Below are 72,089 nucleotides of genomic sequence, written 5' to 3' on the forward strand. Positions count from 1 at the left end.
TGATTTGGTATCTTTTCCATAAACTCTCAAATTCTTGATACTGTTATTTGTTAATTATTGTTATTTTTTTAAAAGAAAAAAGTTTTGTTTGCAGATAACATTCTTCTTAATATTGAAAATAACACTTTTTCTTATTAAAGACTCTAACAGAAAGAAGATGGTGTTTAAAGGCTTACTGACTTTCTTAAATTTCAAAAGAAAAATTTAAAACTTAAAATTTTTTCGAAGGAAATTTTTGAAATATTGAGCTCCACTCAAAGAAAAAAACTTTGCGGTTATGTGCTTAGCAGATCAAATTTTTTTTGCTGATAGGTCAACCTGTCAACAGTGGGGGACTTTAACCCAACCTTAAATGAACGGATGGTCAAAAACTCCTAAAACTAGTCGAACTGTCTAAACATTTGTTTTGCTCTATACTGTTTTTGTGTTTATATTCTGTGAAGGACGACACGGAAGTGCTGTCACAGCACTTTAGGCTAATTCAAGAGGACTTGTTCGCTCCAGTCTTTTTGTCCAAACCTTCTCCTCTATAAGCCCGGAATCCTCCATATTTACATGCTGTTCCAAACGCGCCCTATGTTTCATGGCACAGTTCCTTATTTCCTCACTTACTCTGGGGATACCAAGATCCCTGTGAATATCACTATTGCGCAAATACCAGGGAGCACTCACCATATTACGGAGAATACAAACCCATAGCTGCAAGCCGTGCGTCCATATAGACTTTATCATTTGGTCATATATCAACACCTTATTGTATACTGACAATCCAAACCTACGACCTAGGAGCCTATAATTTTATTTGTTTTTTAATTTTATTCTTTTCTTCTTTACAAGCTCTTTTCATCTGAGCTTGACATCTAAAGTCGCACCTAGGTATTTCGCTGTGTTTTCGATTCATAATTTAGACTCATTCAAACTCAATTACTGTGGGCTCACTAAATTTTTGTTTTTGAAATTCACATGTACACATTTACTTTCATTTAGCCTTATTTTCCATGTATTTGTCCATTTACTTATATTGTTACTTGCTTCCTGTAACTATTTTGTCGATTCTTCAACACTTGATCCCACTACCAATATTACACCTTCTAAACACAAAGTTACACTTTCTCTTGTATAAAGCATGTATAATATAGGACCTGGAATACTGCCTTAGGGCACACCAACCTTAATTTCCATAAGCGTAGTGTATGAAAATATGGTTCAAGTTACTCCACGAATTGCAAAGCTTTCAATTTTTTAAGTTTAAATAATAACCCGTTGTGCCAAATTTTATTAAACGCCTAAACGTGCAGAAATATTATCGAACATATTTTTTTTCCACTAACGTCTTTTCCACAATTGTTGCATGCTTTGTTTTTAAACCAAACTGATGATTTGGAATCAATTTCTCATTTTCTATTATAGGCATCTACCGTGTTAACAACAATTTTTCAAAAAGTTTTGAGCAGAGAAATCGGTCTACATGGCTTTGCTTCATTCAAGGGTTCCCCCGGTTTTCCTGTCATAATAACATCCGCAACTTTTCAAGCATTAGCAACATACTTCAGGTCAACTGCCGCATTTATAAATTTTTTCAAAAATGTCATAGCCTTTCTGAGCATTTCTTTTAATATCTCACCAGTACAGAGATCAAAACCTAAGGCGTTATTTGGTTTAAGCGACTTTATGGCTTGGCTATAAAGCTATAATGCTTTTATTCATATAAAAATATTTAACAAAAGAAATGCTAGAATTCAGTTCATTTGGTTGAAAAATTCTTTCCAAGTGATCAGCAAATAGTTCAACTTTATCCCTGTTGCTTTTTGCACATGATCTATCTGCTTTTTACAGTGGGTGGTTTCGTTTCATCGGTTTCTTGATACTCTTCGTTGCTTTTCACAATGAATAATTCGTTTCTTTAGTTGCCGATTACCCCTTTATATAATTCTCTTATTATACTAATATAAAATTGTCTATTTTTATTTTGAGTGTTTAAGAAATTCTATTCACAATCATTTTATCGTCTGTGACGTGACTCTTGCTATTTACGTCTGTTTGGTACAATTCTTCTGTTTCCCCTCTGTTTGGTACAATTGAATCAGTTATGTGCTCAAAATCTTATTGATCTCTAGTCTGCAATTCAGCATTAAGATTTATATATCCAATAACATCATGTTTGAAGCCTAACCAATCTGTGGTTTTGTTGACTAAATTGGGTACGCTCCTTTTGTTAGTTATTTTCTCCCTAACGATTAATATTACAGCAGAGTGATCACAAATTAAAATCATCTTCCAAGTTCAAAAAATTTGCTGAAATTCTTTTAGATATAAAAAAGTCAATAAGACCCGGGACTTTGTTTGTATCGGTAGGCCAATAAGTGGGACTGCTAGTGGAATGACAGGAACATCCCAACTCCCGAACGGCTTGTCTTAGTTTTCTACCTCTAGTTTAAGTCAAACTAGAGCCCCAGTCCACATGTTTGGCCTTATAATCACATCCCAATATGAATCGTTTCCTCTCACGCATAGCAGATGCTTACAAATATCCTTCTTTTTGTTATGTCCCGGTGGACGTATATACTGCGACAACATTGAAGTCTCCGTCAGTAGTCTTATTTTTAACCACAAAAAGTTGAAACTTTTTAGTCTATATTTTGGATTCCTCATCATGTTTTATGGTTTCCTTAATTAAAATAGCATTACCTCCCCTTGAATGGTTACCAGGGTGAGTTACCATATAGGATCTATAACCCAGTACTTCCAAGTCCTTCCCCAAGTGCGTTTCTGACAACAGACATACATCGACATTTTTGGCTCTAAGAAAACCAATTTGTATTTTATTTAATGGCAATTTTCAGTTATCGCTTCGATTACGTGTGATCGTGAATGGAGAATAGATACACGTTAGTAACGTGTATCTATTTAATTATAACCGTTACTAACGATTATCTATTCTCCATTCACGATCACACCTTTTTTGTCCTTCTCAGTACCATTTGCTGTCCCAATAATCTTAACTTCCAAACTGTATTCTGCTGCTCCAATAATCTCCAAGTCGCTTATACGCCAATGGACTATTGGTCCCTGATGTAACGGGCCTTTTAGAATACCTTCAGAGGTTTTACTTTTGTTATCTTCTTCAGGCCTTCTTTCTGTATAACTTCTATGCTTTTTTTTCTAACTTCCACCGTAGGAAGAGACCTTCCAACCCTTGAGCTCCTACCAAACGGATTCATCAATTTCGCTAAGTCATCATTTTTTTAGCTAAGTAGATATCCCTAACGCATTTATATTCTTATTATTGGACATTGGACATATTTGTTTATAAGTTATATGGCTATTAACCCAGCCAGGATTTCTTCCACTGCCAGGATTTTTTCCGGAATTAAGTATAGCGGCCACAAACGTGCCTGCTGTAGCTATTTCTACTCCCCAACCCACCGGGAAAGCGTTGTTATTTTGGTAATATTTATCTAACTTTTTCAATCAAAACGTAAATGGTAATTTTTTTTCGTGTGGCAACCCTTCATACAATTTTACACGTATTTTAATGTAAGCTATAGGTGGCACTTTTTAAAATCATAAAGCTTCCACAAGACCAATTTTTTCAAATTTTTAATTAGAAAAAGTTAATATTTAATCTTTTTCTTTTTACATTCTTAAAGTTTTGTGTTATTAAAACATTAAAAAAATGATTTAAGAAAAACCTCTATATTCGAAATTTCAAAAAAAAATATAAAAAAAATACTCATAAATTTTACAAAAAAAATGTAAAAATACATTTCAATTGGCATACTTGAAATTTAAAATTTAAATTTCAAAAAAATCGGTTGGTAAATTCCATCTAAAAAATGCATTTAAAAAAAAAAACAAAAATTAAAATTATTAGCACAGATAACCTTTCCTGTCTTCCAAATGGAAGGGAACTGAATTACAGAGTAAAATTTTTGAATAAAAAATAGAATTTTAGAATCAATTGAAGAAAAAAGCAAAAAAATAATAATTATAATCTAGATGGCTTTCAAAACTATACTAAAATGAGATTCATAAGGAATACTCAAAAATTTCACAAAAAAAAATAAAAAAAAACATTTCAATCGGCTTACTTCGAAAAGATAAGGCGTTAAGAATTGTTTTTGTACTTTTTTCCGGTTCAAAATTTTGGAAAATATTTTCAGCTTCGAGGCCTGATGGATATATGTATGTATATAGCATTATCTCAGCTATGTTGCCGGACATGACGGTATAAAAAAATGTGAAAAAAAATATTTAATCAAAATTATAGGTAAAATTTTGAGTTGAAATTAGAATAAAAATTTTTTGATTTTAATCAACTTTTCGTGTAAAAACTCGAAATGAAAATAGGAAAAAAAATTCTTCAGAAATGTCATTTCGCCAAAAATATATAATGCAAATTTCATACATACATACATAGGGCTCTCTATAGTTGCCATAAGAATACGTGTAAATTCGTCAGGTGTTCTTTAGTCCATTCTTTTTATTCACTTGCCATTTTGTCTACGAATCTTACTGCGAAAGTCTAATATTTTTTTTTTTTTTTTTTTTTTTTTTTTCTTTGTTAATACTGCAACTGAGTCAGAGTGACCCATCTAGCAATTCATTTTTCACTTTTGAATCTGGGGGTGGTGGGCACGCATCCTGTGATGTTACCCGATCTTATACGCTATTCCGTTTCCTCACTGCTATATCAGCAAATCGTGCGGCTTCCTTCTTTTAAGTCTCCTGACAGGTTCAATGTCCTGAAAGATCCTTCTCATGTTAATGTTCTCGTGTAATAGTAACCTGTCATAGTGTTTGCGAGCAAATCTTTTAGCCTCTTCTGCGACTGAGGGAATTCCCAAGTCTCGGTGTATAACCTTGTTTTTTACGTACCATGGGGCACCTAATATAGCTCGGAGAATTTTATTTTGGCCTCACTGCATGATGTCCACGTTGCTTTTGGAGGCACACCCCCAAAGTTGGATCCCATATAGCCAAATGGGTTTTATGACCTGATTGTATATTAAGATTTTGTTGTGTATGCTCAAAGCCGAATTTTTACCTATAAGCCAGTTAAGTTTTCTGCATTTGTGGTTAATTTGATCCCTTTTGGTTTTTACATGAGTCTTCCATCTGAGCTTTGTATCCAAGTTCATACCAAGGTATTTCGCATTGTTTTCTATAGGCACTTGAATACCATTAATTTGAACGGATACCGGGTTGAATCTACGGTTTGAGAAGTGCACCTGCACAGATTTGGCTTCATTTAATTGTATTCTCCACTTTTTTGTCCACAATCTAATTTCGTCAAGAGATTCCTGGAGTCTGGAGGCACATTCTTCAGCAGAATCTCCCGTCACCATAATTGCGGTGTCGTCTGCAAAGGTGGCCGTAAATACTTCGCTTTTTAAAGGAATATCCCTAGTGTACAGGAGATAAAGAATAGGTCCCAAGACACTCCCCTGCGGAACACCTGCTCTAATTTGTTTCAGTTTCGAGTATTCGCCGTTTTGTTTAACTCTGAAGCATCTGTCAGTAAGATAGGAAGTAAGCAGCTTGCAAAATGGCTCTGGCAAGTCCCTCCTAATCTTAAATAGCAGGCCTTCGTGCCATACCTTGTCAAAGGCTTTTGCGACATCAAGGAATACACCTGAACTTATAAGTTTTTCCTCGAACGATCTCTCAATTACATCAACAATTCGATGCACCTGGTCGATGGTGGAGTGTTTGCATCGAAAGCCAAATTGGTGACTTGGAATAAGATTTCTTTCTTAAATTACTGGCTTCATTCGATTAAGAACAAGTCTTTCAAAAATCTTGGACATAATTGGCAAGAGAGAAATGGGTCTATAGGATGTCATCTCATTTATTGGCTTCCCTGGCTTTACCACAACCAAAACTTCTGCCGTTTTCCATTGGCGTGGAACATAATTTAAGGGAAGAGCTGCATTACATAGGAAAAGGAGCATTTTCAGAGCATTTTGTGGAAGTTGTTTCAGGACCTCGCTTGTGATCAGGTCATATCCAGGTGCTTTTTTATTTCTGGTGGAGCTGATCTCTCTTTTTAGTTCTCCCGGAGTAATTCTTCGGAGTCGTAATGTCTCAGGTGAGGCACACTCTTGGGTAGCTTCTAAGTTGAATTGTCCTGGAAAGGGTTTAAATATATTTTCTAAGTAGTCCGCAAAAATGTCTGCTTTTTCTTGATTAGAAATAGCCCATGAGTTGTCGTCTTTTTTGATAGGTGGATTCTGAGTTCGTGGTCTTTTGATACCCCTAGTAACTTTCCACAGCGAGTAATCCGTATCTTGTTCAGCTGACAAATTTTGAAGCCGATTTGAGATGGATTGATTTCTTATATCTTTTAGTAGAGCCTTTAAATTATTGCTTAGGAGGTTAAGTTTCTGTTTATCCGCTGGTGATCTAGACATTTGCCAAGTTTTGCGAGCTTTTCGTTTTTCTTTGATTAGTTTTTTGATCTCAATGGGATAGTTTATCTTGTTGGTGGTTAATTTATTTTTAATTGTGGTGTTGTTCCAGGCAGCGCTTTGAATTTTAGAGACAAATAAGTCGAGTTCCTCTTCCAGTTGGAATTCATTTTGTAGTGGAACCCGAAGGTTAATTGAATTATTTAGCTCGTTTTTGAACTCTGTCCAGTTAGTTGATTTATTTGTTAGCCTCGGTGGATCGTCAACCAGAATAATCGTTTCACTTACAGTTAATATTATTGGCGAATGATCAGAATTTAGATCGTATTTGCCCTCTATACTAAGGTAATTTTCAGATACTCCTTTAACTATGAAGAAATCCACGATGTCAGGCAGTCTTTTGGGATCAGAAGGCCAATATGTTGGTCTTCCAGTAGAGAGAAAAGAACATTTCATTTCATTGCCCACCTCAAAGAGGGCCCTGCCCTTAGGTGTAGTCAGTCTGGAGCCCCAGAAGACATGTTTTGCATTGAAGTCTCCACCTATAACGAAGCTGTTGCCAAGCTCTTCAAGCATCTGTTTATATTCTGATTGTCTTAAATTATGTTTCGGGGGACAGTAAATGGCCGCAATTTTAATGTTTTTGTTTTTGGCTCTCACTATAACTGAAGCAATCTGCATGGTTTCCTTTTCTATTGCAATAACTGGCTGATGCTCCAAGTTATCCTTAATCAGCACTAATGAACCCCCTTTGGCTTTGTTTTCGGGATGGGTAGCAGAATAAGACTCATATCCTCGTATTTTTAAATATGATTCGTCAGTGAAATGAGTTTCAGAAATTAAACCAATGTCTATTTCCTCGTTATGTAGGTAAACTTCTAGCTCATGGACATGATTAAGTAATCCGTTTGCATTCCATGCCGCTATTCTTAATGTATGGGTCATTTATTATAATGCATCATGTTAATTTTATTTTCTATTTTATCTAGCCGCTGGCATAAGCTTTTTTCTAAAATTTCATGCTGCTGCAGTTTATTATATATTAATTCTAAAGTTATCTTCGCTGGAGTATTTGACTTCAAATTTTCTTTGGCAACTTGAGCAAAAGTTTTCGTTGTTCCATTGATGTGACTGCCGCTGGACACCTCATTTTTGTCGAATTTTTGTAGGTTTACGTGCTCCAAACGAAGAGTCTTCTGACTTTCTGGGTTATTGATTTGTGATCTTTTTTTGATTGCAACAGCTCTATTTCTACGCTTTTGGAATTCCTTCGCTACTTCGCAGCCCCGGTAATTCGCTGGGTGATTTCCACCACAGTTAGCACACGTTGGAGGTAAGTTTCTACTGAGGGTACAAGAAGCAGAGTCATGTTCTTTCCCACAACTAACGCATCTAGGAGTCTTTTTGCAGTATTTTTGTGTGTGGTCGTAGGCCTGGCATCGTTTACATTGTGGAGTAGAATTTGTATTCTTCCTTATTGGTTCAATTCTCACAGTAATGCCCAGAATAGATCCGATTTTATATATCTTCTCTATACTCTCATTTTTGTTGAATGTTAACATAAACAAGGGAAACTTTTTAACATGGGTGACCTTTTCACCATTTTCTTTGGTTTGATTTTCTTTTTTAATAATGTTAACTGCATCTTCAATTCTGAAGTTTTGTCTAAGCAGCTCATCAATGATTTCCATACGATCAGATGACCAGTGGAGTCCCCTAGCCATAACCCTTATTGGTCTATCATTTTTGTTCTCATATGTGAACCACTGATAACCAGTCTCTTCGAGCTTGTTGACCAAGGCTCTATAATCATTAGGAGCCTCAGCGTTAATTTTCCAAACTTCGTTGTTTAATGGCTTGATTTTATATTTATTTGTGGTGCTAACTAGCAGATTTTTTATTTTTTTATAGTCGTCAATTCCAACAATATTTATAGGCGGAGGTTTTCTTTCTCTAGATTTATAATCAAGAGCCGTATCCTGAGCCACTGAGTTAGTTTTGTCTTCAAGCCTTTTGCTAATTGTAGTCGTTGTGGGATCGTCATTCTTATTCTTCGAAGTTTCTACTTTTTTTGAGTTGTCAGGTTTTGGTAATTCGCTGCTGATTTCTGGAGAAGAGTTAGCCTTTCTCTTCTTATTCCTTCTTCTTGAATGGGCAACCCATTTTAGGTTGGAGTCAGTTTCAAATCCAGTGAGGTCTTCTTCACTTGAGCAGGAATCTTTATTTTTATTCTTATCACAGTTGTTTATACTCGCATATAGCGCAGTTTTTAAGTTTAGATTTTCAGCTTTTAAGATGTTGAGCTCCTCCAAAAGCTTCTTAGTAACAGCTTCGTTCTCAATAATTTTTTTGCGCAACCCTTCATATTCCTCCATACCGATAGTTATAGAGCCCAAGTTTGAAGGAGTACGCCCGGTTACTTTACTTCCGATAACAGAGTTTGAGCTGGTACCTGGTGAAATTGTACTCGTCGAAGTTGAAGTTAGCAATAGTTGGCCCCCCCCCAGAATCCGTGGGGCCGGCCTCCGCAGAGGGTGGATTCACCAATTTTTTTGGTTTACCACCTGGGGTAATCAATCCAGTTGTTTTATCCATTGCATAATTCTTTTGTCCGCCATTCTCGTTTGTTTGCTGACCAGAGTTACTCCACCCGGGTTGGAACCGAATCTTTGGCTCTAGTTGCTCAGCGTAGCAGGAGGGACCACTAGCAGGTGAGACTTGGCGTCGAGCAGTAGAGGCTAGGTTGATATAGCAGGAAACTACCAACTGTATTACGCATGCTGCCCATTCCCCCCCCCAAAAAAAATTAAACTAAACAACGTAAGTGTTACATTTATTTTGCTTTATTAAATTAAAAAAACCTTTAATTTCAAATTTTCTGCATTAAACTAAATTTTTAATTAATAATTATAATTATAGGTCAAAATAAAATACAAAACCATTGCGGTTTACAATAAAAGTGAAATTCATACACTATGTCAAATTTGTTTAGTTTCTTTTTTCCTCCATTGTTCCATTTTTTTATTTTCATGTGGCTTAACTTTTAGCTTAGAAGTCTTTTGCTATCCATTTTTTTTCTAAATTAAAAATAAGTGTTTAAGATATGGTTAAGAAAAAAAAATAAAACTTTATGACATAACCAAAACAAAGAGTTATAAAATTTTTAAAGTTGTTAAAACACTAAATTGTACTCTTAAAAAATTTGAAAAAATTTTCAAAATTGAGTCATCATAATATTTTCTCATTTAAAAAAAACTTTACACTTTTATAAAAGTATTAAATTTTGTATACTAAAGTTTTATAAAATTTTTTCAAGTTTTATAAAGTTTTTGTAACTTTCTTATGCCAGACGGTCATTTTTGATTTTTTTAATCAATTAATCAAATATGCGTCATGTTTCTGTTACACCAAAGGTAAAAGATACTATTGAAATACATAATATATTAACTGAACAAAAGCACTCTTTTAAAAATTGAAAATTAATTGTGGTTGGTGCTCTTAAATCTTTCAATAATTCTGAATTTGTAATTAACATTATCGTAGCAATCGTTTTACTGGAACTTTCTCGAGGCGCTAAAATTGTAAATAAAATATAAATGCTAAAATATAAATGAATCGTTAAGGTAAACCACTGAATCGACGTTCAGAACTACATGTTTGAAAATATATATATACATACATAAAATATCCTGTAGCTTGTATCAGAAACTTCTATAAAAAATTATTATCATTCATTTTCAACAATTTTGCGCTACGAATATCTTATTATTCGCAAATGATTGATGGAATGTGAGTTTGGCTTTACTTATATAATGTATTATATTATACATGCATATGTAAAATAAAATTTATATATAGGGTAAATCAAATTTTAATGAAAATTATTTTGATCAAAAAGGTGATTTATAATGATATTGTAAAAATTTTTAAAAACCCACTATACACTTTCCTTTCTACTTATTGACCAAAACAAAAAATCAAATATCTCACGACGATGCTTCGAACGGCGTTAAAAAATGATTAATGACATTTGGAATAATTTTCTGTATTGCCTCATTTAAAAGGGTGTTTTAGAATTGAAAAACAATGTGGTAACACCTTGACCAAAATATTAGTATATCTGTCACGCAGTGTTCCCACTCGGTAAAAACAAAATATATCCAATTTCGAAAACAAAATGTATCCAAAATGTATCCAGCCTCGTAAAGTAGAATTATTGTACTAAGTCGTCTTATATTGTAAAAATTTGTTACTATCTTCTGAAAATTTTTCAAATCTGTTTAGTAAAGCAACAAAATAACATTTTTCTTGCAAATAAAGCAATTTCGCAATTTAATATTAGCAGCACTTTGACAGTTTTGTAATATTTATTTAGTGTTTGAGGAAGAAATGTATGTATCCATATTTCAGATAAATTTTCAAATGTAGCCAATTGCTGCATTTTAGCAAATTTGAGTATCTTTGCAGCCACGCTAAATTTAAAGCAAAAATGTATCTAAATGAATAAAATTGTATCCAAGTCCCACTTGTTCCTTGTCAGCAGTGGGTAATACAAAAAAAATGTCAAAAATTTATTTAAAAGCAAGAATAAATGAACAGTTTAAAACCTGATTAAAAAAAAGATGAAGATAGTTGAATAAAAATAAAAACCAAAGTTTTTGAAGTGAGTTCAAGTAATGGAAACATTTTACATAAGGTTTGGTTAATTTATTATAGTGGCTTTTTGAGGTAAGAAATTTTTAGATATTGTAAAAGGAAGATGAATAGGTTACTAGCAACAGAAGATCGAATGAGTTCATCGGAGTCTGAATCAATAAACTCAGCAACAAACAAAAGGAATGCGTGCAAGTGGGATTATTGTATCTCGGAAGAAGGAGAATTGTTTTATATGGAATCTTTATTACAACCAGTTGGTTCAATGCCTATTAATGAGCCACGCAATACCACGAGAAATTCGGGTACTGGACGTAGTACATGCAATACAGATTCTGGGAATACAAAATCAGCTAACAAACCATTAAAAGAACAAAAACCAATTACAAGTTTTCATAATTATGCAATGCATTACAATCATTTTTTTATGGATATATTAAAGGATATTAATGAAGTGGTGACTCTTATTATTTTGTTCATGGCTAATGAAATTTGTGAAGATGTGTTGTTTTCATACCCAAAAAAAGAAGTCAATGATATTTTAAGTGCGAAGGGAAGTTTTTTTACATTACAGTCAATTATTAAAAATAATTTTAAGACGGAGCTGCTTTTGTCCTCCCTGAATTTGGGGGACAAAATTTACAACGTTTACTATAAAAATATTGAGAATACTTTACTGATATTTGGTGTAAATAACAAAAATTTTAAAGGCAACACACTTTTGGGGGTAGTCAGTGAATTTTTCGAATATTTAACGATTTTTCATTTAAAAAACCTTCCAATAAATAGCGAGAATGAAAAAAAATTGAAAGATATTTGCGAAATCTTGAATATTAATTTTCAAACTTCTGACAGTATTCTAACCCCGTTCCTTAATTTAACAAGTTTTTTGAAATTACCGAAGGATACTGAAGCTAAAATACATAATGCTTTAAACGAGATGTCAGCGATGGATTACCGAGATTGGAATGATGAGCCGTTAATTTCACATCGCGAATTCTTTATTTGTGGTTCACTGCTTTATTTTAACACTTATTTATTAGCAAATCAATTGCCAACTTCACATTCTAATCCCATTAAGCAAATATTAAATTTTAGCGGTATTTTAAAGGCAATTGAAAAAAATTTTATTCAAGAGTTAATATTTTGGCATGAAATTCCCTTTGAACAATCAGAACAAAGGTATTTTGTAGTTATCTGTACCAGAAATAATTTAACAATTGCGTGTTTATTGCAAACAAACTACGTTAATAATTCGAAAGAAACTTCAAAAATAATATATCCTTCCGCATTTTATATCGAAGAAATTCAGGATACTTTGGATTATTTAAACGAGAAAGGTATTAAAAGTATATCTCAAAATATTATAGATGCTAAAAAATGTGAAGAAGATATGAATAATAAAAGTTATCTGAAATTTGATGGCATAAGGAAAACTGATGATGTAAAGTTACCAATCTTCGGAACAAGTGGACATTCTAATAATAGCCAAACTCATAGTGAAGAATCTGTTATTAGAGACGACGACCGTTCCGAAATGGATTCAGAGTGGGATGGATTTCCAAGTAGTTTCAAAAGTGCAAGTGAATTTGATAAAAATTCAGATTATAAAAAAGGACCCAAGTCAAGTGAATTTGGAATATTAATCGAAGGGATGTTCAAAAGAAAAGGATGTTATATATCACACGTAATACAAGTTAATTATGGTTCAGGACTTCTTATTTCTCATATAGAAAAGCCTGATCAAATATTAGAAAAATTTAAATCTTGTTGTGAATTAATTCATAGTGTTCTACAAAGTATGCCACCAAGAAATAGGAGCGCTATAATAGATTTTAATAATGTGTCTAATCAACGCAAATCTTTAAATAAAGTTAAAGAACATGGTGTACATTTAGTCACTATTGATAGTATTGGAAATTCGGTACCTTTTTGGGTCATTGGAAGATTAATAGATTCCCCATGTGGAGAACTATATGTGTGTCATTATGAAGACATTCCACAAAATTTAATAGAAATTGCATTCCGCTTGTTGATGCAAGATACATTTTAGCTTTCAAAAAATAATTTTTATGGATTCAAAATTATTGTACCTATCTACATAATTTTCTTGGTTTTCAAAATAAGTAAGTGAATATTTCATTGTCATCTTTCATATTTATGCAAATATGATATCTGTATATTTTTTGTTTTATTATTTTTTTTTTTCAATCTTATAATTATTATTTCCGTAGTGGTAGCAAGCAATTGAACATCTCAAATCGAGTTTTATCTACTCTTAAAATTGGCGCAAATAATATTTTTGGTGAGCAGCAATGTATGTTATAAGTTTTTTATTTTTATTTAAGTGGCTTATACAAATGTAAGGCAATTGTAATACGAAATGCGTTTCATAAAATTTTATAAATATTTTGAATAAAATTTTTAAATAATGAAATTAAAATGCAAACAATATCAATCAAAATAGTTTCAAAGAAATTTGTTTGTTAAGTATCGAAATAGTTTCAAAAAAATTTGTTAGTAAAGTAGGGTAGGTACCTATCTAGTTAATTAAAAAATAGTTTGCGAAATTCAATAACAATGATAGCAATTCCAATCAACATAAATTTTTTTAGAATTTGGGAATAATTTTCTTTTCACTGCTATTAATAATTTTTTTTACATATTCTGCTTATAAGAAAATAAATAAATCAATTACTTTTATTAATTAAAAAATTACAATAATTATTTTGTTAGTTGTATAATGTCAGCCAGAATTCAAATTTACTAAAAGTTTATGTTAATTTAATTTAAACTGGTGTATCTTGTTTTATGAATTCAGTTATGTAATTAATTTGAATAAACAAATTTTATTTTATTAGAAATTATGTAAGTATAAAAAGGTAACTGGTGTAGAACAAAAATGTTCACACTATTTTTGCTATTATGAAAAATTTTTTCATAATTTTTTTAAATTATGAAATATTTTTTTAAATTCCTTTTTTTCAAATGCTAAAAACTAATATTAAACGAAGTATTTTTACTTGAGTTAACTTGCGCATAACCAATTAGTTTTTGTATTTAGTGAGTTTTACTTTTAAACAGTTCAAAAAATTTTGCATAACTTTTGGTACGCAATTTTTTAAATTTTGCGTGTTAATGAAATGACAGATTAATTAAATTTATTTTATGTATATTAAAAGTGTGTTTTTTTCCATTTAATTACATTTAAGACTAATTTTACATTATTCGTAAAAATTTTAAACGAAAATAGCAAGAAATAAACAAATTATTAATTTGTTTCAATATGACTGAGAAATTAACAGAGATATGGACACGAGAACATGTTTTTGATCAGCGTCGAGTTCTGAGTCGATTTGGCCGGGTCATCGAATGTAGGTCCTTGGGGTTTACCTTCTCTTAGCATATTTTTTGTTTACAATTTCTTGGAAATCGCAATGTTATGAGATAGCTTTTTCTGTTTGTTAAAATCGATTCCTTTGTTCGTCTGTCCCGGCAATGATGCAAAAATGCATTGAGTTAGATTAACCAAATTTTTACAGGTTGCTTGCAGTTGTTACTGCATTAGCCACCGCTGTTTCGTTATATATTGGAATCCTACAGTGTCCACAGTATCTAAATTTTGCTTAAGAGAGTTTGTGTAAGTAGGGCTGCTATTATAAATACATAATATAAATTTGATTGTGGTTCTATAAGTATAAGCCAGAATTACGACAAAATTTGGTCGTTTAAATTCTCACGATAGTTTTCACGATTGTTTTTATCCCGAAATTTTTAAGGGTAAATATGCTTTTAGACGAACAAGTTGAGTAATGGAGATCCAAGTGCCAATACTCTACTAAAATATTAGCAGGTGCTGTAAGAGAGCTGTAGTCGACTGCTGTGTTATTATTAGAACACATTCGTACAGATATCACATAGTTGGTGTGGTCCACTTTACTCTTTCTCGTAATTACTATATTTTATATGAATACTTAATTTTCTTATTTTCTTTTCGATTGTTCATTGGAAAAGCACGTCTATTTTTTTAACTCGGTTTTGTTTTTCATAAAAACTGAAATTGTACATACAAAACTGAAATATAACAGAGTTGTGATTCTTGAAAGGAATTTAATACCATTCCGCAAAACTAAATACATACATATGTATACAATTGCTCAAAAATTTTCGTCTTTATGAAATTAGTTATTTCAATACACTGCCCTGGTAGCTATAAGGCATTACAAAAATTTTCCGAACTAGGTTCAATTGGGTCAACTTCGATATAAATTTTGTTTTTCCCTAATTTATTTTCTATTGAAATTATTTTTTAGTTTGAAGAAAACTATTGAAGAAGTACGTCCTTTTCGTTTGTTTAATATTTTTTATTTTTATTTTCGTATATTATAAGAGAAATGAATAATTAACGGCATCTAATTGTTCCTTTTTAGGCTCTTCGAATTGAAATCTTAAAAATAATTTTTTCAATTATAGTTGATCCAGAAATAAGTAAGAATTGTGAATTGAAACAATTTTTGGTTAGATGTCGCTACGTACACCAAAATCAAGTTTTTAGAAACTAAAAATTAAAAATTTTTTCTTTTGGGCACAAAATAAACATAAAAACAATAAAAATAAAATCAAAAAATAAATAAAAAAGTTGGAACTTTAATATTTTGAGGATTTTAAAAAATGTTTAAAAAATTTTAAAAATAATGTTGATGATTTTGTTGCATATGATGTTGATTTCCATTTTTTTTAATGAACAATAATAATGTTTATTAAAATTTTTAATAATCAATTTTGAGATTTGTAAATGTTCAAAAAAACATTAATTTTTAATTTTGCTAACACTTTTTTTTTTACAAAAAAATTTTGAAAAAAGTGCTTATCGGTTTCACTCTGTCCGTCCGTCCGTGAACATGTTTACAAAACTCTTACACCCTTGAAGATAGAAATCTGAAATTTAATACGTACATAGATCTTTACTAGAAACTTATTTCTGTAGAACAAAATTTTTACCTATCTCTCCCCCTCTAGAAGTTATATCCCCCTAAAACTCTAAAAATGCAATTTTTTAAACATTTGTTGCAGTAAAACCATAAGCATATTTTAAATTTTGCAATCGTAGAAAGGCAGTGGCTTGCTTCTCCTATCGATGCATACTATAGTTAAACTTTAAAAAAACAAAATGGCCGTTCAAATTTACCGTTATCTTAAATCCGTTTTTTCCAAATTTTTGATGTAGTTTTTCTTCTAGACCCGAGGTTGTAGGAGCCTCAAATTTTAGCAGCTTTTGAACAGTAATAAATATTTTATTTCCTTAGAAGAAATTTTTTTTCCATCTCCACCCCCTCTCAAGTTATTGCCCCTTGTAAAATTTGAATTTTTGACGCCTTATATTTCCGGAACCACAAGCTTTTACAAATTTCTATAAATGCAAAAAGCTAACGGTCGATTCCATAACATTAAAAAATATAATTATTTTTCTTAACTCACACAATTAACCCTTAAAATTGAGCGTTATGTTAACCCCTCTTCAAATTAAATTTTGCTTTATTTCAAAGACTGCATAAATCATTCATCCTAAATGTATGCAATCCTAGAAATAGTTTCATAATATATGAATGAAAATAATTTTAATAGTTTAGTAGGTATACATAGACTGTATTTAAAAGCAGTATTTTCACTTGTTGAAGGGAAAACTGCTACAATACTTTTCTTTTTAATAACTTGGTTTGACCCAACTTTATTAAGAAGAATGTTGGTTCAAGTTGTCACTTACAATTTTACTATTTGGTTTTTGTACCTACTTTAATATTTTCATATATTGCAATTTTCAGTATATTTTTCTTAAGTAAAAATTTCCCATCCAAAAAACTGAAAAGTAGAATTTAAAAGGCTGAAGAATAGAATAATTGTTCACGTTTTTGTATGAAATTCTACGTCTATAAAATAGTTTCTGGTTGATCTTCAATAATTAACGAGAAAAAATAGAGTTGGCCGTATCAACTCAATACCCGTACGAAATTTATCATGTCATGTCTGACTATTGGACAGACTATAATTTTAAGTTACCCTAATTTATGCAAAATTTCAGTACTGTTCTCAATATTTTCTAATATATGGCCATACTACTATTGAAGTTGTATGGCAGCTATCAGCAGGAGCCAAGCAATTTCAACAAATTTTATCAAACACATCGGCCCAACTAATTTATTCGCTTGTGTGAAATTTCAATTCCATTAAACAATGTCGTTAAGGGTTAAGATTGTTTATATGTGACGTTTGTGAAAAATTAAATTCAAATGTGGTTTCTTTTTTTGTGTATATAAATTTTATAAAAGCAGTTCGCAACATTACTAAAAACAATGTCAAAATAATTAGATTAAAAACTGAACCGGTTATCAAATCATAACCCACGGAAAAAGGTAAACTACACAGAAAAACGTAAATCAAATATATGTAAAAATACATAAATATTCCGCTTCAACTCCAATATGAAAGTTGTGTTTTCTTTACACTTCCTGTGGATTTGCTGAGTGCAACGATGGATACAACATGACGTACATTGGCGAATTTTAACAAAGTAAGTATAATTTATCGTAGCCACAAGAAAATGCAAAAAGTGTAAATATCGGAAAATATGATCCATTGAACAACATAGGCATCGATAATGAATCCTGAGTGGGGCAGGAGTATTCCCCGGGTCATCGCAGCCATTCGAGGCTTATTGTGGCCTTCGAAAACAATATCCCCGTCCCGACCGGAGACATCCCTCAGAGAGTTGGATAGCAGTTTCCGAACGTATAGGAAACCCTGTCCAAAACAATTACGCATAAAAAACAAGTAGAAGGACATAAATTTTTGCAATGGTTCTTTTGAAACTGCCTTCCACCGATTTTCCTTCCACCACACGAACAAAACCATCTTCATCAGAAAATGTATTAGTTATTTTTGCTAATAGCCATTTGCATGGTGGAATGTCGTCAGTCTTTAATAAAACTATTTGATAATGATTTGATATTTAATAAAAATCGGATCAAACCCTTAACGCTTACATCCGCTAAATCTGCAGTGCGTCCAAAGAAATAAGACACAAGAAATCTTCGAAGGCCCAGCTAAGGTTGCGTTGCACACCAGCAGCCTGTGAGCTCTTAGAGGAAAGCCTAGGCCTTCTTTTCAGATGGAATCCCAATGGCAGGTCCACGCCTCACAAAATTACAGTTTATTGCAAGATTACGTCGGCCTTACAGTTCCCTAGAATCACACTGTGCCCGGGGACCCAATCTAAGTTTATTTGAAACGGCCGCGCCATCTTGTTAAGAGACGACCTGCAGTCCAGTACCATGATGGATGTTGACATCTCAGAACTCAATGCTCTTATTGCGGCCTGGCTGTCAGTGAAAATATTGACGATACCGGCCGATACCACATTGCAGCCAAGTCAGCGCAGAGCCTTCGCAATCGCGACCACCTCAGCCTTAAAGGTATTGCAATGATCCAATAAACGAAAGGAGAGCACAACATCAATGGCTCAGAATAAACTCCCCACCTAATTTGCCATTGACTTTGTATCCGTCCGTATAAAAATGGACGGATCCGCCCTCAATAGCTCCTTGCTTAGCCATGTTTGCCTAAGCAGAATAAAGTTCCTCGCGAATGGGAGAGCACCGGGGGAACATAATCAATTATTCCCACTACGTGTCCCCAAGCAGCAAGAACGGAAGCATGCTGCAGCCATCTGCTGACTCAGTAAATCTAATGGCGGCAGATGAAAGAGAATCTCAAGTGCCTGTGTAGGGTTGGAGTGTAAGACCCCACCAATGCAGACTATTGGCATTCTTTGAATTTTGCTTATCACTCTTATGTTCACAGCTATACGAAGCGCTGGCCACCATACCAGAACACTGTGCATCTGGATCGGCCTCGCCACTGCGGTATATAGCCAATAAACCATGCTTGGTTTCAGGCCCCACGTCTTCCCTATGGCCTTTTTACATGAGTAAAGTGCAACAGTTGCCTTCTTCACTCGCTCCATAATGTTATAACCCGTTGAGTATCGGTGGAGCTATGGTTGGTATCTTGTATCTCCTGCTGAAAGTAAGCAGCCCGCAGCCCAGTCAGAAACGAGGTCCAGGGCTCATGAGCCCATTTGGGACATGAAGGTGATTGCCAGACACAGCCACCGTCAAGTCGTCAGCGTAAGCTATAACCTTGTAGTTCTCCTCCTCCAGGCACACAATTTCTTATGGGGTGCGCTTGCCAGTAGAGCGCTTAATGCATGAGCCCCAAAAGCCCTTGATTGTTCTGTCTGACAGCATGTTGCTTATCAGAGTGCTCAGAGAGCCATGAACTGAAAGTACCGATAGTACCAGAGTTCGACAGTCTAGAGATCTTTCTCTGGGGATGTAGAGTCTGAAGATAGAGCGACTCTGCAGTCTAGAGATCTTTCAATATAGTGTATCAAAGATAGTCTATCAATTTTCCATATCTTTAATAATAATGACGTTAAACTGATAGGTCTAAGTTCCATTGGGCTGTGAGAGCTTCTTCCAGTTATAGGAATGAAAACCACCCCTAGCAACATTCCATGTTTTTGAAATGTAGGTTAAGTCTATACAGTACTCATAGATGATCATAAGCCAAGGACGGATATCCTTCGCAGCGTTTGTACTTCTGTCGGCACTACGTCGTTAGGGCGCTCCGACTTAGATGCATCAAAACTGCGGATGGCCCAGAGTATTCCCTTCTTAGTCATCTCCGCCACCGCACAGGATTCACCAAAACGACTAGTCGGAGCACGCTCCTTCCCAACCTTAGGAAAGTGTGCATCCAGGAGCAGCTCCAGAGACTTCGAAGCGGAATTGGGTCAAGAATTCCCAGCAGCCATCAGGTAACTTGGCACGACTGGGTCGCTTGCCAAAACTTGACGGACAACCCCCCCTAGAGGCACGATTTATGGCCCCAGTGAGTGTGGAGATCATACTGTCGAGGTCCGCAGGTATTTTAGGACGCAAGGGAACTCCGGGACCCAGGAGATCGCTTAGCGAATATCGGTACCATGCTCAATGAGTCCGCTTGCGGTTTCTGAAAGTTAAGGGAGAATTCTGGCGAGCAACGAATTCAAATTTTATATAGCGATGGTCTGAAAAGGGCATCTTGCGATACTTTCCATTTCGTAATCAAGCCAGCAATAATTTGCGAGGCAACGGTTATATCCTCCTGCCTATTTTTAGTAACGACAATGGGCTCTGAGCCTCTATTATATAATGTACTCAAGAGTACTGAGGATAGTACTCAAGATAAAAACAAAAAGTCATCTCTTGTGTTGGTATCCGAGCTCCCCCAGTTCACGTGATGTGCCTTGTCGTCGTTCGCAATGATTGCTGGGTGGAAGAATGTCCTGGGGATGACTCCAGAGAAACCTTGACGCTACTCGGCTTCTACGCCACGATGTGGTGGATAATCGTGTAGAAATCTCTTCTACACGACTCTTCAAACAGAATAATTCTTCAAACGTTAATCTGAAACTCCCTACAATAAAGTATGAATCCCTAGAATAAAGTGCCAAGTTAACAGTTTTTCAGTTTCTATTTCTGGTAGCTATGTTCTTTTTTGTTTTTTCTTTTTTCATCGAAGGAAGGAGGACCATTCTCTGGCAACCCATAGTTAGTTATGTGTTTACTGATACTAGTCCTCTTACACCAACCATCAAATTTTCTTTAATATAGATTGAAAGAGATTCAACGCTCCCCGATTTGGTGAAGCACATTCTGCAGTTAATCAGAAGGCAAAGTCCTCTTCTTTCTGGGCAGAAATGTTACTTGCTTGTTGAAACTTTCTTGTGGCATCGTCAATATTTGGTGCTACTGCTATAATTGCAGTATCGTCAGCGTATGTAGCCACAATTGTGTTTTCTATCTGAGGCACATCTCTCGCAAAGAGTAGATATGGTATTGGACCCAAAATACTGCCCTGAGGCACATCTGCTCTTATTTTTCTAAGTGTGGAATAGCCCCTCTCCTGTTTGACTCTAAATAATCTGTCGGTTAAATAAGAGGACAGAATATTTACATATTGCCTTGGTAATATTATTTTTAACTTGCATATTAATCCTTCGTGCCAAACCTTGTCAAAATCCTGTGCCACGTCTACAAAAATTGTTGCACAAATTTGCTTTTCCTCTAGGGCTTTCTCAATAATATTTGTAATTCTATGAATTTGATCAGTAGTTGAATATCCTGCTCTAAACCCAAATTGGTGATTCGGAATTAATGACCTCTTCTCAATTATAGGTCCCATTCTTTGCAGTAATAACTTTTCAAAAAGCTTCGACAAAATTGGTAGCAGAGAAATTGGTCTATAAGACTTGGTCTCATTTAAAAATTTATCAGATTTTATTATCATTATAACTTCTGCCACCTTCTAAGCATTAGGCACATATTTTAACCTTAATGCAGAATTCTTTAAAAAAGTCAACATTGTTATACCCTTTTCTGATAATTGCTTCAGTATCTCAGAGGGAACTAAATCATAACTTGGTGCTTTCCTTGACTTTGAACTTTTTATTTCTTCCACTATTTCAACGTGTTGTGCTTTCACATTTCGCCTAAAAATTTGTTTAAGATGATCTGCATATATTTCAGCCTTATCTTTCAGTTCTATTGCCCATTTGCCATTCGTTACCCTAATAGAGTGAATATGTAATCTCTGACACCTTCTACACTGAGGAACTAAATTATTTCTTCTTAGTGACTCAATTTTAATCTTTATGTGCTGAAGTACATCAATTTTGTAAATTTTATATATGTCCTACGAATTTTCAAAGATTAACATGAAGAGGGGAAGTCGGATCATAGTTACCTTTTTTTCTTTGTTGTGCTTTCTAATTTTATTAACGACTTCAATAACTTTAAAGTCCCTCTCTTTTAGCTTATTTTTAACATCTTCAGGTTGGCAGCCTCTAGCCATCAACTTGATGGGTCTTGTCATTTTATTTTCGTAGGTAAGCCACTCTACTTTAGATTCATTTATTTTTTTTGTTAATTCTCTGTGATCTTGTTCTTGACCAACATTGATTTTAAGTTGATTATTATTTATCATGTTGACCCTAAAGTTTATTTTGGCTTCTTTTAGCATCTTCTTTATTTTTGGATATTCCTCCACATTGCTTAATATAATTGGAGAGGGTTTGATCTTTCTTGTAGTGCATTTATCTGCACAGATTTTTCTATTTTGCTCACCTTGTCCTCAGAACTTATTTAAGTTACATATCTGGTCTTTGCTTTTTCTCTTGAGAATCTAATCGGTTTTCGCATGACCCGAAGTGCTCTTTTAAAAGGGTCGGTAGTAGTCAGTCACAGACCATATAGCCGTCCATTCTGGATCAGACGCTTCTGGATTTGTACTGGATTTTAGTGGACTCTTACCACAAGCATTCCTACTTCGGGTATTTCGCACTCCCACCCGCCGGGTAGCTGTGTTCTTAATTCAGGCTGATTGCGTTTTTTTTTCTATTTTACTTTAATAAAAAAATAAATTTTTAAATAATAAAACACCAAACTTAAGTTTCGAATTTTATTTTATTACATTTAATTTTATTCGTTAGACTTATCCGTCTTAATCTAAAGTAAACTTATGAATATAATATTTAACTTAAAGTTATTTTATAATATTAATTACTTTAGCTTGGAAGCATTTAGTAAGAAGTAATTACGAATATTGTCCAACTTATGTTTAATATATCTAGGTTGCTCCTTGTGTAGCATTTTTATAATTTGTGTGTAGCACCTGTCGTCGTGGTAATATTCTCTTTTTGCATTATTTTTATTTAGTGACCTGGTTTTTTCTTTAAGGATATTATTGTAAATTGTTTTCATGTCACATTTATCCTCCTGAATATTTATAGCTTTAGAAACTTTTTCTTTGGTACATATTATTTTCTTTAATATTGTCAATATCTAACGTTCTTATTTTCTCACTAAGAGTACCGTGTAACCGTTCTATGTCAGAATTTCCGGTATGAGAGTTTGGTTTAATTAAATAAAGTTCTATATTTTCTTTTCTTAGAAAATCTTTTATATTTATACTACGAAACTCGTTATCTGTTACGTATTTATTAATATAATGTTTAATTTTTTAAAATAAAACACAATCTTTCTGCTTTACGATCACTTTCTGAATAATCTTTTCTTCTCTTCTTTTATTAAATTCTTGCATGTCGTTCTTTTTTTATTCTCGACTTCGATACTCTTTTAGGTGACATTTTTGATTACATTGAATATGAATACTTTTCAGTACAATATTATATAATTACATTTAGCTATAATAAACTCATATGAATATTACTACATTAAAGTGCCGTCTTTGTGATTTGTAATCCCTGAGTTTTTGAATTATTGTTTGGTTATTTCTATCCTCAAGATAAAAAGTTGTCAAGAATTTAGAGAATATATCTAAAAATGTAAGAAAATTCGATTTGGAGTTGGTGTATACATTCATATGTATAACCTGCTTAATATTTTCGGGAGTTTCCGCGAATTCAAGTTTTTCTTTTATTGGGTTCCTATCGGATTTGGAAAATATATATGTGTGTATGTTTAGTTTCTAATCTATGGTATTTATTTATTTGTTTGTAAGCTTCTTCCACTGCATGAAACGAGTATTTGACAAATTAAATTCCTTTAATGTCGCTGAGTAGCTCTTTAATTTTTTACTGCAGAATCTTATATTGATGGTCAGATAGATTGGTGTAAATTCTGCTTTTACCCGGTCTTACATACCTTCTTAAATGTGATAATTGTTATGTTAGATAAATTATTTTGTAAGTCTTGAGAATTTATATATATTTTTCCGTTGTTATGTATTGTTTCTGTTTCTTTAACTTTTTCGTCTGTTAAAATCTGTTTTAAATCTGTTTACTACTGTTTATGTATAATCGATATTAATATTATATTCTCTTAATTTGAGTAACCAACGATAAAGTCTTGGGAACATCTTTACCTTGTGTTTTGGAGTATAACCATTTTGATGGTTGGTGGTCAATCAATAAATCAAATTTAACACCGTAAAGGTAAGGTGTAAAATAATTAGTCGACCATACGATAGCCAAAAGCTCTTTTTCTGTGGCCAAATATTTCCTTTTATGCTCATTTAACGTTCTACTTGCAAAGCATACAGAGAATATTACTAATTGCATTTTGACTAGCGTCTCTTACTAATTTGAATTTTTTTATTAAAATCAGGGTATTTAAGTGTCGGGGTTTCAGTTATTGATTTTTTTAAGTTTCCTCAATCTTTTTGGGACTGCGTCTAACTTCTTCGGGTGTTAGAACATGACCCTAATATTCAGTTTGCTAAGAAAGAAAATTACATTTATTGAATTGAATCTTAAGATTAAATTCACGTATAACATATTAAAAATTAATTTTATACTACAGATATGTTCTGTTAGTGTTGTTCTGAAAATCAATAAGTCGTCAAGGTAAACGACACACATTTTATTTATGAAATCTCTGAGAATAGAATTCATTAGACGCTGAAAAGTTGCTGGTGCATTTTTCAGGCAAAAAGGCCTCCTTATATATTCATAATCGCCTTGAAGAGTAGAAAAAGCTGTTTTATTTCTATCTTCCTCCCTTACCAAAATTTGATGAAAATCCATGACAAGATTAAGGGTGGTAAAATATTGTGCCCTGCCAAGTTTGTTCAATATTGTCTCGATGTTAGGAATGGGAAACTTATCGTCAACCGTTACCTTATTGAGCTTACGGTAGTCGATCACTATTCTCCATTTTTTCTGTTCTGAATTGACGGCCTTTTTGGGTAAAATCCACAAAGGACTATTACAAGGCGAATTACTTTCTTTAACTATTCCCTGCTTGAGTATGTCAGATATTTGTTTCGATATTTCTTCTTCACGAATCTACGGATATCTATATATTTTAGAATATGTTGGCTTATCGGTAGTTGTTATTATTTGGTGTTGAATTTCAGTCGTACTAGTCAAATGATCGCCCTCATTAAAGAAGAGATCGTTGTAGTTATGAAGTAATTTACTCAAGTGGTTCTCTTCTTCAGTATTCAAAGATCTGGTTAAATTTTCGAAATCTTCATATTTATGCTACTATACTCTAGTTGCTGTATTTCGTTTAGACTACAGGAGCAAGCATCTAAAAATTTTATTCCATTTTTATTTAATTGTAGCATGTCGTTTTTCAGGTCATTATAGCTCCTAGAGGCTTAAGAATATTTTGGCCTATAATGCTGTCAAAAGTGTTTTGTCCAGCCTGGTTAATCCAGATATAATTTCAGCGTCTTCCTTAAATTCTAAGGGTGATTTTTTTTTATTCCTTTGTCAATATGTTTTATTAATAGTGTTAAAAGTAATTGGTTTTCTAATATTTATTCTCTTATATCTAGGGAGTTTATTGTTATCTAAAAGAGTAGTCGGAGCGCCAGTGTCTATTAGACATCTGAGCTTTTTATTACCTACTGTAAGTTCTATTTTTGGAAAATTCGTTTTTGTGGAGCAGTGAAAAAATTCACCTCACCCTGTATATGGTCAATTTTCATAGGTTCTTGATAATTATTATTATTTCCATAGTTGTTATTTTGTCTCGACAGTCCAGAGCCGTTATAATTATTATTATAATTGTTTTAATAGTTGTTATAATTTGGGGTTAGTCTTGACCATCCAGAGTTAGAATTATTTGTTTAGTTATTATTATTTTAATTATAATTACTAGAAATTTGTTTTGGTTATCTGTTAGTTAGAAAATTAAAATTACCAAATCTGTGATTTACATTTAAATTTTTAATATCATTTCTTGTACGATTATATTTATTTTTGTTATTTGAGCTATTGCCATAGTTATATTTATTTTTTGCTCTAACTAAATTAAAATTTACTAAGGTATTATAAGCTTCTCTGAAAATTTGAATATTCCTCTTAATAATAATTAACGTCAATAAGTTTACGTCAATATTATTTAAAAAAGTTCTTAAAATTATGGTTCAAGTTCTTATTCATTCATTTTAGCGTTAAATTCTAAGGTTTTATTTGTATCAAATTCAAATTTTTCATTAAGTTCTAGTATACTTTTTAATTTATGAAAATATTCGCTTACCGAAATACATCTTATAGAAAGAGCTTTTTGGTACAGTTGATGGTACATCTCTTGTCAACTCCAAAGTTGTTTACTAACGCTTTTTTTAGGCCAAAAAGTAAAAAAAATTTACGATGTGTGATTTTTACTATATATATTTCGATGTCATATATATTTTTTCAAAATTGAAAATATTTTCCCTTATATACAACACTTTGTTGTATTTAAAAAGTTAAGTATTTTTTTCTTTCGAACAAAATATATTGGGTAAATGTTGAAAATAAAACGGCAAAACAAAATTATTTTTAGCTTTTGAAAAATTAAAGTAATAAAAAATAATTTATAAAAACTAATTGTTTTTAATGAATAAAAGTAGATAAAAGTTTTAAAAGGAAGAAGCTGTTAATTGGCTATGAATATGGTATAATATTTTTTAATCAGAATTTGTTAGAAGTGTTATGTTTTTGTAAATAAATAGTTTTGAAATAAGTAATTGTGGCTTATTCTGAGATGTTAATGACTTATTGATGAAAAAACATTGATATCGAATTTTTTTACTAACTTTTAGAGAACTCAGCAAAAGTTCCCAATCTTCTATCTTACAAAATTACGTTTTAAAATTAAATATATAAGTTGATTTTGAGAAAAGTTAACGTAAAATACGCAAGCAAGTTATGCTTTCTTTTTGATTATTGAATTGTATTTTCGAGTATTACTCGTAAATGCTGTCACAATAATCGAACAGTAAATATCGATAATTTATGGAGCTGGGCGTATAGTCTGAGATTAAAATTTGATTAAATTATTTTATAGCGTATATCATATTTTGCGCTATTGATAAATCCTTATTTTACCTAAAATAAACTCTTGGAAATATTGTTGTTCAATTATTAAATTCAAAGATAAGATATAGAGGTAAATCAATGGATTAACACTCTTTTGAAAGTTTATTAAAAGAAGAAATAATATTTTTATACATACGTAACTTGAGCAAAAATGATGTGTTTATCTTATCTTTTAATGTAATTTTGCTTTCATACTTGGCGGTCAAACCAAAGGAAAATTCAAGAAATGTTTAAGAAAGGAATGACAACAATATGTCGTTTTTACTTTTTAGCACTTTTCCAAAAATTTTTTGAAAAAAAGTGCTTATTGGTTTCACTCTGTCCGTCCGTCAGTCTGTCGGTGTGTCTGTTTACAAAACTTCTACACCCTTGAAGTTAGAAAGCTGAAATTTCACACGTAAATAGATCTTTACTAGAAACTTATTTTCGTAGAACAAAATTTTTACCTATCTCAACCCCTCTAGAAGTTATACCCCCCCAAAACCCCAAAAATGCTATTTTTCAACTATTTAGTACAATGAAACCCTAAGCATTTTTGAAACTTTAGAAAAACAAAATGACCGTTCAAATTTATCGTTATCTAAAGTCCGTTTTTTCCAAATTTTTGATGTCGTTTTTCTTCTAGACCCCAGCCATTTTCGTTAGAAGAAAATTTTTTTCCATCTCCACCCCCTCTCAAGTTATCGCCTCTTGAAATTTATAAAATTTGAATTTTTGGCACGTTATATTTCCGAAACCGCAAACTTTTTCAAATTTCTATAAACGCAAAAAGCTAACGGTAAATTCCATGACATTAAAAAATATAATTATTTTTCTTAACTCACACAATTAACACTTAAAATCGAGCATTATGTTAACCCCTTAATTTTTGCTTTATTTCAAAGACTGCATAAATCCTAAATATCCTATATATCTGCATCCTAAAGATATGCAATCCTAGAAATAGTTTTGTTTATGAATGAAAATAATTTTAATAGTTTGGTGGATATACATAGACTGTTTTTAAAAGTAGTATTTTCAATTGTTGAAGGGAAAAGTGCTACAATACAAACCATTGGTTTGACCCAACTTTATTATTTAAAAAAATTATTAAAATTATTGTTGAGTATGTTTTCGTAATCGGTTAAAGTGAATAGCTAATTCGGTTACTGCAATTCCACGGTGAAAATCAACACTTAAAATATTTGTTGTAAACCCTAAATGTTTTGAATATAATTCATATACTTTTGGATTAACGTCATCAGCCATTTTTCGAAGTCCACCATATTTATCTATGAAAATTAAATTAAATTTAATTAATTAAAAGTTTTTTAAATTATTAATATCGCAATATGAAATCAAAATAAAATTGTTAATTTACCAGTTATAATACCCCATGCATTCGGAGTTAATTCAGCCATATCAGATTGAGCACTTGCAGTTAAATGTCCGTGCAGACCTCTAAGATATTCTTCCAAACTGGACCAGTCGTCTTTATTACCCCATCGATGTTGTACAATATTAAATAAAATATTAGGAAACTCATTCCTCATACTGGAATCGCCATACGTCAAAATAATATTTTTTCCACTATTCCAAATTTCGTTTAATGTAATATCCCAAGAATGAGTAGCATCAACTAAATATTCTCCAATATAGCTCTCTATATACATTATAAGTTCACGGTGAACTTCAATATTTTGGAAACCTTTAATTAAATGGTTGATTGAACATTTAATTGTACACACATGCACATACATTAACATATTTTACAGAATTTTTAGAAGCAAATGCCAAAGTTTTCAAATTGGAAATAATTTACAGTTAGTGTTACATAATTGTAGCTTGATTTTAAATAATATATCAATTATCTTAAATATTTATATCAATTCAAAATATTTTTGCAAAATACGTTATTCTTTTAGTTAAACATACACTTAAATGACTATCAGTTTAATGAAGAAAAAAATTATTTCCTTGTATACCTACATATGCAAAACTGTATAATATTTATTCACAAAAAAGGAAAACATTTGGAAATAATAATTCATGCAAATCGAATTTCGTTAAATACGAAGGCGTTTCGCAATCGTTCGGAAAAATCTAGCATTTTTTTGTTTCTAAATAACCTACCTAGTTCAAACTTTCTGACATCAAAAATTACTATTTCATTTGTTTCAATGACGAAATTTTTCAATTGTTCTAAAGCTTCTTTTAAAGGTCTCTGTTTTGTAATACCATGAACCATAAAAAATTTATCTTTTGTGAAAGCATAATAACCCATTCTTATGTCTAAGTATCTAATACCATGCATTAATTGTGACTTGATGTTGTCATCTTGTGTTAGTGAATATTTTGTTATTACAGTTTCATCCTTTTCGGGATTGAAATTTAAACGATATGAGCCTGCGTCATGAGAACCGGGAATAAATATTTGTTTCATATTAAAATTTTGTATACTATCCTTCATATCATTCATCCATGTTGGATAGGCACGTATACAGCTTTTAGATAAAATATTACCATCCTTATCAATATAACTAATCCAATGACTATAGCATTCTGTTTTTGAGTCAATTTTTTCTGATTCCTCATAATTAAATTTCAAATTAGTTTTTATCCAATCATCTTTTTGTTTCGGCTCATATTTACCCAAAATTGTATCTGCATTTACTTTCCATTTTTGTGTTTTTTCGTAATTAATTTCTGAATTAGTTCCAAGATTATTTAACTTTGGAAATTCCTTTGGTTCACTATTTGTAACAACAATAAGATCTCCTTCAATTAAACGTGCATTTTTAATGGTTATCTCTAAAGATCTTGTCTTTGCATTAATTATTACATTCAAGAATATCTGATCATTTTTAATTTCAATTGGCTGTTTATAATTTTTTTGTGTCGGATATCCATTTATTGAAGTTACGAAAATTAAGAATATTACACTTTTAATGTTCATTTCTAGTATATTAAATTTTACTATTACCTAGTAAAACAATAAGCGTTTTGGTTGATTTTGAGGAAACCGAAACATTTATAACTTCTTCTCCAAGGACATAAAAATTTTTATTTTTAGCGATTTTTGCAGAATTGCTTTAATTCTTTTTTTTATCACAGATTAAACTAAGTACGATGTTATTCAAAGCTTTTTTAAAACTGTTTCGATATTTGCTATTTTTCGACATGGTGTCCTATTGTTTTCTTATCAAAAGATTAGAAACATTTGAATTTCTTCAATAAAAGCTGCAAATGTTTTTTTATATTAGCAAAAATCACGTTACATTTAAGTATGTAGATACTTAGATACGTATATTTTTTGCTTTTTTCTATAGTTCATAGGTTATAAACACAGTAAATGTAAGTGTCGTTGCTCAACATACTCTTAATACAAAAAGCATTATAACAACTTACGAACTTTTTACATTACTTTTGTAAAAATACAAAGTTTTATATTTAGTATTATAGTGATTTGAGAAATAATAGTTAAACAACTAAAATGATAAATCATAATTTTTCCAAAAAATTAGTTAGTGTATCTCAAATGAACCTCTAGTTTTGAAATAATTAATGTGTCAGACGTGTCGTTAGCTCTTCACTTGCATGGACTTTTCTGTAGAAAATCAACTCAGAAAAATTTAAAATATATAAAAATTTATGCAGATGAAGAATTAACGAGGGTCCTTCCTCATTTTCTCTATTATAACAATATTTTACGGAATATTAATACGTTTTTAAGTAAAGAAAATAATTTTTATTGCTTTTAATTACAATATTTAATATAATAACTGTAAATCAAGTGAATTAGTTAAATTTTATTTAGAATTAGATTAATGTCAACAGGTTAAAAGCGAATAACTTACAATTTGTTTTAGAAAGTATTGAAGAATGTAGAAAAATTAAAAAGCCTTCACATTGAAAGCAAGCTTAAACAGGATCTGATGATGATTATTTTCCCAAACTTATGAGAATTTTTATGAATATTTAAGAATTAAATTGTTGAAATTTATGATATGTTGCGATTGCTTGTAAATCCAATCTGTTTTTTGTCTTGCAGATATATTTAACAATAAAAATTGGTGAGTTAACCATAAAAAGCGATTCGTACTTGCTGAAAATACAGAATGTTTGAAGAAATACGAAATACATAATGTGATAATTTGTTCTGAGTTCTTCTTATTATTTGTTAATTAATCTATGATTTTTTGCGTTGGTAGTTTTTTCTTGGTGATAAATAAGACTTTTATGTGTGTAAGTAAAAATATTGAAAATATTAGTGGCAACTTTTGAAAACTCTGATAATTTTACTCATTACCTATTTATATTCTTTTACGGACTGCTAGAAAGTTGAACAGAAAATAAACTACCTAGTAACTACTAGGTAGTTTACATACCTGAGGTTCCAAATGCATGTAGAAGTAGATTAGAAGATTTTTGTTAAGAAAAAATCCTTAAATATATTTTTTTTATTAGAAACGTATTAATGTTGGTTAAAAAATTATATTTTAAAAATATTTTAAAAATGAATTTACATAAATTATACGGTAAATAGCTCCACAATTAGACTGAATTTGTTAATTACATGTCAATATAATTTTTTATTTATTAATTTTTTTCGGCATGTTTATTTCGTAAAGTTTTGAAATAACTATTACACTCTTTATGTCTATTTGCATGTGCATGTTTGGAAATATTAGAGTAGGTTTTTTTTGCGATAAAGAAACTAAAAAGAATTTAATTATTAATAAAATCTTTTTATTGTTTACGATATTGAACATTTGTTATAATTCAGGAAGCAAAAAATTTCGATACAATAAAAATATTACGTCGAGGTCAAGTCCTGCTATTATATCTATTGACAAGTTAACATTAAAGTTACCTACTAGAAGTACAATTGTAACAGTAGGGTAACCAAATAGGGTAAATAATGCAAATGCTTATTTTTAGAACAATGAAGTTTTACCAATACATGTACATACATAAAAAATATTTACAAAAATTTATAAATAAAATGCGTATTTAATGCAGAATAAATATAAATATAAACATGCATTAAAGTGGAAATATATATACAATTGCAGCGCCCCGTTGTGACAGAGTTACAACCCTCAAAGAAAGCTATACATACCCAAGCGCACCACTTTCTAGGAGAGAAAAAAATCTTTAGATCTAATGAAACATTTCTGATAAAGTTATGCAATTCTAAAATTAATTTTATGTTTATAGTTAAGTAAAATATAAAATAACGTAAAAAAATCACATATATGTACATATGTGTATCAACTTGTGAACGCAAACATATATGTAACACATATACATATGTGCATATGTGTATCTACTTAATATTTATAAAAAATGCTTCACTTTCACTTATGTACATAGTGCATAAGAAAGTAAGTGTTCATATATGTAAGCAAATTAATTTTATAATAAAAACGAGAAAAAAAATAGAGTTGACCTTGTCAATTCTGTGATACCAGTGCGAATTTGTTATCGTATGTGTGAATAAAGATGTCATAACTAACTATGGGGCAGACTATAACTTTAAGTTGCCGTATTACCATATTAATTTATGCAAAATTTCAGTACTATGTGTTTTTCAAAATACTGTGTGTGCCAAACTACTATTGAAGTTGTATGACAGCTACCAGAAAGAGCCAAGAAATTTTAGCGAATTTTATCAAGCACATCGACCCTACTAATATATTTGTTTGTGTGAAATTTCAATACCACAGCCCTTATAGTTTCTGAGATATAGCCAAATAAATTTTGAAGTTGTACGACACCTACCAGTAGAAGCCAAGCAATTTCAACGACTTTTATCAAACACATTGGCCCTACTAATATATTCACTTGTGTGAAGTACCATAGCTTTAATAGTTTCTGAAATATAGTAAAATAACTTTTGAAGTTGTATGGCAGGTATCAGAAAGAGCCAAGTAATTTCAACGATTTTTATGAGACACATTGGCCCTACTAATATATTCGTTTGTGTGAAGTTTCAATATCACAACTTTTATAGTTTCTGAGATGTAGCCGAATAAATTTTTAATTTATATGACAGCTACCCGATCCGGTACAATAAACTACAATAAATCTTTGGTGAACTTATCTCAATTAGTTTTTGAGTTATCGTTGGGATGCACGGACGAACAGACAAAGCTAAATCAACTCAGAATTTGACGTTGATCAAAAACATACACTTGAGTCTATATCTAAGACCGTTATATGTTAGCGTTACAAACGGTAAGGCAAATTTAGTGTACCCTCCGAACATACGTTCGTACGGGTATAAAAAATTACCTTTACGTTATATGTTTGAAATGACTTTTTTAACTTTTATTGTTTTAGTTTTTCATTAACTATTTTCCTATAATTTATTCAATTCTATTGATAAAATTCGTTAATATTTATTTTATTATATTATATACTTATGTTTACGTGTTGTTGAATAATTTGATATTTTTCTATAATAGTATTAATCTAATCTCGATATATATTTGGAAAAATGTTTTAAAAGGCAATTTATAAACTTTACAGAGAACGAACAAAAAAAACATCTCATTACTTAAAAACAATTTTACAAAATAAATCGATAATTATCTGAATATGTTATTTCTCAAATAAAATTTAAAATAAAGAAAAACTTGATACGTATATTCTAATTCCTTCAATGCTAATATATACGTACGTATTTCGTTCGCGTATTTTTTACAGGGGCGTATTTTTTAGCACTTCTAGCAAAAAACTGTGCTTATTACTTTCAAATTGTAAGTCCGTTCATTCGTTGAACCGTTTTCAAAACTTGTATACCCGTGAAGAAAGTTTAAATTTGATAGATCTTTACTAACAAAATAAACTTATTTCCGTAGAACAAAATTTTTACCTTTCTCTCTGCTTTAAAAGTTATAGTGCCTCAAATCCCTAAAAATGCCATTATTTAAGTATTGATTTTAGCAAAACCTGAAACATTGCTTAAACAATGTCAACGCACAAAAGTAGTGGCTGACTTCTTCTACTGTCGAACAATAGATTTGAACTTTACATATATAAAATGCAGCTAAAATTTACCGTTATCTAAAATTCGTTTTTTACACATTTTTGAAATTTTAGCTCTTCTTGGATAATAATAAATAGTTCATTTCACTAGAACAAAATTTTCTCCCACATCCACCCCCTCTCAAGTTATCATCTCTCGAAATTTCTGAAATTTGAATTTTTGGCACTTTCCGGAACTGTAAGCTTTCCAAATGATTATATACATGTCATTAAAATCACGCAACTAACCCTTGAATTCGAGCATTGTGTTAACGCCACTCTAATTTTTTCTTGTTTTATTTCAAAGAATGCTCATCCTAAATTTATGCAATTTATATCTATATGAATAAAAGTAATTTTAGTAATAGCTAGACTTGTATTTTCACAAACCATTGGTTTGACACAACTTTATTTTAATCTAACTTCCACTATAAGGTATGTGTAATATATCAAAAAAGAGATAAGTTGAAAATTTTTGTTTTAAAGTAAAACTTAAAAAATATTTATTATTATTTATATTTGTTTATATATATTGCACCTCTTGAGAATAATATTGCAACAACTTAAAATAGTTTTCCAATACATTATTGGAATATTTGATCGAATAAATTTAATAGAAAAATTTGCTAGATTTGGAATACAATGTATTTTTCAAGTAATTAAATTACAAGTTTAAGAAACTTGGTAATTTGAATGAGTTAAGTTAAAAAATAAAAAATTTTTGTATTATGTAACTTACTACCCATTGATATGAAAATAAATGAAACCATCTTTTTTGTCTTAATATTCAAAATGAAAAATAGTTAGATTACAAAATTCGAATCAGTGGCATTTGTTGAATAAAATAGATGTGAAACATATATCACACAATGAAAGCTGTCTACAAAAATAAAACCTTTAGAACTTTTTTTTCAAAGAATTTTCAATGCTGCTTCTCCAAAACGGTATTATGCCAAAAATGCGCTTGGCGTAATCTGTTGAAATCTCAATGCAAAACTAAAATCCATTATGTTAAATTTGGCATTTAAGATACTAATATCGCAACACTGTTAGACATGTAGTTGCAAGCGCAAAGCATTTCTCTATATTTTCCTTCAAAGAGCTGTGTCTTGAAAACTATTTTTATTAATATTTTTCTGAATCCAGTATGTAGTGCTTCTTTCGCAAAACGATTTTCACATCTAAAATTTCGACACTAGGTAAATCGAATATAGCAAATTTGCTAATGCGAAAGTAGCAAAAATGGTGCTACAGAATGCTATTCTCGCATACTTTTCATTCACTTGCCATTTGTTTACGAATTTTATTGTGAAACTCTATTGTGAAAGTTTTCGAAAATATAAAACTAAACAGTGTAAGTGTTTAATTTTTTTTGCTATATTAATTTTTTTAAAAATTTGCATTTCAAATTTAGTGCATTTAACTAAATTGTTATAATTAATAATTAGAATTACAGGTCAACATAAATTACAAAACTGTCCCGGTTAAGGATAATGGTTAAATTCATGCATTAATTCAAATTTGTATAATAAGTGAAATGGTTTGCTGAGCAAGAGTAATATTTAAATCTTAACCTAAATCTAATGTATATTTACAATTTTTAAACGATTTAAAGTTGGTGATGCTTGAGAGTAGCGCCAGTCAACAAAGGGTTAAATCAGATTTTTGTTTTTCTCTGGCAAAAACCTGTAAATTTTAAATTCCAAAATTATCTGTACATTACAGATAATTTTGGAAAATTATCTGTAATGTTTTGAAGTTGTATATGTTGTCACGGGGTGTTATACTTGTTTTTTTAAGATGGTCATATAGATAAGCAACAATATCTAGACATTTTAAAAACGAACCTGGTAAACAAAGTCGAAAAATGTGGTTTTGTTGGTTATTATAAATTCTATTGGTATAACCGCTTGCAGCATAAATCTTATTTGGTAAGAAGCTGTTTGCTTCATAACTGCCCAAAAGTGTTCGAAACACTCCCCCAAAGTCTAGACCTTAATCCAATTGAGAATTTTTGGGCCCACTTGAAGTAAAGTGTGGCGAAAAGTATACTAAAATACAAAAGTGACCTTATAAAACATATTATAGAAGAATTGTCCAAAATTTCGGATTAAATTGATATGGAAAAATTGATTAGTTCTATGAAACGATGACTTTGGGCTGTTCCAAATCTACGGGCTACCACGAAAAGTATTATATTTAACAATTGTAGCTGCATTTTATTTTTTTGCGTAATATTAGATTAAAAAATCTAATTTTGAAAAGACTTTATTTACATTGTAATTTTTCGAACTTCTTCGTTTTTGTCCCTTTTCTTTTGTGGTTTCCTCATTAGAAAAATTATTTTAACGCAATTATGTTCCATAAAGGATTAATAAACTGACATTTTCAAAAAAAAATCAAAATCAATGCATGCATGCAACTTATTAAAGACTGAAAGTAAATTTTTTAAAATTTTTTCATTTTGAAAAGACTTTCTTTACATTTTGTATAAATACATTAACAAAATATTTCAATTTGAGTAATCGTTTAGAATATTATATTTAGAATATTTAGTTCCTGTACATATGGAATATAAATAAAATGAAAACAAAAAAATAAATTTGTACGATTTTGAAAAATAATTTTTTAAAATTGATCGCACGATAACTCAAGAAGGAATAATACAATCGACACCAAACTTTTACAAGTTGTTTCTTTTCTGCCAACAACGGCTACTATTGTAATTGGTCTAATTCGGACAACGGATTCGGGTAGCTGCCATACAACTCAAAGAGGTTTTTCTAAATATTTTAATAAATGGTTTGGTCATACAACTCCGAAAGTTATTTTTAAATATTTGTGCAAAATAATAAAGTTAGATTCATGAAACTCGGCAATCATGTGTCCAATTATAGACCCTAAAAGCTAATTTTAAATATTTGGAAAAATAATAATCAGATTCATGAAACTTGGCAGTCATGTGTCCAATTTTAGATCAGATATATCCTTGGAGTTTTGCTAAAATAGCTTGACAAGTTCGAATAGTTGTCATGGAACTCCAAAAGCTAATTTAAAATATTCAAGAAAATAATAAAGATAAAATTATGAAACTTGACAGTTGTGTGTCTAATTATAGGTCAGACATATCGGTGAAATTGGTCAGACATATCGGTGGTTTCACAGGTTCGAGTTATTGGTACGCAGCAATGAAAGCTAATTTTAGATATTTAAAAAACAAATTTTTAGGCTCAGATTGTCTAGGTGCAAGGTATAATTCGGTCGGTTTATACTGACTAAAACGTTTTCACTCATTACAATTACATACCCCAAAATTTCATTGCTGTGAATATAAATTATCATTTTTCTGTTCACTTTCCATTTTTATACCCGTACGAACGTATGTTCGAGGGGTATACTAAATTTGCCTTACCGTTTGTAATGCTAAGAAATAATGTTCTGAGATATAGACTCAAGTGTATGTTTTTGATCAGCGTCGAATTCTGGGTTGACTTGTCTGTCCGTCCGTCCCAGCGACAACTCAAAAACTAATTGAACTCACCAAATTTTCACAAACAATTAATTGTAGTAAGTGCCAGAACCCTATTTAAATTGGACATGACCGGGGTACCGGTTCGGCTAGCTGCCATATAACATCAAAATTTATTCCTTTTTTTTTTAATTTTTAGGGCATTAGTAAGCTTATACTTAACGTACCTAGAAAAATGTAAATTTGGCTCTTAGTAGAGTTTTGCTTTGTGCTACCGAATTCCCAGAAATGCTCGCCGGTTAGTTTTTGTAACAACCCGAACTCAAATATCAAATTTCAAGAAATTCCATCAATCCGTTCCGTAGATATTGTAAAAAATGTAAAATCGGCCCTCAGATCAGTTTCCGAGCCCTGATCTTTCCACAAAATTTATATGTTCACTGCCTTAATCGGTTGATTATTCCTCTTTATGAAATCGGTTGATTATTTCTCTTTATATACACAAAAATGTATATTTGACTAGTATACCCAAAATAAAAAGTATGTAAAATCAACTAAAAGTTCCATTCTTTCAATGGGAAAATCCGTAGTTTTTGATCCAACGCACTTTTTCGTTGAAAAAGGTCCGTAGTTAGTTGTTTTCTTCCGTTGCTTATCGCCAGATATTTTACGAAAAATTTTGCGATGTTAAAGGAATATTCCGGTTCAAACTACGGAGCACGTTTTGTTGTTTTGAAAAAAAATATATGTTGTTTTAACAGTATTTTCTGTTGTACAGAAAAATTTTTAACGGAATAATTTGCTGCAACAACGGACAGTATGCTGTTAAGCCTTCTTTTTTTAACAAACTGGGTTCCGTTAATCTAAAATATTTTTACAAATATTTCCATTGTTTTGAAAGAAATTGTTTTTCAAGACTACGGAAAATGTTTTGTTGATTTAAAGAAACAGTTGTGGTTTCAACGGAATTTTCTGTTGCAGTGAGGGAAATTTTACTGTTGAATTTTAGTTTTTTAACGAACTAGATTCCTTTAACCCAAAAGATATTTACGGATATTCCCATTGTATTAAAGGAACTTATTATTGGAAAATCCGTTTCCGTAAAGGATTATTTGTGGTTGAAAAGTACAGTTCAAAGAACTATATTTTGTTGAATTTCAGAATGTTGCTTTTTAATTGAATTTGCACTCTTTGCCTTGATGGACACTTTTAATATAAGACATATGGCCACATAAAACACTTGTTTACAAACATAAGTTGTTTTAGTAGTTTTTGTTTTTTCATTTTATATTTTCATATTATAACTGAATGAAAAACCTTTAGTTTGTATTTTTAAATAATAAAATTTGTTCTCAATATTTACTAAGATTTATTGAATATTTTTTTCTGAATCACCTTTCGTATATAAAAACTTTTTAAGATTTTCTATATTTGGATTTTTTTATCACGACCAATGTCTACTCCAAAAAAAAAGGTTTCAATAAATATCCACATATTTCAGCAATAGTTGGGATAGTCAGTGTTGAATATTTATATATAAAACGATTTGAATAAAATGTTTAGCGCTTTCACAAAATTTTCAACTTCATATATTATGTTATATATACAAACATATTATTTAGATGAATCCCAGACATCATTTCCTAAGCATAGAATGCAAGGCTGAATCATTTCTTTACTAATAATATGTGCATTGAGTTGTCCATTTATAAATTTGAAAAATGAATTGATCGAGTCGTCTATTGAAGCCTTTCTTATTAACTTAGAACTTCTTACAACTGTCGGTTTCAATACATAATGTATCAGGTATATTAAATAAGCATCCTTTGTTGCTGTAAAAAAAATAAAAGAGATTTATTCCGGTTTAGAATTACTGATTGTTTTAAAATTTTATGGAAAAATGTAAATTGTGTAGCAAAATAACAATGATGTAATTATAAATGCAATATATTTCATAGACTTACATTTTGTTGTGTCCCTTGTGTCGGTTCTTGTTTCTAACTCCTTCTTATATTTGAGTGATATATTTTCATGAAAATTCCCCAATTTAAATAAAATTTTTTGTCGCCTTCTGTCCAAAAATAATGGAAATCTATAGTTTTCTATAAAAAGAGAGTAACGTTTATTTGTGATTTAAATATTTTTATTTTTTTTCCAGTTTCAGTCCTTTGCAAGTTTTTAACGTTGGCCGTTCATTTATTATTTCACGAATATTCTCACAATTTTTTTTTATCTTGTTTTCTATACGAAATGGATCATTCCCATTTTTTAATAATTGATATATCACCTGAATTGTATTTTAGCCACGCTTTTATTTCTCGTGCTTCTGTCTCTGTAATGAAAGTTTTTTATAGTTCAAATTTTACATTCTACTGTACCATTTATTTCTGCTTCTATATTTTTATCTAAACTCAATTAAACACAATAATCCGATTTAATTTTAACTCAAGGAGGTCCTTCTTTTGTTGCACAATCTGTAAGGAAATTTACCTGTTGATTTGTTACTTGTTTCTTTGCTATACCACGCATTCTAAAACAATATAAAAATATACGCGCCGAACTTTCATTTGACTTTTCTTATTTCTGTTTTTCCTTGCTTTATTTCCCCGGGTAAATTTTCCTCAATTTGTGTGCAATGTAGAGTATAACTTCAATATACAAACGTGGTAGGTTAATTTTCCTATCAAAATAATATATAATCCTTGAGAAATGTAATTTCTATCACTTTCAGTTAAAAGACTACTTTCAGTCTTACCTTTTATTTTGTCGAACTTTGGAGTCATTTCACATCTAAAAAATCTTAAAAATTAAAAATAAATTTAAATGAATTTTTAAATGCTTAAAAAAAATCAATTAAATTTAGGAAATATTTTTTTGAATATATGCAATCATGTGTAAATAAAAATGCTTCTTACACATAAATTTTGTGATTCTTCAGTTCAAATTTGAAGTAGATGTTGCATCACTAATTTTAAAAGAGCGTCCAGATTTTAAGGATGGTGTTCATGTTTCCATTCATAGAGTTTGTGGCTGAATTCAATTCTACGACCAAGTAAAAAAAGCAAATTAAATAACTTTGTCTTACTTCTACGTGAAATATATTTGATAAAAGACAAATCGCTGCAAATTTCACTTAGAGTTTGCAATAAATCTTCACATTCTATGTCAATTATATCAGATTCTGGTATTGCATCATCTTCTTCTACGTAGCTGTTCCTGTATTTGCTTCAATAAACTTCATAATTGAATAATTTAATTGAATTTTTATATGAAATTAAAAAATATTAATAAATTAATATTATTGTGAATTCTTCTCATATGTTTACGAAAGCTGGAAATATATAAAAACTCCTGTTTACAATCCAAACATATCCATGATATGTACTTTCCATATTGCGTTTATGTTATTGTATTAAATTTTCAAAGTATAATTTGATTTCAAAAAAATTTTTCAGGCACTTAAAGCAATTTATCATTTAACTAAGAAAACTTAAATTGGTAAGTGAGTTAATTTATAGAACAATAGATTTTTTTGTAATAACCGATATATGAAATTATTCAAGTCTCTTCAAGAAATTTCTAAGAATTGTGCATATAACTTACGAAAATAATATATCTGCAGTCTTGTTTCGCAATGAATTCTTTTCTTTGATTATTCACAATTAATATTTTATGTTTATTAATCAAATAATTATTAAGTTTTCTTCTAAATATTCTAATTTTTTTTAATTTTAATTGGCGTGTTCTTTTTTAATTTTACCTTTTTTTATATGTACATACATACATACATATTTAAAAAAAAAAATCTTCCGCACAAAAATTTAACTACTTCTTCACTACAAATTAAAACTTGTTTTAACTTGAAAAATATTGCACACATTGAATAAACTTGAAAAATAGCGGTACTTTAATTTTGACAAAAAACTTTAAAGGAATACTTTGTAAATTTAACAAAAAAATTTGCTTAAAATTTCGTAGCAGAGGAATATTCCGTAAATTTGGACAAAAGTATTCCTTTGAAAAATTGTATTGACGAAATCGTTTCCGTTAAATAAACGAAAATACTTACGCTTCAAAGGAATTAGTTATTTAATTGTGATTATTTCTTATAATATCGGCGCCACAAATATTAAAATCTCTTTTTAGTTTCTAATACGTAACCTAGAATATGAAACCTTTCTTATTAATATGATACTTATCAACAAAATTTTTAATTAAATAGAAAATTACATCTAACAAAAAAAGTTAATTATTATTTTAATAACTTTAAAAGTTTTAACAGAACTGCTTAATAATATTTTTTTACAAATGAAATATTACAATTTATATACATATTTAAAATGTACACATTTACGTGCGGTAATTTAATCATATCGTCAACTAAAACAAATGTCAATAAATAATAAGAATTCGCCACATTATAAAAAACTTTTGCAAGGGTTTTTCTATTGTATTCTTTTGAGATTCTTTTACTAAAAAGTGATACCTTTTAGTTATGAGTTCTGATTTTGAAACAATATGAATATAGAAAACATGTAAATTTTAACATGAGGGAAAACATAACTTAAACTGTCGCAAATATTGCTAGTAAATCGTACATGTACAAATTTTCAACACATATTATTCTCATACAAAAGATTTGTAAAATATTACTGCAATTTAAAATCTTGTTTCGAAATTGATTTTAACAGAAAGGCTAAGCAGCTCTAAAAATTATTGTTCTAGAACAAGACTTTTAACACTAATTATATTTATAATAGAATAATGTTTATTTTAACAGTATTGAATAAATAAATTTGAAAATGCTCATTCGTGAAGAAGTAACATTAAGTTACATGTTTCGCCAGTGCATATGAAACTAAAAAATTAAAAAATTCATAAATATCGCGTGATTTGAGAAACCGTTATCTTTTAAAAGATTTTTTTTGTTATTTTGACTGGAAATTTTGTTGTCTTATTGAAACTTTTCCATTTCTAGGATTTTAAAGGAAAAAGTTTCGTTACCATTAGCGAATATGTCCTTTACATAAAAATAAGTCCGTAAAATTAATAACCGGTTTTTACTTCAAACGACATTTTAAATAATATTTTCTTTATGAACTATAAAATATTTCTTTACTGAACTTCCTAAAAAATTTGGAACCGCTATTCTTCAGATTCCTGAAAAAACCGACTTATAGAGTCTTGAAAAAAATGGTTTACGAATAAAATGTGAATTTGGATATGAAATCACGTTTTTTTTTAATTTGTACAAAATTTAACTAATGCCCGAGTTATATAACATGTACGTACATAAGAACATTTAATTTAAAAAACATCCATGTTAATATCGCCTAATTTATCAGTGAAGAGACATCAGTGAACCAGTCAATACGCTTTTTAAATTTATTGATAATCCATCTGACATATATGTATGATATGATAAAAAAACAAAATTAACAATTAAAATCAAAAATTAGCACTTTGTGGCTAAACAAAAATTTTTGCCTGAATTCTAAATAAATCTACATATGTATGAAAAAGCTGTATAATATTGTTCTCAGATCTTTTCATAAACATTCAATATCTAAATGAATGTGAAAATATTTGAATTTTTGTAAAAATTTTTCTTTTCGAAATAAATTTGGAACGGGATAGAAAATCTAAAATGTAAAAAACTTGAAAATATTTTTACGTCATTAGAAAATTGGAGTCGTTTAAGTTCTTGATACAATTTGAAAAACTTTAGTTCTTGTTTATTTAAGAAATTTCAATTAGTGAAAAATAATTATTCACAAGCTTATTTAATTAAGTCATTATGCAAATATAATATGAATAATATGTTAAATGAAATAAAATATTAATAAGAGTTCAATTTAACAAAAAGATGCAACAAAAAAACATTTCAACATATTTAACAGCTTTAACTTTGTTATTTACCTTTAACTTTTTAAAGGATTTCTTCTATTGATTTAGTTGTATTAAATGAAAACAACAGTCAAAAAATACATTTTATAGTTTTTGATTGATTTATACTTTTCAACGGACGCATTTAAAGGACTACAATTTTTTGTCGTTTCGCTCTCAGTTACGGCGTTAAGGAAAAATTTCCATTGTTTTCACCAAATTCAACTAAATATTTTTAATGGAACGATTTTTCTTAGGAAAATCAACGGATTATATTTTAACTGGCAGCGTTCCTTCAAAAATTACATACTTTTTATTTTGAGTGTAGTAAACGTTCAAATGCTGACAGCTGATTTCTTCCAAAAGTTAGGAAATTTCGCGGACGGTCGGGCAAGGCTTATATGCGAAATTTTAATTGAATTCAAAATGGTCAAAAATGTAAAACAGGTCCGCTAAAAAATGCAGTTCTTGAGGCCTGATATATCCCATAAGTTGATCAATCCGTGCCATAGTCGAAATAAGCTCATACATAAAATTTCATCAAAATCGGTTCCGACAATCGGTTGCTAAAAACAGGTTGCTAAAAATAGTTTATTTACACTTCCCTGCCATGGAAAAGTGTATTCCCATCGAAAACTCGACATGGAAAATTTGTTGCCATCACATCACATGTAATACACAATCTATTCTATCAATAATATATAAATGCAACGTACTGGAAAATCATGAATTCATAATTTGTGAGATTAATTATCAAAAATTATTTGAGGGTAAGTTGTTGATTGTAACAACAAGGTAGCAATGCACCTCGATCCATTATTTTAATAAAAATTTTAATACAAATTTTATAATATTCTGCACGTAAAATAAAATCTTTGTATTGTACTTCTTTCTATACATTAAAGATATAACGTGCAATTTCAATAAAATTTTTCAGTAAGTATCGTTAGTTCAATTACATACATATTTTGAAAGCTAAATTTTTTTTTTCATTTTTTTTATTGGTTAAAATAAGTAAAATTAAAGTTTTCATGATTAGTACGAAAAACTAGAAAAATAATTACGAGTACATACGAGTACTAATAAATAATTACGTTTTAAAAAATAATAACTCAGAAATTACTGTATAACAAATTTCTGTAAAATTACAGAGTAAACTAATTTAGAATATTATCATAAAAGGAATCTTTCCTTTCTTAAGCAAATTCACGCAGATGATTTTAGCATCACAATTTACAAATTTTTTTGTACAGCTTTCATAACATTAATTTATTGCTTTCTGCTCATATGTTAAAACTGTTCTCATAATATATATGAAAAATAGAGGAGTCTTTTTCGATGTATGACTCTTTTGGAAAGAATCTGACAACCTAAAACGCATATGAAATCAAAGTCTATAAAAAAAAATTTCAAATTAAAAAAAAAATAAATATTTCAAATTTGAATTGCAAAAGTCAACGGTTTTTTTTTTATAGTATAAATGTTCATTTAAAAAAGAAGAAATCATAATTAAATGGCAAAATAACTCCGAAAACATAAAATATATCTTTTATATTCGTTTGACCTACCTGGCGTGCTTGTGTTCAGTTTTGGCTGCACATAATAGGTTGCACAAGTAAATGGAACGTAGGTGTTATTGCGATTGTATAACATCTGTTGAAATAATGTCGATGAAAGTATTTTAACACTTTTCCAAAAACGAACGGAATAAGTGTTTTTCAGTTTCATTCTGTTCGTCCGTCCGTGTGAAGAAAACTTCTACAGCCTTTAAAATAGAAACATGTAATTTTACAGACAAAACAAATAGATATTTAGTAAAAACCTTTCATGATAAATTGACATGTGTATCTGAAATTATTTGATATTGAGCTTTTTGATGGACCACGTCTTCAACTGGCGGTATCGTGAACCTTATTTTCTATTTCGAAAAATGTTTAGAGTAGATTTTATCTAATGTCATTCATAATATTGATGAGTTTTTAATACTCCTATCAATTGTTTTTCAGTTACCAGTTATCACGTGTCGCGAAAAGGATACAAAAGGGTTTGTTAGTAATTCGCCCTCAGCTTCACTAACTTTTAAAATAATCAGCTTTCGGAAGGCGTTAATAGGACTTTGAACGGACTGAATATATTTTGGTAGTATGCTTTAACTTGGGGCCAATCTGAATAAATTATCGACTACAACATTCGTAGGACCCGGTTTGTACCTCAACTGGAAATTGTATTCTTCCAGCGAAACTTTCCACCTTTTAAGTTTTTTATTAGTGTTTTGTTTGGCTAACACTACGTTAGAGGCAGATAGCCTGTGTAAATTACGACTTTCCGTGGAAAGTGTGTGCCCATATTATTAAAAGTATCCCTTTCTCGTGGGGCCCAAAACCGCACTGTCACCTCCTAGTGGTGGGCCCCGGTAATGGCGGAGGATAAAGGGGTGATTGAAACGATCAAAGTTACGTTCGTGTCGTGGTCATGTCTCGCGGCGAGCTTCTTGCTTTGTGAGTTTCAGCCCTATATCTATACGTCAGCTGACGACAGGCGTCCCAAGTCAAGGTGGAACAGCATATGCCGATGACTGCGTGGCTAAGGGGGAGCTTAGTCGTTAGTATGCGGACTCTGGATACCAGGCGCCCTCCAGTTTAAACGAGCCTTCCCATGGTATGCCGGGCTCTGCCATGGGTGACTTTACTTTCCCGCGCTATTCGTGGGACCAGGAATGGAAAACAACAATAACAACAGTGATCATTACATACAACCACTTGGTGCTCAAGGGTCTTCGGAACCAGAGCTTCTCTTGACTGACGCAGAGGAGGAACTCCTTCTCACGCCAGTGGAGGAAAAGGCGGCGCCTCCGATGGAGACGGATAATCAGGATCCTCTTGGACCTATTATCCAAAAAACTGAGGAGGACCTGAAGGGGTTGGACATCAGGGGAAAAAAACAATATTTCTCTGGTGCATCCAAGCGGCGTATCGCGGCTTATATCAGGGATGGCATGTCCCCAGAGGAAGCTCGCAGATATGAGAAGGAAAGACTGGAAAAGCTGAAGGCCTGCGGATCGGGTGTTGTGGCCGACCATCCCCAAAAGAGGGAAAGGTCGGAAAGCAACACCCCTGATGCAGGGCCCTCAAAGAAGAGGTCGATGAAGGGCAATGTTGAGGAAAAGGTCCCTGGGAACATTCCTCAACAAAACCCGAAAATGACTTCTTATCGGGATGCAGTAGCACAGGTCAAGGTGGCCATCACTCATAGACTGCATCCAGAGAAAAGGCTATCCGAAGTCCAGATGGGGAAAATCAAAGTAGCCATCATGGATGAAATGGATAGGGTTGTGGACTCTCATCCACAATTCACTGCAGCGTTGCAAAGGGACGGATGGATATCCGTAACATGCAACAATCAAAACACCAGGGAGTGGATAACCAGTGTCTGCAGGAAGATAAAGCCTTGGGACGGTTGCGATGTCGTGGTACTAGATGGCGACGACATGCCCAAACAGCATGTCTGCGTCACCTACGTACCAAAGGACGAGACAACCGTCAATCTCTCCAGGGACAAATTTCTCAGTAGGATAGGGAAGCAAAATCCCAGCCTCAAGATAAGTTCCTGGAGGGTGCTGAGGATGGATAAGGAAAAGGACGGGGGCTGCTCCATCACCTTTTCCGTAGATGATTCCGGATTGGAAGATCTACGGAAAGCGGAGTTCCGACTTTTCCTGAATTTCTTCCGTGTTACCGTTCGGGTTAAGGGAAGAAAATCCTCTCAAGGTGCTGGCGGCAGGGCAGGACAAAATAAAAAACCAGTGCCCACCGCGACAACGACGAGCACTTCAGGCCAACCAAAAGAGCCAAAACTCATTGGAAAGTCTGAAGTCGCTCCGAAAATGGCGGCAAGGGAAACGGAAGGACCATCGACCAGCACGCCAAATACAAACGTCTCGGGGGAACCAAAAGGGCTTAAGCCCATTGGGAAGCCCGGAACTGCTTCGGTATTTGCTGTTGGAGAGGCTATCGTGGCACCTGGGACGGCAAAAGAGGCTGTGGCAGGGCAGGCGCCCACCAAGATGTGTAAAAAGGCGGCAATGGGAGGTAAGGCTCATGTAAAGCCTTTGTCTAAAGGGCCAAAGCCCATAGACAAGAGCCGGAGAAAATAATATGGCTGTGAGGTGCATCCAAATAAATCTACATCATGCTAGGGCATCTACTGATGTTCTAGCTCATAGATTTATGAAAGATCACCTCGATATTGCCCTTATCCAAGAGCCTTACATAGTGAAGGATCAGGTTAAGGGCCTAACAGGTGAGCTATTGTATGATAATACAACTGGGGGCAGGCCTAGGGCTTGCATTTTGTTTAGTAAAAGGCTAATGTATTTTCCCATTCCAGATTACTGTTCTAAGGATCAAGTAGCTGCGCTGGTGAAGGTGAAGTCCTGCGGGGGCTGGAGGACAGAGTTCATTGTGTGCTCATCTTACCTCCCGGGGGACTGTGCCCACCCGGACGAGCAACTGAGAGATCTGGTGGACTTTTGTGGAAGGAGGAACTTCCAACTTATAATAGGAAGTGATGCCAATGCCCATCACACCATCTGGGGAAGCAGCAATATAAACAAAAGAGGTGAGTGCCTACTTGAATTTATATATAGCAATAAATTAATGATTATGAATGAGGGCAATAGACCGACATTCATAAATGCAATTAGGGAAGAGGTCCTTGACATCACCCTTTGCACTGAATTTATCGGCAGTAGGGTTGGTGGATGGCATGTCTCAAATGAGACATCCATGTCCGATCATAGGCAGATTAGGTTTGATATCATGGTCCCCGGGGGCCTGGCAGAAGAAATTTATCGGGTGCCCCAATCCACAGATTGGGGTCAATTCGAAACGCTCCTCATGGATGGGATTGGATCCGTTCCTGCTTCTGTCAGAACGGTGATGGATATCGAACTGGGCAGCGAGGCCCTGACGGCGGCTATTACTAACGCCTATCACGGAAGCTGCCGCGCTAAACCGAGGCGGAGCAATAGGAAGTGCCCGTGGTGGAATGAAGAGCTTTCAAGGCTTAGACTAAAGACCAGAAAGCTATTCAATAAGGCCCAGGCGTCAGGTTCGTGGGAAGAGTATAGGGACTCACTCACAAAATACAATAAAGAAATTAGGAAAGTGAAGAGAATCTCGTGGAGAGCGTTCTGCAAGAGCATTGATGAACTCCCCAGCAGTGCGCGTCTTCACAGGGTGCTTTCCAAAAAGTATGTTAGCGGGTTGGGCCTGATGGAACGCCCTGATGGCTCCATGACTGAGAACGGAAAGCAGACGTTGGAGCTTATGGCGTCAAAGCACTTTCCTGACTCGGAGATTCTTCGGAATCACTCAAATGCAGTCATCGAACCGAGGGCATCCTGGCCCAGGAGGGATGACTGGCAACGATCCCGTCTGGTCTTCACGATGGGCAGGATTAGATGGGCTGTTTTCTCTTTCAGGCCCTTCAAATCTCCAGGTGATGACGGGATATATCCTGCATTTTTGCAGAGGGGTTTCCAACATATCGCTAGGGCACTGTTGGAAATTTTTCGTGCCAGCTATGCATGGGGTTACATCCCTCAGGCATGGAGGGTGGCTAAAGTGACGTATATTCCGAGGGTGGGTAAGCGACCAAGCAACCACCCAAGGTCTTTCCGTCCAATCAGCCTTACTTCTTTTCTATTGAAAGCAATGGAAAAAGTGATTGATAGATTTATACGGGACGGTGCACTGGGAAGCAATCCCTTGCATGAATCTCAGTACGCCTATCAGTCGGGAAGGTCTACTGTACTCGCTCTGCAGAGTCTGGTGGGGGTCCTTGAGAACTCACTGGAAGTGCGGGAGGTGGCAGTTGGCTGCTTCCTTGATATAGAGGGAGCTTTTGACAACACCCCATATCATGTCATCTGTGAGTCGCTGCACAAACGAGGGATTGATGCGACGACTAGCAGATGGGTTAATCGGATGCTACAGGATAGGATTATTAAGTCCACCATAGCTGAAGATATACTCTTCATCTCCGCTGCAAAAGGATGTGGCCTTCGTCGTGCGGGGAAAATTTGAGAGCACTATTTCTGATCTTCTACAGCAAAATTTACGTGTTGTGGAAAGGTGGTGCAAAGGCGTTGAGTTAAATATAAATCCAAGCAAGAGCACTTTGGTCGCCTTCACCAGACGCAGAAGCAGGGACAGATTAACGAGCCCAATTCTGTTTGGTGAACGTATTAGTTACTCGAGGGAGGTGAAGTATCTGGGGGTAACCCTGGATGATCGTCTCTCTTGGAATACCCATATCGATAGAGTTATCGGGAGAGCTACGGCGGCCTTGTGGACGTGTAGGAGCTTCATCGGGGGGACCTGGGGAATTAGTCCCAGAATAGCACTGTGGCTATATACGGCCCTTGCTTGGCCCATCGTCACCTATGCGTCGATTGTATGGTGCCGTAAGGCTCAACAGGCGGGTGTGCGGGCCAAGCTGGAAAAGCTACAGAGGCTGGCCTGCCTGGAAGTGACCGGGGCGATGCGGACAGCTCCCACCGCTGCATTGGAGGTAATGATCGGATTACCGCCACTGCACCTCCATATATTGAAGGAAGCTCGGCTAGTGACTTACCGACTTCTCTCTGGCGAGGACATGGCAGGGCTAAAGTTGGCCCACAGGACTCACAGAGACTTCATTGAGAGCGATCCGATTCTAAGAATAATCATGTCAGATGCCTGTCTGCCGCGGTACAACTTCGACCACAGGTACAGGGTTCTGTTTCCCGATCGATGGACGTGGGATCGGGGTGGTCCGGTACTTAGGTCAGGTTCGAGCGTGTGGTATGCGGACGGGTCCAAGACGGAGTCGGGTGTGGGTTCAGGCGTATACGGTGTCCGGCCGGACACGCGTATATATGCAACCCTTGACCCGTATTGCACAGTGTTCCAGGCCGAAATACATGCAATAGAGATCTGTCTGAGAATCAATTTGGAAAGGGGGTATAGAAACCGCACCATCTATGTGTTCTCAGACAGCAGGGCTGCACTGCTGGCACTCCGTTTAGCTCAGGTTACATCCAAGCTGGTCTGGAGCTGCCTTGCTGCACTTATGGAATTGGCATAGCAGAAAAGAGTAATGCTCATTTGGGTGCCGGGCCATAGTGGCCATGCGGGCAACGAAGTTGCCGATGAGTTGGCGCGGAGGGGATCTGGGGCTGCCTTTGTGCAGCCGCTGCCTTTCTGCGGTCTGCCTTCTTCCGCGGTGAGGGCCAGGCTTGCCTGCCTACTTGCGGCGGAATGCAGTCGTCACTGGCGGGACACGAAAGGGTGTCGTCATGCAAAAGTGTTTCTTCCGGCGTGCTCCAGCGAATTCGCCGCGGAGTTGCTGGGGATGAGCAGGGGCCGGGTTCGCACTATTGCGAATTTCTTCACGGGGCACTGCCCGGTGAAGTACCACCTGCATAGGCTGGGGAAGGCGGGCTCCCCCCTTTGCAGATTTTGTGGGGATGGCGATGAGACCGCCGTGCACATTCTCTGCGACTGTCCGGCACTGGCTGTTCGGCGCCGCAATTGTCTTGGACATGGGTCCCCAAGTGTTCGGGAACTGTTGTCCAACTCCCTTAGGGATATCTCCGGCTTTGTGATTGGGACGGGGATATTATAGACGGGGGAGTGGGGTGGCTACAATAAGTCAAAAATGGCTGCGGTGGCTTGGGGGGATGCTCCTGTCCCACTCGGATCCCTTGGAATCTACAATCTACAAAATCCCTTTCTAGTTGGTTGTATAATTTTTCTTCTTTTTTGTCACTATTCTGGATAAAAATTTTATTGGTTTTTATCCTGGACTAAGACTGCTCCGATGGCGTAATGTAACGCGTCAGTGATCAATTCGAAATTTGTTTGGAAGTCTAGATGCTCCTATACGAGTTCTTCTGAGGTTCGCACCCTTCTTCAAGTGTTTAGATTTTAGACCTTCCGCGTCCAGTTCTACTCGAGTGATTTTAGATTTCTGTTTGGATACCTGTCCGTCCATCTTCCCTCCTTAAGAGCTTGGTTAGAGGAATGGCCAGTTTGGCGGAGTCACTAACAAACGACAGTAGTAACCGGATTTACCCAAAAAGGATTTTAAATCTTTTAACGTTGTTGGTACAGGTAGATTGTAACTTGCTTCAACTTTTTTAGGGTTTGTCGTTATTTCCTCTCGCGTAAAACTGAATCCCAAAAACTTGATTTTTCAGAAACTCACTTTTGTCGTATCATTCAACGTTCATGTTGGTCTCCTTCAATGTTTTAAAAACTTTCTCGAGATTCTCGAAATGTTCTGATTTATCTTTGCCAAATTATCTATATAAACGAAACATCTCGGGCTGATGTGGTCTCCTAAGTCGTCTAACGCCCTCTTGAAGGTAGATGGCGCGTTTCTTAATCCAAACGGCAACCGGGTAAAAGCGGATTTTTTCAACGTCTTCTTCATTTAGTAAAATTTGTTGGAATCGGCATTTCGGATGGCGGCGGAATAGTTCCTAAATTATAAAAGATTATTAAAAAATTATTTCCTAAATTTGTTGAAACCCCATTTGTCGTTTTTGCCCTTATTTCTGCCTTAACAACTGTTGTAAATGTTAGTCTTACATTTTAAATGGGAGGTTCTAATGTCGATTCTATATACAGATTCAGAGATATGATCATAATTCAAAGTAATTGTGCTTTTCCGATATTGGTGACTGATTTTGTTGATTTCCCGGTGTTTGAGTTGTGCAGGAATGTGGTATCTATTATGATAATTTGTGTAAGAGTTCCAGTAGTTTTTTTGATGACTTAAGATAATTGCACTCAGGTTTGCTTGTGTCGGAGGCCTCTTTGTTTGCTATTTGTTTGGAAATGTGAGGCTCTTCCTCGTGTTTTAGTCTATGGACCGGGATGAGTGTGCTTGGACACAGTTCTTGAGTTAAGGGTACTTAATTTTAAGTAAAAATACAGGCCTCGGTAAGTCATCATTTAAGCCCCGAATAAATGTATCAAGTGTTTTGTTCCGGTACATGCTGGTCAGTGTTATTCTAGAGTCCTCCTCAATTTCATTGGTGAAAGATTTTCAAGGATAAGGGAAAGTTATTAAAAATATCTCAACAAAATTCCTCAACAGTGAAAGTTCCCTGCCTTTTGAGGGACATCTGATGTTATATTGTTCTCATATCTCTCTTACTCGTATAACCGTAGTGTAAATCGAGGTACTTCAGTATATTGCTTCAATTTAGAAGCGTGTTATAAGATTCCAGCGCCACGTCGGCGTTTCCTACTATTTTTCCGCGTATCGTATGTAGAACAGCAAAATACTTTGATGTTCCTCGAAGATTCTGAAAAATCGTCATCAGCCTTTCTACACTTTTCTTTCATGACTTGCATTCGCCGGGCATACCCTTAACAATGTTAGGTACATTATAGATTCCCGATTCATATTTTTAGTCATGAAAGTTGATATCCTCATCCTGGTCATCGCTTAAAATGAAATCGCCACTTTCGGTGCAGTAGTTAACCTTACATTCTTTTGCTTCCATCAACTTCTTGTTTCGTTTTGGGCCATCTCTCTAATGCTTATAGTTTGGCTATTCTCTCGATCCTCTGTTGGCGGAATTTCCGACGTAGATATTCCGAATCTTGTGAATCTGTCATTTTCCTGCTTAAAGTTTACTTGGAAAAATTGGGAAAATTGAAAAGATGTCACTAATCCAGAGATAGCATAACAATATTAAGTAGAGAAAAGGTAATAAAAGTACAATTAGTACCCGAAGGGGTTTTCCAAATCATTAACAAAATATTTTTTTCGTTAAGAGTTTTTCTTAAAAATCTAATTTGGTAAAAATTGTAGTGTGCTGAAATTTTTATGATTTAAGATAAAAATCTAAATACTATCGTTATCTTATAAAATAATTATTTTAACTTAAACCGATTAATGTTATAAACAAATTAATATAATAAAATTCAATGTAAAAATTGGTTATTTTATAAAATGTCGTTTAATGATTAATATTTTAATTTTGGTAATTTTATTTGGATAATTTAATTTTATTTTGTTTTGGTGTTTAATTTTGATTTTATTTTGTTAATAATGTTTTTTGTAAGTTTTTCATCAAATATTTCAGTATTTCTTACAAATAATCAAATTAGTTTGTAATCTTTTTAGCACTTTTCCAAAAAATTTTTTGAAAAAAGTGCTTATTAGTTTCACTCTGTCCGTCCGTCCGTCCGTGGACACTTTTTTTGTTTACAAAACTTCTACACCCTTGAAGATAGAAAGCTGAAATTTCATACGTACATAGATCTTTACTAGAAACTTATTTCCGTAGAACAAAATTTTTACCTATCTCCCCCCCTCTAGAAGTTATACCCCCCCAAAACCCTAAAAATGGCCTGTTTTAAATATTTGATGCAATGAAACCATAAGCATTTTTGAAATTTTTCAAACGCAGAAAGGCAGCGACTTGCTTCCCCTTGCGCGGTATACTATAGTTCAACTTTAGAAAAACAAAATGGCCGTTCACATTTACTGTTATCTAAAGTTCTTTTTTTCCAAATTTTTTATCTCGTTTTTCTTCTAGACCCCATAATGTAGAATTTCGAAATTTTAGGGGCTTTTAGATATTAACAAATAGTTCATTTCGTTAGAAGAAAATTTTTTTCCATCTCCACCCCCTCTCTAGTTATCGCCTCTTCAAATTTGCAAAATTTGAATTTTTGACACCTTATATTTCCGAAACCGCAAGTTTTTTCAAATTTTTATAAACGCAAAAAGCTAACGGTAAATTCCGCGAAACTAAAAAATATAATTATTTTTCTTAACTCACACAATTAACCCTTAAAATCGAGCATTATGTTAACCCCTTTTTATATTAATTTTTGCTTTATTTCAAAGACTGCATATATGCGTCATCCTAAATATAGGCAATCCTAGAAATAGTTTTTAATATATGAATGAAAATAATTTTAATAGTGTGGTAGGTACAAATAGACTGTATTTAAAAGCAGAATTTTCACTTGTTGAAAGGAAAAGTGCTACAATACAAACCATTGGTTTGACCCAACTTTATTTAATTAATATAAGTTCTTTTATAAATTTTGCATGGGTAAGAAGAACAACATAGGAATCTTAAGATTCCTTGTGATATGACATTACTCTAAAGAGTTTTATAATCGCTGTTGAAAAACAATTGGCTTTAAAAGCGAAAGTGACACAGAATCCGAGTTGAATACAATTTGCAATAACTCACAGCAAGTTTTCTGACGATATAAAAATGCGCAAAAATAAAGTGTCAAAACATTTATAAGCATAAAAATTTATAAACGAAATAAACGAATAAATTGGCTAACAACTTGATCGTTTATTCTCTTTATGAATGGTACAAAGAATGAATTTTTCAATTAGGAGTAGAGGTTAAAATAAATCCCTTCCCAAAACGCTATACCATATTGCAATTTGGATTGGGCTATTGCATAGTGAATTTTTCATAGTAAATTTTTTCTGTAAAAATTCCTTAAACGAAGTCTATTTTTCAAAATTATTAACATGCGCTTTCCAATTTAAGTGACTATTAATTCTTAAATACTTAAAAGTTTCCACCGACTCGATTTTAAAAGCAAAAGCGCAAACATCAGCAAACCCCGTGACTTTGCTTTTAAAAGTTTGAATAAATAGTGAATTTACATAAATTAAAAACAATAATGGGTCTAAGACGGATCCTTGCGGCAACGTTCGATTTACTGCTTCATTCACACAAAAAATATTATTTAATTTTACTTTCTGAATTCTGTTTTGTAAGTACGAACGAGGAAAATCTAGCATAAAATTTTTAAAGTCAGATTTTTCCAATTTTGCAATTTAAATTTCATGATTAGTAGTATCGAATGCTTTAGTAACGTCTCTAAGTAGAGTAGCTGTCTGGTTACTTACATTTCAAATTGAATATAATTCGGAGTTATAACATCTTCGGTACTTTTTGCAGAAAAAAAACCAAAATATTTATTACTAAAAAAATTGATTTTATTGAAATAATTAATCATTTTTGTGATGCCTGTAATTGACTGTAAGTTTTCCTTTGAATCTCTTTTAAAGCTTGCCGAAATTCGTGTCTTAATACGGAAAAGTTAAAAATATGACTTAGAATATAACAAATGAATGATGCGATTCTCTTTAAAACATTATTATTGACAGTGTCAATAGAACATGAGTGCTTATTATTTAAAGCCATTATAGAATCATAAATTTCTTCAGGAGAAATTTCCAGAAAACCAAATGACTGAGACTGCAGCACATCGGGAATTATTTTACAATACGAGTATTGTGTTCAATTGTATTTTGAGCCGATTTGCAAAAAAATTATTAAATTTATTAGCAATTTGTTTATCGTCAGCGATTATGTCGTCGTTGCAAATTATTTTATTCATAATAGTATTAGGAACCCGGTTGTTTAAAATATCATTGACTACCTTCCATTCCATTTTAGGATTGCCAGAATGACGTTGTAATCTGAAGTATAGTATGTATGACGAAAATTTTTTATTTTCATATTAATATTTCTACAGAGGTCCTTAAGTTGTTTTTTTAAGATTTTATTATTGGGATCATTTCTACACTTTAAGTGTTCATTTTTATTTTAAACTATTACGAGTATTAACATGCAAATTTATTAATTTAATAAATTTATCATAAGCAAGACTCGGGTTTGACTCTGTTTTAATTTTATAGCAACTTTCATGTTAAGGATAAAAAAAGCCTTGAAAAATTCTTTTTATCCGGGAGATGTTTTCAGGATCAGTAAGACACGAAGACAGATTAGGAGGATTTAAAATTAAATAAATCATATTATGATCTATAATGCAAAAATTAAAATTTTCAGCAAGTAGGTTAAAAATTTTCAATTTGATTTTGAAATCTTAAAAAGATATGATTGATGCATGTGCTGATAAAATCGGCGTCAAATGTTGGTAACTCTATAAGAGGTGAAAAACTGTGCATAGATAATACTTGAATATAATAAAAAAATCTGATGTGGTCAGCACATAACCGACTGCAATGTGTATTGTCTAGTTAAGTGCAATGTGTATTGTTTTTTATGAATACTATAAAATGCCTGTTATATACTTCTTTCAAATTTAATTTTTAATTTACCCGAGTTCGCTGAAATGCTCGCCAGTTAGTTCGGTACCAACCAGAACTCAAATATTAAATTTCATAAAAGTCCATCAACTCGTTCCGTAGATATAGTAAAAAATGTAAAATCAGCCCTCAGATCAGTTTCCGAGCCCTGATTTTTCCAAAAAATTTATATATTCACTGCTTTAACATCTCGAATTTAAATATTAAATTTTAGTAAAATATGTTATACATAATCTGTTTACTACAGGCCATATATTATGTATATGGCCTGTAGTAAAAGTTCAGTTGCTGACACCTGATTTCTTCCAAAACTTAGATGGTTTCGGGCACGATCGAGTGAAGCTCATATACGTAATTTCAAATTAATCTGTTAAATATTTTCTTCATAATGATCAAGAATGTAAAACAGGCTCGCTAAAAGTGCAGTTCCCGAGGGCTGATATATCCCAAAAGTTGATCAATTCGTGCCATAGTCGAAATAAACGTATAAAATTTCATCAAAATCAGTTTATCCGAATTTGAGATACACGTGTACATACATATGTACGGGATCGTTACTATGAGGTAAGAGTTTTTTGTTCTGTTAATTTGCAGTTCTTTTGTTCAACGAAATAGGTGGCTGTTAGACACATTTTTTAGTTATTTAACTGAATTTACCGTGGGTTAGTTTGATAATCAAAACTAATCGGGGATAACAAATTTCAATCGTAGACTTTTAATCCTTCTATTTTCTTGCTGCGCGTTCTAAAAGAATAATACTTTGGTGTCACCTTTTACAAGTCTTACGAGCGTTAGCTTTTAGCACTTTTGCAAAAATTTTTGTTAAAAAAAAGTGCTTATTAGTTTCACTCTGTGCGTCCGTCTGTTCGTGGACATGTTTACAAAACTTCTACAACCTTGAAGATAGAAAGCTAAAATTTTATATGTGCATAGATCGTTACTAGAAATTTATTGCCATAGAACAAAATTTTTATCTATCTCGCCCTCACTAAAAGTTATACTCCCTCCCCCAAACCCTAAAAGTGGCCTTTTTTAACTATTTGTTGCAATGAAACCATAAGCATTTTTCGAATTTTGCAAACGCACAAAGGCAGTAGCTTGCTTCTCCTATCGTGGCGTACTATAGTTAAACTTAAAAAAAAACAAAAAGGCCATTTAAATTTACCGTTATCTAAAATCCGTTTTTTATGAGAACATAAACAATAACAACAAAAGCAGCAACAACAAGAATAAAAACTGTGACAAACACAACAACTGCAACAACAAAAACAGTGACAATTACAACAACAACAGCAATACTAAGGACAACATTAATACAAACCCAGTTAGTGCTCAAGGGTCTTCGGAACCAGAGCTTCTCTCGACTGACGCGGAGGAGGAACTCCTTCTCACTCCAGTAGAGGAATAGGCGGCGCCTCCGATGAAGATGGATAATCAGGATCCTCTTGGACCTATTATCCAACAAACTGAGGAGGACCTGAAAAGGTTGGACATCAGGGGAAGAAAACAATATTTCTCTGGTGCATTCAAGCGGCGCATCGCGGCTTATATCAGAGATGGCATGCCCCCAGAGGAGGCCCGCAGATATGAAAAGGAAAGGCTAGAAAAGCTGAGGGCCTGCGGATTGGGTGTTGTGGCCGACCATCCCCAGAAAAAGGGAAGGGTCGGAAAGCAACACCCGTCGAAAAAGAGGTCGATGAAGGGCAATGTTGAGGAAAAGGTCCCTGGGAACATTCCTCAACAAAACCCGAAAATGACTTCTTATCGGGATGCAGTAGCACAGGTCAAGGTGGCCATCACTCATGGACTGCATCCAGAGGAAAGGCTATCCGAAGTTCAGATGGGGAAAATCAAAGTAGCCATCATGGATGAAATGGATAAAGTTGTGGACTCTCATCCACAATTCACTGCCGCGTTCCAAAGAGACGGATGGATATCCGTAACATGAAACAATCAAAACACCAGGGAGTGGATAACCAGTGTCTGCAGGAAGATAAAGCCTTGGGACGGTTGCAACGTCGTGGTACTGGATGGCGACGACATGCCCAAACAGCATGTCTGCATCACCTACGTACCAAAGGACGAGACAACCGTCAGTCTCTCCAGGGACAAATTTCTAAGTAGGATAGGGAAGCAAAATCCCAGCCTCAAGATAAGTTCCTGGAGGGTGCTGAGGATGGATAAGGAAAAGGACGGGGGCTGCTCCATCACCTTTTCCGTAGATGATTCCGGATTGGAAGAACTACGGAAAGCGGAGTTCCGACTTTTCCTGAATTTCTTCCGTGTTACCGTTCGGATTAAAGGAAGAAAATCCTCTCAAGGTGCTGGCGGCAGGGCAGGACAAAATAAAAAACTAATGCCCACCGCGACAACGACGAGCCCACTTCAGGCCAACCAAAAGAGCCAAAACTCGTTGGAAAGTCTGCAGTCGCTCCGAAAATGGCGGCAAGGGAAACGTAAGGACCAGCGACCAGCACGCCAAATACAAGCGTCCCGGGTGAACCAAAAGAGCTCAAGCTCATTGGTAACTGCTTCGGTATTTGCTGTTGGAGGGACTAGCGTGGCACCTGGGACGGCAAAAGAGGCTGTGGCAGGGCAGGCGCCCACCAAGATGTGTTAAAAGGTGGCAATGGGAAGCAAGGCTCATATAAAGCCTTTGTCTAATGGGCCAAAGCCCATAGACAAGAGCCGGAGGAAATGATATGGCTGTGAGGTGCATCCAAATAAATCTACAGCATGCTAGGGCATCTACTGATGTTCTAGCTCATAGATTTATGAAAGATCACCTCGATATTGCCCTTATCCAAGAGCCTTACATAGTGAAGGATCAGGTTAAGGGCCTAACAGGTGAGCTCTTGTATGATAATACAATTGGGGCAGGCCTAGGGCTTGCATTTTGTTTAGTAAAAGGCTAACGTATTTTCCCATTCCAGATTAGTGTTCTAAGGATCAGTAAGCTGCGTTGGTGAAGGTGAAGTCCTCCAAGGGCTGGAGGACAGAGTTCATTGTGTGCACATCTTACCTCCCGGGGGACTGTGCCCACCCGGACGAGCAACTAAAGGATCTAGTGGACTTCTGTGGAAGTTGGCATCACTTCCAACTTATAATAGGAAGTGATGCCAATGCCCACCACACCGTCTGGGGAAGCAGCAATATAAACAAAAGAGGTGAGTGCCTACTTGAATTTATATAGCAATAAATTAATGGTTATGAATGAGGGCAATAGACCGACATTCATAAATGCAATTAGGGAAGAGGTCCTTGACATCACCCTTTGCACTGAATTTATCGGCAGTAGGGTTAGTGGATAGCATGTCTCAAATGAGACATCCATGTCCGATCATAGGCAGATTAGGTTTGATATCATGGTCTCCGGGGGCGTGGCAGAAAAAATGTATCGGGTACCCCAATCCACAGATTGGAGTCAATTCGAAACGTTCCTCATGAATGGGATTGGATCCGTTCCTGCTTCTGTCAGAACGGTGATGGATATCGAACTGGCCAGCGAGGCTCTGACGGCGGCTATTACTAATGCCTACCATGGGAGCTGCCGCGCTAAGCCGAGGCGGAGCAATAGGAAGTGCCCGTGGTGGAGTGAAGAGCTTTCAAGGCTTAGACTAAAGACCAGAAAGCTATTTAATAAGGCCAAGGCGTCGGGTTCGTGGGAAGAGTATAAAGACTCACTCACAAAAATACAATAAAGAAATTAGGAAAGCGAAGAGAATCTCGTGGAGGGCGTTCTGCAAGGGCATTGATGAACTCTCCAGTAGTGCGCGTCTTAACAGGGTGCTTTCCGAAAAGTATGCTAGCGGGTTGGGCCTAATGGAGCGGCCTGATGGCTCCATGATTGAGAACGGAAAGCAGACGTTGGAGCTTATGGCGTCAACGCACTTTCCTGACTCGGAGATTCTTCGGAATCACTCAAATACGGTCATTGAACTGAGGGCATCCTGGCCCAGGAGGGATGACTGGCAACGATCCCGTCTAGTCTTCACGATGGGCAGGATTAGATGGGCTGTTTTCTCTTTCAGGCCCTTCAAATCTCCCGATGATGACGGTATAAATCCTGCATTTTTACAGAGGTTTACATTTTCGTGCCAGCTATGCGTGGGGTTACATCCCTCAGGCATGGAGGGTGGCTAAAGTGATGTATATTCCGAAGGTGGGTTAGCGACCAAGCAACCACCCAAGGTCTTTCAGTCCAATCAGTCGTACTTCTTTTCTATTGAAAGCAATGGAAAAAGTGATTGATAGATTTATACGGGACGTAGGGATTGCTTCCCAGTGCATGAATCTCAGTACGCCTATCAGTCGGGAAGGTCTACTGTATTCGCTCTGCAGAGTCTGGTGAGGGTCCTTGAAAACTCACTGGAGGTGCGGGAATTGGCAGTTGGCTGCTTTCTTGATATAGAGGGAGCTTTTGACAACACCCCATATCATGTCATCTGTGAGTCGTTGCACAAACGAGGGATTGATGCGTCGACTAGCAGATGGGTTAATCGGATGCTATTAAGTCCACCATAGCTGACGATATACTCTTCATCTCCGCTGCAAAAGGATGTCCGCAGCTTTTAGGGGCTCCAGGAAGCGTGTCTGGGGATACGCCGACGATGTGGCCTTCGTCGTGCGGGGAAAATTTGAGAGCACTAATTCTGATCTTCTACAGCAAAATTTACGTGTTGTGGGAAGGTGGTGCAAAGGCGTTGAGTTAAATATAAATCCAAGCAAGAGCACTTTGGCCGCCTTCACCAGACGCAGAAGCAGGGATAGATTAACGAGCCCAATTCTATTTGGTGAACGTTTTAGTTACTCTAGGGGGGTGAAGTATCTGAGGGTAACCCTGGATGATCGTCTTTCTTGGAGTACCCATGTAGATAGAGTTATCGGGAGAGCTACGGCGGCCTTGTGGACGTGTAGGAGCTTTATTGGGGGACCTGGGGAATTAGTCCCAGAATAGCAATTTGGCTATATACGGCCTTTGCTAGGCTCATCGTGACTTATGCGTCGATTGTATGGTGCCGTAAGGCTCAGCAGGCGGGTGTGCGGGCCAAGCTGGAAAAGCTACTAGGGCTGACCTGCCTGGGAGTGACCGGGGCAATGCGGACAGCTCCCACCGCTGCATTGGAGGTAATGATCGGATTACCGCCACTGCACCTCCATATATTGAAGGAAGCTCGGCTAGTGACTTACCAACTTCTCTCTGGCGAGGACGGGGCAGGGCTAAAGTTGGCCCACAGAAATCACAGAGACTTCATTGAGAGCGATCCGATTCTAAGAATAACCATGTCGGATACCTGTCTGCCGCGGTACAACTTCGACCACAGGTACAGGGTTCTGTTTCCCGATCGATGGACGTGGGATCGGGGTGGTCCGGTACTTAGGTCGGGTTCGAGCGTGTGGTATGCGGACGGGTCCAAAACGGAGTCGGGTGTGGGTTCGGGCGTATACGGTGTCCGCCCGGACACGCGTGTATATGCAACCCTTGACCCGTATTGCACAGTGTTCCAGGCCGAAATACATGCAATAGAAATCTGTCTGAGAATCAATTTAGAAAGAGGGTATAGAAACCACACCATCTATGTGTTCTCGGACAGCAGGGCTGCACTGCTGGCGCTTCGTTCAGCTCAGGTTACATCCAAGCTGGTCTGGAGCTGCCTTGCTGCACTTATGGAATTGACATCGGAGAACAGAGTGAAGCTCATTTGGGTGCCGGGCTATAGTGGCCATGCCGGCAACGAAGTTGCCGATGGGCTGGCGCGGAGGGGATCTGGGGCTGACTTTGTGCAGCCGCTGCCTTTCTGCGGTCTGCCTTCTTCCGCCGTGAGGGCCGTCACTGGCGGGACACGAAAGGGTGCCGTCATGCCAAAGTGTTTCTCTCGGCGTGCTCCAGCGGATTCACCGCAGAGTTGCTGGGGATGAGCAGGAGCCGGGTTCGCACTATTGCAAATTTCTTCACGGGGCACTGCCCAGTGAAGTACCACCTGCATAGGCTGGGGAAGTCGGGCTCCCTCCTGTGCAGAATTTGTGGGGGTGGCGATGAGACCGCCGTGCACATTCTCTGCGACTGTCCGGCGCTGGCTGTTCGGCGCCGGCTGTTCGGCGCCGCAATTGTCTTAGACATGGGTGCCTAAGTGTTCGGGAACTGTTGTCCAACTCCCTTAGGGATATCTCCGGCTTTGTGGTTGGGACGGGGTTATTATAGACGGAAAGTGGGGGGGGGGCTACAATAAGTCAAAAATGGCTGCGATGGCTTGGGGGGTTACTCCTGTCCCACTCGGTTTCCTAAGAATCTACATCTACACAGTCGTTAACTTACATAATAAATTTTTTTATAAAGGCTATTTGGCTTAATAACGTGTAGATCTATTCCTTTCTACTGTAAAAATTTTCTCAACTGAATAGTTTTAAATTCATTATCTGCAATAATTTTAGTTGGTTTGACTGATCTACTAAAATGTCCTTCTAGTTGTTGTTTTATAGTAATACAAGTCTTATTCGTTAAGTAATACGCTGTTCTGAATTTTTGAAAATCTGTGTACTTAAGTTAAAAAAAACGTGTTTCACTATAACGTAAGTGTCCGTTGGAATTATATCGCTGATATCAATAGGTGTTTCAGTGAGTTTAAATTTGGGTTTTATTAGATTCGTATCGCATTTAACATATCTGGCTATATCTCGCACATATCTCGCATTGATTTATTACAACTTGTATTAGTTCAAGCTACTTTAGGTAGTTTATTTTGTTTTTAAGTTAATGATAAGTTTTCTGAATACCTGAATGAAAACTTTCTTTTACGTGGTAAAGTAATATCTGTTTGACAGCTTTTTCTTCAATTCTTAGTTCTTGTGCTCTAAGCGAACATTTCAAGTATTCTACATCGAACTGGTACTCGCAAAATTTAAGTAACCATCTTTAGTGTCTTAGGGAAATATTTTTGCCCTGGTATTTGGTATGCAATAATTTTATAAGTTGAGGGTCCGACAAAATTTTAAATTTCTTCCTGTATAGGTACTGTCGAAAGTAATCTACCGACCGAATGATAGCTAAGGATTCCTTGTCCATAGCAGAATAATTTTACTGGTAATGGTTTAAAAGTGCGGCTTCTAGATGAGGAACAGACAAGGTTTGCCCGTATTAAGTGGCTAATAAAAAAAGTGGCAAATAAAGTTTGTCTGTATTAAGTGTGCCCCCACACATACCGCCTACTCGTGATTTCGCCAAAAAAGCTTGAAATCAAATACCACCCTGAGGTATTTGACGTCGGATTTTCTTTCAACCACCGGTTCCACGCTGCCGTATCATTTCTGCGCTACTCGTAGGTTCGCCTTGATGTCCAAGAACGCACATAGTGCCACCTCTATTCTAATATGCTGGTAAGAGGCCGGTCTCTGTCGACCTTCTCTCTTTATCAACAACCAGCCCAGATATAAGGGATAAGGACCAACCTAGCCATCCGCCAGAATGTACCCCAGAGCCAGGTTTCTTCTGAATATTCTTATTAAGAAAGGCATAATTTGCTACAGTTTTAAGGACTGAAAAGAGCCATCTTATCCTTTGGCCCGTAAATATACTTGCAGCTCTTTGCCAGTCCTTAGGATGCGGTGTTATATATTCCGACGCCAAGGGTCTGACATATGAGCCGCTACTGTGAAAATGCATTCTTAAAGATACAATTGTTAACACCCTGTTCTTAGCCAAGGCTCTATACAGCCTAGCGGCCTCCGGCGTCTCCACTATGCTCTCGCAGAATGATCTAAAGCTTCTGTGCTTAGCCTTGCGGATATCTTCGTTATATTCTGTTAATTTCACCCTATACCCTACCGGTTAGCTCTGTTGAAAAGCCTGCGGACCTAGCACCTGAACCTCTCCAACACCGGGGTCCACCAAGGCTCATCCGTACAATCCTTCGACATACCAATGGGGCAGTTCTATTTGAATGCTCCAACCGTTGCCGTCCGACCGTATTATACGTCAAATGAGCCTCCGACAGCAAAAAAATATCTATACTCGTATTTCTCGTTTTGAGAAAAATCTCTAATTCTTGTTTGGTATTAAGAACACCGTTAGCATTCCAAGTTGCTATACATATTTTATTTACGTAAATCCTTTCTTAATTTCTTTGGTGCTTCGTATGCACATGAGTGTATCCATTTTCTATTTTTAATAATCTTTTAGAGATTTCGTCAATTCTAATCAACATACTATGCATCATTTGCACAATGCCTGCATCAGTTCTTTTCATTTGTTGGATTTTTTTCTCAGGTTCCTTATTATTCTTATATTCTGTTTTGCTTTGAAGCGCCTGTGAATATGATACTCCCTTTAATACCATCCTAAGTGTTGGTATTATGGCTATTTTTGGAGTTCTTTGCTTTTTAAGTTTAACTTGATTTTGTTTGGTTTTATTCTTTTTTAATCTTATTTTTTGCAATTTTTTGCAACCAAACAACCTCGACAGCTAGCAGGGTGTGCCTCATTGCAGTTCTTTCATTTGGGCTAAAAATTATCATTCTTGTTGCACTCTACTTGTCCATTCCGCAATGCATCATTCTTTGCATTGCGGAATGGACTTGCTGTTTCTAAAAGCTTCAAATTTTACTCTCATGTTTTATAGATTTTTACTCTCAGTATTCTGTTTTATAGATTATGGTTATCTCCACCGAGTGGTCAAAAGATAACATAAAGAGCGGAAGTATTACTAAAATATATTTTCAATTTTCTTTTTTCCTTTTTATTTTATTCACAACATCTACACATTTATAGCCTTTGCTAATGAGCTCCTTTGTTATATTCTCGGGCTCACACGATGGATGGAGATTTCTAGCCATAACTTTAACTGACCTCGTCAGTTTATTCTCATACGTGTGCCACTCCAGTCTAGCCTTATTACTTAGCTTTTATTAGCATTCTGTATTCATTTTCATTCTCCACATTTATTTTGAATTGATCAATATTTAACGTTTATTCTCCCTTTTTTTATTATCTTTAATAGCCGAAAGAAGAATGTGTTTCTTTGGATTTTCAGCCTTATTTTAGGGCTGGTTTCATTATTTGTTTTAACTGCCTTCTCTGAATATATTTCAAGAGATTTTGCCATTTTTCGCTTCTTTGCATTATTCTGTTTTAGGATCCAGTCAGTTTCTCTAGCCAGTTCTTCGTCGTCGGCTTCACATACAATAATTTCCGCGTCTTTGTTCTTCTTTTCTGTTGATGCACATTTTATTTGATTTTTTAAATTTACATTCTCTGCCTGTAATTTGCAGATCTTGTTTTGTAGCACCTTACAAAGACTCTCCAACTCGGTTATTCTCGAATCCTGAGTATCCAATTTATTCACCTGTATAAGATGCCTTTTCATATTACCCTCTTGGGTTTTCATTTTTTTGTCTTCCGCAAACTTATTAGACTTTTTCTCAGAGTTATCATCCTTAAATCTGTAATTTTTGTCGGCAATCACTAGCGCGGTGAAACACAATACTCGAAACAAGATTGTTATGACCCATGTGATAATGTGTGAGCGTGCTCTTGTTTCGAGTAATTTTTGCTTTGACTTTGCAAAGGAATTCTTGCATTTCGGAATATAAATTTTGGTCAAAATTTCCTTTCTTTAAAGATAACAAGTTCAGTCGATTTGAAAAGACAGATACAAGATTAGGGAAATAAAAAAGTGAGATATTCGTTCGTGCAGATAAAAAAGAAAAAACAACTTTTTGTTTTATAGTTCAACAATGAATCTATAAAACTTTAAAAAGTGAGTGACGTGACGTTAAGGCGATAATTTTGATTTATCTTGTACGACAAATTTGAAAATTCAGCTAGTCATAGACTTCGATCACTAAATAACATTGAATATTCCGTTTTGCTTTTGTTTTAACCGGCTGAAGTAGGTTTTTTAGAAGATTGGAATAAAACTAAAAAGCTAGAATTTTTGTGCACAAATTTTGGATCAGGGATGCAGATCATAAATATAAGATGCAGATTATAATCATAAAGCTTTCCATTTTTCAATGACAAACACAATCTACAAACGTTTACACACCCAACTTTAGTCAAACAACATCAATTCCGAAAAAACTCGTGAACAGTATTTACTGTGTAAATGTTGTGTTGGTGGATTATGGAACATATTTTAATTGCAAAAATATTGCAATACTCAGCAATTCTATTGCTGATTTATTTACTATCTATGTATCACTGATTATGTGTATAATGTATTTTTATAAAATAAACTGAAATGCCTTTGCCTGATTTAGAAATAAAAAATATTAACGCTGATCCAAAAGAACCTAACAAAATAAGTAAAAAAAGACAAACACAAAATAACGTTAGAAAGAAAATAAAGAAAACAATTTGGCTTGTGTTCTGAATTAAAGTTTCCTAGCCACATGTGATAGCTTAAAATTTACAATATATTATATTTTTAAATGTATATTAAAAGCTCTTGATATTGCACACTATTCTAAAATGTATCAAATGTCTTGTCGAAACGTAAAACAAAAGCAAAAATTGAGACCGCTTTTTGTATACCAAAATTTTATACAATTCCCAAATTATTACTCTTTTTTTGAAAAAATATGCTCTGGAAAGAATATTTTTGAGATAATTAAAATATTTTAAAATATTTCTTAAAACAACAAAGAAATGCGAGGGAACACAAAGGCACAAACAACAAATTACAAAATTATTAAAATTCAAGTCTTGTAGACTATCCTTCAGTATTTATGTTATTATAATTATTTATTTACATGGGAAAAATTTTAGATACAAAAATAATATTTTTTGAAACAAAGATTTATTATAATATATGTACTTATGTGATGTAATGTTTTTCTATTCACGTTGATATTCCAAAATGCAATATGCAAAAGTACAAAGCAGCTGTTTCTTTCGTTGTTATAAAACTATATTTAGACTCTATTTAAACTGTATTAACAGTATTTATACTGTGTTTCGGAAGTAACGGAACGTATTTTACTTTCAGATTTTGTACATTGTTTTTTCATTGTCTGTATGTATACAAATAAACATACTGACAAGTATATGTGAACGTATTATACAGATAAACAAATGTATGCGAGTTATATATCCTCTTCCAATATAACCCAAAAATTCAACATAATATGTAATTTAAAATAATACTTTCGTTTTCTTTTTAATTATGCAATATCCTCTTTTAAAAATATAATTCAAAAATATACCTTCTATTTTGTTTTTCGTTTTCTTCTTTTTATTATTCTAAATCACACATGTTGGCTTAAGCCAGTCGTACTTAAAAAAAGCAGATTACTTAAGTAATAAAATAAAAAGAAGAAAACCCAAAAATAAAAACAGAATCTAATATTACCAAACATAAAATAATGTTTTTTGTTTTGGTATAAAGTTTCTATATTAAAATAATTTTTTTTTTACTTATCTTGTTGCGCAACACTTATACTGTAATAAATTTTATTTTGTTGCGTAACTGATTATTTCATATGAATTCTAATAAAAAACCTAAAAATAAGCAAATTGATTTCCTGATAAAAAAGAGAAAAAAGAAAGTTGACACTAATGTTTTTTTATTTTTAGCACTTTTCCAAAAAATTTTTTAAAAAAAAGTGCTTATTAGTTTCACTCTGTCCGTCCGTGGACACTTTTTTTGTTTACAAAACTTTTACACCCTTGGAGATAGAAAGCTGAAATGAGATCTTCACTAGAAACTTATTTCCGTAGAACAAAATTTTTACCTATCTCCCCCCCTCTAGAAGTTATATCCCCCCAAAACCCAAAAAATGGCTTTTTTTTAACTATTTGTTGCAATGAAACCATAAGCATTTTTGAAATTTTGCAAACGCAGAAAGGCAGTGGCTTGCTTCCCCTTGCGCGGTATACTATAGTTCAACTTAAGAAAAACAAAATGGCCGCTAAAATTTACCGTTATTTAAAGTCCTTTTTTTCCAAATTTTTGATGTCGTTTTTCTTCTAGACCCCATATTGTAGAACTTTGAAATTTTAAGGGCTTATAGACATTAACAAATAGTTCATTTCGTTAGAAGAAAATTTTTTTCCATCTCCACCCCCTCTCAAGTTATCGCCTCTTGAAATTTGTAAAATTTGAATTTTTGACACCTTATATTTCGGAAACCGCAAGCTTTTTCAAATTTTTGTAAACGCAAAAAGCCAACTGTAAATTCCATGAAATTAAAAAATATAATTATTTTTCTTAACTCACACAATTAACCCTTAAAATCGAGCATTATGTTAACTCCTTTTTATATTAATTTTTGCTTTATTTCAAAGACTGCATATATGCGTCATCCTAAATATATGCAATCCTAAAAACTGTTGTGTATATGAATGAAAATAATTTTAATAGTGTGATAGGTATACATAGACTGTATTTAAAAGCAGAATTTTCACTTGTTGAAGGGAAAAGTGCTACAATACAAACCATTGGTTTGACCCAACTTTATTATATGTATAAATTTGTAAAATCATAACGAGTGTTGTCGAAGAGAAATTGAATTAATTAGTTTCTAACTAATGTTAGTTGTAACTATAGGCTAAGTTAGGTTAAGTTAGGTTAAGTAATTTTATCTTAAAAAAGATTCTATACATTGTTTTTTCAAACCCATTTTCAATGTGAATTATGTTTTTTTAGAATCCTTTAAAAAAGGAAATTAATTAAAAAAAGATTAATAATTAACCAAATGAAATTTTATTAATAATTTAACAAAAAAAATTTTTACATTTTAAATGTTAAAAAAAATATAGAAATAAACCTTGTTTTTGTTAACTTTATTCTAGGTTAAGATAGACTAAGACTTTATTAAATGTGGTAAATAAAAAAAAAAAAGTTAAAACAAAAAAAAAAAAAAAAAAAAAATAATTTTAATAGTGTGATAGGTATACATAGACTGTATTTAAAAGCAGAATTTTCACTTGTTGAAGGGAAAAGTGCTACAATACAAACCATTGGTTTGACCCAACTTTATTTTGTAAAAGAAAGGGAAAATTATTAGCGTTGGTTAATTTTTCCTTTCTTCAAGAATAGTAGTCCAAGTTAAGATTCTAAAGTGCGAAGTTATTTTGTTAGAAAAATTGGAAAGTGAAAATATTCAAATAAAAATTGTTATAATACTAGATTAAGTTTTTAAAATAAATAAAAAAGAAAATAATAAAATGAAACGTAATGTAACCAAAATTAAATTTAATTTCTAGTGTTTTATTTAATAATTCTTATACCTATTTTAAAAATAACAAGTGACAGTAAACTTTCTTGTGTTTTTTATTTAACGTAAATAAATAAAAGAACAAAAGTTGCGCGTGTATTTATATGCACATATGAATGTACCCTATGAACTAAAGCGAAAGATTGTTACAAATCTGTTCTACCGACTATGATATTGATTATTAAATACAAAATGAAAATTCTAAATTTATAGATCGCATTCTGTATCTCGCTTCCTTATTCCTTGGGTGAGAAAAAAGGATTGATATCAAAAAAGTGTGTAACATGTAATTTACAAGTGAGACAAAGTTTTTTGTATTAAGTATCCCACATTTTCCAAAAATATACAACAATCAATTACTACTCAGTCACTCAGTCACTCTCTTAGTCTATAAAAAATTTTTTAAAAATTTTACTTTGTGAAAATTCTTTAAAATTGCGCCTTGTGAACTATTGAGATTGTCGGCAACTTTTTCCTAAGGACGAGCCATTTACAAAATAATATTTTTATACGCAGACCACACATTCAAATATAATTTAAACAGATTTTATGAAGAAAAAAAAATGTTTATTTAACAAAATTTTCCAGTCTTACAAAAATTTATTGTTTTTAAAAGGGAGAAAAAAAAATTACAGCACTTAAAACAGTAAATACAAAACTCGAATTACAAACATATTTAATAAGTAAATATAAAATATAAAAATATTGAATCCGCTACATATAAAATATATAAAAATTAAGCGACATAGTTATTTAATTTATTATGATTTAAATTCTTTTAAAATTCAATGCGCTTTTTGTTCTTGAACATTGCTTTAAAATTCACTTAAGTTCAGTTGTGTTTGGGTAACGAAAATTACAATAACAAATTGATGAATCGTAGTAAAATGGCATTTACTAAATGAACTCTCGTATTCGTTTATCTCTAAGAAGTTGGAATTAAGTTTAGTCAGTAAAATCGGTTTCTCGATTGCGTGCTTCTGTTGGCACGCATTTTCATAATCAACAACATTTAAGCACGCTTTTCGTCATTTTACTTTTGCCGAAAGTTATATTGATTTGACGGGCCACAGGTTGCCGATCCCAGCTCTAAACGATAATATACATTTCTTTTCCTTACTACTGAATCACTCGGTTTATACATATGTATCTTCATAAAAATTTTAATAATGTCAATAGGGCAGTTTTCTAATATGAATTATGTATGTGTTTAATTTAACTAAAGTTTAGTTTCTTTTTTTAATTTTAAAAACGATTTTGCTTGCCTTTATAAAAAATAATGCAATAAGTTTGAATTTATCTGCGGGAAAACAAATTTCTAATTATGGAGCTTCTTGACTTTTATTAATCATTCTGGGTTTTGTTATTTTGTTTTACTCAATTATATAGGTTCACTTATATTGCATTATTTTTTGATAAGTGAAACTCTAGGCTAACTTAACTTCAGAAAATTTTTCGTTAAGATGGGTTTACTACATCTATATTATATTATACAAGCCAAATACGATTGCGCAACCATCGAGTATTTTCGCTTATATTCTTTATCGTCGGAAGAATAACCAAGAAAAAGAAAACGAAAAAAACAAAAAAAATAATTCTGAATTCTGCCAATATTTTAGGTATTTATATCATATTATAAATTGTATACAGATTTGTGGCAGAACTTTTTTATTTTTGTGTTATGTTTATTATACCCTGCACTTCGTGAAGGGTGTATTAACTTTGGTATGGAGTTTGTAACTACTTGAAGGAGTCATCTGCGGTATGGACATATATATATATTCTTGCTCAGCGTAAGATTCTGCGTTGATTTAGACATGTCCGTCCGTCCGTCCGTCCGATCGCACGATAACTCAAAAACGAATAATGCAATCGAAACCAAACTTTTACAAGTTTTTTGTTTTGTGCCAAGGACGAACCCTATTGTTATTGGACTAATTCGGACAACGGGTTCGGGTTGTTGCCATACAACTCAAAGAGTTTATTTTAAATATTTCAAAAGCTAATAAAGTTACAAATATAAAATTTTGTACACATATGTTCAATTATATTCTACACATGCTCTAAAAATTATAATGGGATAGCTGCACCATTTTGGGTGGCTGCCATACAACTCCAACAGCAAATTTTTTATATTCGGAAAAATAATAAAATCAGATTCATGAAACTTTGCAGTCATGTGTCAGATATATTTTTGAAGTTTTAGTCAAATTGCTTGACAGGTTCGGGTACCTGTCATACAACTCCAGAAGCTACTTTTAAATATTTGGAAAAATAATAAAGTCAGATTCATGAAACTTGGCAATTGTGTGTCGAGTTATAGGTCAGATATATTTCTGAAGTTTTGGTGGAATTGCTT

At 33.5% G+C, this 72,089-nt stretch overlaps 2 protein-coding genes across 3 annotated transcripts; one reads left to right on the top strand and one right to left on the bottom strand.

Moving 5' to 3' along the window:
* Positions 1-10,695: 10,695 nt before the first annotated feature.
* On the top strand, positions 10,696-13,870 carry LOC129615109 (protein inturned). Of its 2 annotated transcripts, XM_055530184.1 has the most exons (3): positions 10,696-11,106; positions 11,166-13,189; positions 13,298-13,870. In XM_055530184.1, the coding sequence occupies exons 1-2, from the start codon at positions 11,087-11,089 to the stop codon at positions 13,114-13,116; spliced, it is 1,971 nt and encodes a 656-aa protein (XP_055386159.1). In that variant the 5' UTR covers positions 10,696-11,086; the 3' UTR covers positions 13,117-13,189; positions 13,298-13,870. The 2 variants fall into 2 exon arrangements, with proteins under 2 accessions (XP_055386159.1, XP_055386160.1); XM_055530185.1 differs by having other exon boundaries at positions 10,697-13,189.
* Positions 13,871-28,092: 14,222 nt separating this feature from the next.
* On the bottom strand, positions 28,093-40,006 carry LOC129615103 (PI-PLC X domain-containing protein DDB_G0269228-like). Its single transcript, XM_055530171.1, has 4 exons — positions 39,968-40,006; positions 29,110-29,854; positions 28,358-28,684; positions 28,093-28,268 (listed from the first exon to the last, which is right to left on the bottom strand). The coding sequence occupies exons 1-4, from the start codon at positions 40,004-40,006 to the stop codon at positions 28,093-28,095; spliced, it is 1,287 nt and encodes a 428-aa protein (XP_055386146.1).
* Between the last annotated feature and the right edge of the window lie 32,083 nt (positions 40,007-72,089).

This window comes from Condylostylus longicornis, unplaced genomic scaffold (genome assembly GCF_029603195.1).
Source record: "Condylostylus longicornis isolate FDR11 unplaced genomic scaffold, ASM2960319v2 ptg000135l, whole genome shotgun sequence".
NCBI lineage: Eukaryota > Metazoa > Arthropoda > Insecta > Diptera > Dolichopodidae > Condylostylus > Condylostylus longicornis.

Bases quoted from the DNA above. Each gene is read 5' to 3' on its own strand.
- LOC129615103 (XM_055530171.1), bottom strand. From the start codon at position 40,006: ATGCGTGGTATAGCAAAGAAACAAGTAACAAATCAACAG. The intron at 29,855-39,967 runs GTAAATTTCCTT...AATTATAAACAG, and splicing joins AACAAGTAACAAATCAACAG to CCAATTGAAATTAAAAATGA. The intron at 28,269-28,357 runs GTAAATTAACAA...TAATTTTCATAG, and splicing joins TGCATGGGGTATTATAACTG to ATAAATATGGTGGACTTCGA.
- LOC129615109 (XM_055530184.1), top strand. From the start codon at position 11,087: ATGGAAACATTTTACATAAG. The intron at 11,107-11,165 runs GTTTGGTTAATT...ATATTGTAAAAG, and splicing joins ATGGAAACATTTTACATAAG to GAAGATGAATAGGTTACTAG.